Source organism: Vicugna pacos, chromosome 9 (genome assembly GCF_048564905.1).
Source record: "Vicugna pacos chromosome 9, VicPac4, whole genome shotgun sequence".
Lineage (NCBI taxonomy): Eukaryota > Metazoa > Chordata > Mammalia > Artiodactyla > Camelidae > Vicugna > Vicugna pacos.
In genome coordinates this window covers 37295370-37367458 of record NC_132995.1, presented here as the reverse complement: position 1 = coordinate 37367458, position 72089 = coordinate 37295370, and the positions used below count along the sequence as shown (strand labels likewise).

Here is a 72089-nt window from a genome sequence, read left to right as displayed (position 1 = left end):
TGCAGCAACACGGATGAACCTGGAGAATGTCATTCTAAGTGAAGACAGAAAGAGAAAGAAAAACACTGTATCACTTATATGTGGAATCTTAAAAAAAAAAAAAAGACAAATGACCTTATTTGCAAAACAGAAACAGACTCTCAAACATAGTAAACAGACATGTGGTTACCAGAGGGAAGGAGGATGGGAGGGGATAAACTGGGAGTTCGCGATTTGCATATACTAATATATATATATATATATATATATAATAGATAAACAACAAGTTCATACTGTATAGCACAAGGAACTATATTCGATATCTTGTAGTAACTTATGGTGAAAAAGAATATGAAAACGAATATATGTATGTTCATGTATGACTGAAGCATTGTGCTGTACACCAGAAACTGACACATTGTAAACTGAATATACTTCAATTAAAAAAAATACGTATATATACAAAAAAGGAAGCAGCTATGAGATATTTTAATATGTGGTGACTCACACACACATTGTTCTTTTCACACAGGGTTTTACTAGCAATTTTTACGTTTATTCATTTTTCTATAAGTTGTGTTTAGTATTCCTAAGAAAGTAATTCATGTTTTTATTTGTATTGGAATCAAAATAATTTAACTTAAATTAAATTAGTGGGACTTGACATTGTGATGTGTTGAGACATTCTAAGAAAAAGCAGGAAGTATACCCTTCCACTTGCTCAAGCTTAGAGGTGTTTTATACACACACACACACAGGAGACAGAATATGTGAATGAACTCCTCTTCCTTCTCTCCCTCATCCACCTCATACAGACATTTCCCTTACAGGCACCTCGTGTTGTAATGGACAGCACACTGGACTAAGTCTCAGAGGGGTCTTGAATGCACATGACATTGATAAAATATCTACAATATGCCACAAATGTTGCCACAGCCTTTGAATTACTCTAGTCGAGTCTTCCTTTCTGCAAACTGGACAAATAATTTCTAAAAGTAGGATATCATACCATATAATATGACAGATGACTTCCAGCCCCACTGACTACTTCTAAGGTTCTAAATGAGAATTCTTCAACACCAAGAATCTGGGTTATAGTCCTCTTAATTCTTTATTTACTTAATTCCTCAAAGACGGGACTAAGAGGCATGCAGTGTTAGAACGAGATTGTTAAAAGTGTAAAACGGTTGCTTTTTTTTTTTTTTGCTATTGAAATGAGCAGTTAGTTTTCAAATATGTGTTTTTCTTTAATTTACTAAGAAAATGGATGACATCTTTCTCAAATTCATAAAGATGGCCTGCAGGGAAATAGCTAATTATCGTAACTGTATTTTAAAACTCCCAAAAGGAGATACAGGAAAACCTATTTCAAATGGGTCTATTAGAATACCTTCAAAGTCCTTTGATAAACTCTGGGATCATCACAATGATGGGATTTATTAGGATCCTTTCTGTGTGTGCTGCACAATGAAAGAGGAGTATTATCCGATGCAGAAACCTGTAGCTGCAAGGGAGAAAGAGACCATTTAAATGCAAATCTTCTAATCCAAGAGGTTTACTCTCCAAATAGAAGTGGGTCTTCAGGGTGACTCATGAAGTTGGCAATATATGCCCATTCTTCTGGGATTACTCATTTTAGGAAATCTAATAACCTGCTTTATTATGAGAGGCTGCAACATCCTACCACGTATCACACATCCTAGACTTTCCCTAGTTACTGTTGTTCATAACGTAGTCTCCCTGGTTGTTTAAAGTTTCAGAGGTTCCTTGAGTTATGAATCAGATGCCAAAAAAGCTCTAGTTCTGGCTACAGTATTAAATCATCTATAGTAATTACATAGTATATATTCTCCAGTCACAATTATTGGAAAAGTGTTGAAGAAAAATATGTTATAAAGACAGAGTGGTATATATATTTGAGGGGCAATAATATTTCATAACAACAGTTCTACTGCAAGATACACACCTCTGAGCTGTCTTCCCACAAATCACACTGAATATTCATTTACATTTTTTTCCTCTTATATTCTATAGCACAGTATACTATTTGTAAGCTGTATTTATGATGCTGAAAAATACAAAGACAGACTCACACTAGATTAGATCTGGCATCCCAGTTTCAACCTTATTTCTACAATTTTGGTTTATAAAAAGTAACCATTCTCCATATCCACAATTTTTCCAATATTCATTTGTAAGTAATCAATGACTCAAGCAAACTCCGGTGATTTTGGAGGAATGGTAGAATTTCAAGCTTTCAATAAAATCCATTATTTAACATATGCTTTATTTTTGGTCACATGATCAGGCAGGGCTAGGACTAACTCTTATTTCCTCTGCTAAAACCAACAGCATGCTTCACATCCCTAAAAAGCAGAGATACAGGTAAGGGTTTACAAAGGAATTTGCATTTGAACTTGACTTTGAAGAAAGATAAGCATACTTCTGAACAGGCGATGGGGAGGCGATCAGGGATGTAGGGGAGAAAGGCATTTCAGGTCAGAAGTGTGACATACACAGATCAGGAGGGGTTTAAAAATCGGACACAATTAAGACAAATGACTTACAGGGTAGGGGAGGAGCAGGTAGACAGAAGAGATTAGAAGTAACTGGTAGATTCAAACTATGCAAGAAATTGTGTTTGCTTCCTTAAGGAGCACCAAGTAGAATAAATTGGAGAGAGAATAAAAGTATCTGGGATACCAATACAGTCACCAAATCATAGACTGAAGTCTCAGCATAGCTGTTGAGATGGAGAAAAATGACTTGAAAAAATAAATGCAGGCAATGGGATTGACAGACCTTTGAGTGATTCAATGTACACAGGGAGAAGTCAGAACATTTTCTTCTATTTTTGAAGACCGGGTAGAGTATCATTAGCTGAATTCAGTGCTTTCTCAATACAACCTTATATTGAGGACTAGGTGAACAGTCTACAAGGAAGTGGGTGAGGTTTGGGGTATAAAAGGTCAGAGTCCCACCTAAATAGAGAAAATCAAAAGGGAAGAGACCACCAGAGCTCGGAGGACCGCAGAGATGTCCACACCGCGTCCAGACTCGGTTACCGGGAGCTTATAGGTCAGAAGACCCTAAACCTATCTACTAGAATTACCGAGAAGTCTAAGAAAATACCAGCGTCCTGACTCCATGTCCAGTGATTCTAGTTTTGCCCTCGTGTGGGTCACAGACTTCGGTGTCTTTCTTATAAATCCCTGTCACATTCTAACACGCACTAAGGATGAGAATCACGGCTCTAATGGTAACTGAGGAGAGCGGGAATGTGTTTTATTTCTTCTCTTCTGAGACTTTCGCCTGCACTGTAATTTGTTAAATACCTGTTTCCCCCGACTCGACCATGTGACAGCAGAGGCCACACCTGTCTCAGTCACAGCTGCCTTTCTCAGGATTCGTTCCTGTGACGTGTGCACTTTGCACAGTCATGCAAACTGTTCACTTTCTCACTTACCAGTATCTTTCCACTGAGGAAGGCTCTTTGAGAGATGCTGGGAATAGAAAGCAGAATCCTCCCCACCCCTCACTTCATGGGGTTTACAGTCTGCACAGAAAGAAAGCAAGCAAGAGATACAAGGAGAAAGAAGAGAAGGAACTTAAAGTCCAGCTCTTCTCTGCCAAGGTTATGTTCACTTTTACGTCTTACTGCTAATTAAGGATGCATGGAATTTCAAGCATTACTGAACAAATGAAAGGAACAATTGGTTGGCACAGACATGTGTACAGAGGCAGATTACAAAATCTGACTTAGTTCTCCATCTCTTTTTTCCCCCTGTAAGGCTGATCTGACAAGAAGTCCTAATACTATACATACAAAGAGAATGCTAAGATGCGTATGTTCATTTTTAACAGGCAAAATACATTCTGCTAAGGACACTGATGATTCATGTTGCTCTCTGTCTCCCAGGAGAAGCTGATTGTTAGGAAATAGAGAAGAACTCCTTACCTTCAAGAAACCTAAATAATAACACAAAGTATCACTGTCTTCTCTCCAGGTACAGACCACCACAGCTCATTTTAGGAAGGGTAAATCTGCCAAAATTTGAAGAATTAGAGCACTTAGAGGACAGAGAGAGATTTGGTAGGGACAAAATTTGTAACTCTAATGCCTCCATTCAGAGGTTTATTTGGCTAGAGTAAACTGCATGGTGTATGGTGAGATTATAACCATGAGCGTGTGTAGCCCCGGCTAGAAAGACAATGAAAAGTGCCATGCAGAACGTCTGCACATTGTTCAAAACAAGTGACATCAACATTTTTTAAGGCCAGATCCTTAAAGGATACCTCTATTTAATTTAAAAATTAAAGAAAAAATACACAGAAGATGAGTTTTAAGAAATTATTCTTGTCCAGAAATAAACCCACACACTTACGGTCAATTAATCTATGACAAAGGAGGCAAGAACATACAATGGAGAAAAGACAGTCTCTTCAATAAGTGGTGCTGGGGAAACAGTACAGCTACCTGCAAAAGACTGAAAATTAGAACATTCTCTAACCCCACATTCAAAAATAAACTCAAAATGGATTAAAGACCTAAATGTAAGATGGATACTGTAAAGCACCTAGAGGAAAATACAGGCAGAAAACTGACATAAATCACAGCAATGTATTTTTTTGAACCAGCTTTTGGATTAATGGAAATAAAAGCAAAAATAAACAAATGGGATCTAATTAACTTTAAAAGCTTTTGCATAGCTAAAGATACCATCAACAAAACAAAAAGACAACCTACAGAATGAGAGAAAATATTTGCAAATGATGTGAACGACAAGGGACTAATTTACAAAATATACAAACAGCTCATACACCTTAATAGCAAAAAAAAAAAAAAAAAAAAAAAAAAAGGAACCCAATCCAAAAATGGGCAAAAGACCCAAACAAGCAATACTCCAATGAAGACATACAAATGGCTAATAGGCACATGAAAAAATGCTCAGCATTGCTAATTGTCAGAGAAATGCAGATCAAACTACAATGAGATATCACCTCACACCAGCCAGAATGGCCATCATTAAAATGTCTACAAACGATAGATGCTGGAGAGGGTGTGGAGAAAAGGGAAACCTGCTACACTGTTGGTGGGAATGTAGATTGGTGCAGCCACTATGGAGGACACTATAGAGGTTCCTTAAAAAACTAAAACTAGACTTAGCATGTGATCCAGCAATCCCACTCCTGTGCATACACCCAGGGAAAAATAAAATTCAAAAAGACACATGTACCCCAATGTTCAGAGCAGCACTATTTATAATAGCCAAGACATGAAAACAACCTAAGTGTCCATCAACAGATGACTAGATAAAGAAGATGTGGTATATATACACAATGGAATACTACTCAGCCATAAAAAAGAATAAAATAATGCCATTTGCAGCAACATGGATGGACTTCAAGATTGTCATTCTAAGTGAAGTTGGCCAGAAAGAGAAAGAAAAATGCCATATGATGTCACTTACATGTGGAATCTTATAAATAATTAGTCATTTGTGTCCATTTTTTTTTTAACTTAGATGACTGGTTTCTTGAATATGTATAAGCACATTTCACTGTCCTTTATGACTGGATTATCACATTCTGTTGATTCTTATTTTGTGGTTGGCTTTATTCCTTTGATAACTATGGAAGTTTAAAAAGCTAAAGCTCTAATCTGTTCTTAGAAACACTGATCAGTACATATATACAAACTCAAAAAATATGTGCAGTATATTATATGTGTGTATTTACATGCAGTATCATGTATATGTGCATTCAAACTGTAATAATTCCACTTAATAAAACTGAAAAAGGAAAAAAATTATTCTCGAAATTACAGAATCAGGATATTTAGGCCTAGGAAAGGACTCTGGGACTGTATCCCCACTGGGTCAAATTTTCTATCCCCATTAGGCCAAATTTTTGTAAAAGCTTTCTTGAGTTTCAACTTACATATCATGAAATCTACCAATTTTAATTGTCCAACTGAATAATTTTAGCAAATTAAACAAAGTTGTACATTAATCACCATAACTCAGTTTCAGAAGCTTCCAAACAATACAGGGATTCCTCATACATATTTGCAGATAATCTCTCCTCCCCTTTGAAGTCCCAAACCATTACCCGCTGCATCCTCTTTAACTGGGGACGGCACTTAAGGTGAGGGCTTCAGCCACCCTGGCACATTACTCAGTTCTCCTGGGTCTCCCCTATGTAACCATGTTACTAAACTTTTGTTTGATTTCCTCCTGTTAATCCATCTCCTGTCAATTTACTTCTTAGAATGAGGAAGGGCAAAGGGGAGGAAGGCTATTAACATGGAGATGGAAAAGCAGATGTTTGGTAAATACATGTTTGCTGGGTCCTGCAGGGACAGTGGGACACACAGAGGAATTTTAGCAGTGTTTGCTAGGTTCCTCCCCGTGGCTCACCTCGTTCATACTGTACTTGTCTAGGTGACAGCTCTCTTCCTGGAACAGGTCCTCTACCGACATCCTTTAGGAGACTAAGGAGAAAGTCAAAGTTTCTTTGTGAGTCTTTTTGGCCTGTTTTTAGCTCAAAATAATCTGCAGGCCATAGAGACATTTTGAGGTGGCAAATTTTGCCCCCCTGCAGCACCTTGACTTGAGGGAGCTCTCCAAGGCCCAGGGCCATAACTGACACACAGAACTCTGGCTACAGGCATATTTCCATTAAAATGTTGCAGTTTACAAATACAGAAACTCATCCAGTGTAACTCTTCCAAGGTCCCACAGGTCATGAGTAACAGAGAAAAGTAAAGAATTCAGACTTTGTTTGCTTGTACATTTGGAACATTTTACTGACTAAGGACGAGCTTCAAGCTTTATCTTTTCTTGGATATTCAGGAAAGTTAGCCAGTGTTTGGTGGTCTCTGAGGAATCTAATGAAGGCTATCACTCTCTCTAATTAGTCCCATTTGATTCTCATTTTATTAAGAACAACTTGGTGACACACGCTTGCCCTCCCACCTGATTTTAATTAGGTCTCATGAAACACAATTTGGCAAATCCTGCCATTCACCTCATTATAAAAAGGAGACGAATTATTCCAAACCAAGTTTTTTTTTTTAATAGAAATGAAACCCTCTTTTCCAACCAAAAGGTATTATCTGTTCCTAGATGTTAAATATTTGCAAAGTAGACATAACCCATCAATTTCCAAGAACATGTTAATTAATTTAAATACTCAATCTCCATTTTTTGACAATTAATTTTTTTGTATATTTCTATGTTGATCCAATAAATAATATATTCAGGTCCTTACAGCAGGTAAGCAAAAGAGGAGTTAGTATTGTGTGGTAGTAAAGCACACAGAATCTGCCAAACTCCCTGGGTACAAATTTGCTCACTTCCTCTCACCGTATTTGTAACCACTGGTATATTCCATTACATCTGAATTCCCATCTCCAAAATGGGAAGAATAATATTATCGATCACACTAGGCTGAGGTGCCGATTAAAATACATATGACAAGTTAGGCATGTATAATAGTTTCTGACACAGTAAATGATTGTCATTATAGCTATTATTGAATTGAGAGAGTCCTTTGGACTTATTTTCCATTATTAATTTTAGGTATTTCCATAGGGCCTGGAATTTCTATGTGACATCATATTCTAAATATTCTATCCTTAATCCAACAACATAAAATATTCCAAAATTTCAATCTGAGGCTGCTATGGCTTTCTGAAGACAGTTCTTTTTCATAATGTGACGTACATACAACACCTCTTTTCAGATCAGACAATGTGGTATATAAGTAAGGCATTTGATCTTACGATGCACTTTGAGCCTTCAAAACTCCTATACTGTGTCCCGTGAAATTTCTAATTGCTGTAAATTAAACCTGGATAGTTTCACAATATTCCTTAAATACAATTGTTATCTTCATTAATACCATCATATATCTTATCATAAATTTTAACATGATGAAAAAGTGAAAAATTCAAATGGGAATTCCATGCAGATTGGAATATTGGGGAGAAGAGCATGAGAGACAGAGACAGAGTAAGAATGTATATGCCCATGGGTATAAGTGGAAGTGGGAGGGAGGACCTGTATCGACTCAAATGCTACACCGTCAAATTCCATTGATACTAGATTGCCATATCTTTGAGGAACACATAAAAGCTCAAGTTCAAAGTTATGATCATACTTCCTAAAGTACAAATTACTATAAAAATCAAAATTAAGGCAACCTATCGAATGGAAGAAAATATTTGCAAACCATATAAGAGATTAATATCCAGTATTGTAAAGAACATCTACAACTCAACAATAACCAAAATAACCTGTTTAAAAAAATGGGCAAAGGACTTTAACAGATATTTCCCCAAATAAGATATACAAACAACCAACAAGCATATGAAGAGATGTTCAACACCACTAATCATCAGGGAAACACAGATCAAAACTACAAGATATCATCTCACACCCAGTAGGTTGGTCACTATTAAAAACAAACACACACCCAACCCAGAAAATAACCAATGTTTGCAAGGATGCGGGAGAAAAGGGAACCCTTGTGCAGTGTTGGTGAAAAACGTAAAAGTGCAGCTGCTACAGAAAATAGTATAGGGTTTTTCTAAAATTAAACATAGAATTACATATAATCCAGCAATCCCATTTCTGGGCATATATCCATAAGAATTGAAAACAGGATCTTAAAGAGATACATGCACAACCATATTCACTGCAGCATTATTTACAATAGCTGAAATGTGGAAGCAACATAAATGCCCAACAGATGAATGGATTAAAAAATTCAGTATATACATGCAGTGGAATATTACTTAGCCTTAAAATCCTGTCATATATCACAAGGTTGATGAACTCTGAGGATATTATGCTAAGTGAAATAAACCAGTCACAAAAACAGCATATTGCATGATCACACTGATATAAGATATCTAAAATAGCCAAACTCTTTGAAACAGAAAGTAGAACGGGGGTCGTCATGAGCTGGGGGAGGGTGAAGTGGGGGACTGATGTTCAGTGGATATGGAGTTTCAGTTCTGCAAGTTGAAAAAGTTCTAGAGACTCATTGTCAACAACCTGCATGTAGTTAACAATACTGTACTGTGCACTTAAAAATGGTTAAGACGGTGAATTTTATGTTACATATTTAACTGAAAAAAAAAAAACCATGCATTTGGGCCAACTATACTAAAACAAATATACTGTTATATATATCACAAATTGGAAATGAGATTTATTAATTGGCCAAATCATTTTGGAATACAGATCCTGCAACACAAATGTCCCTAAATTAATTAATTTTTAACTGCGAAAGTTTGTATAACCCATATCATCTCTTCTCCAGTGATGTAGATAATAGGTAGCAAAAAGAATACTTACGCACGCTGTCTGGTTTATTCATCAGAAAATTTTTAAAAAAATGGAATTATTTTTCCATTTCTGTTACTCACATCATGTAGATCTCCAGAAGACTCAGATGACTGTATTTTTCCCTAAACATCAAGTTAAGGATTTGGAACAAAAAAATATCACCTGTGGCTAAGCAGCTCCCACTACACCCTCATAAACATCTGGGATCCTAGCTTGTTTGTGTTAATCATTCAAACCAGAGACACGTGGAGACAAATGTAATGTAAACGTGCTCTCTCAGGATGTGGCTTATGTAGATGTGCTGAGAGAAATCTGAGAGCTGCACGATCCAAAGCACCATCAGGAAACTATGGAATGTTCTGTTTCAAGTCTGGTGATAAAGCCCATGTCCTTACTACTCCCTGGTACTCCTCTCTGAATTCCCCACATCCCCTCTTTGGTACGCTCACTGATCTAGCAGGACTACAGCTTTCAGATTCAATCAATATGTGATTTACTTGAGGAGTATGGTTCAGAGTCCACAAAGGAAAGTTAGGCTTCAACGCAATGCAGAAAGAATTTCATAAGAAGCACTTTTCAGCCATGAATGAAAAGTTACTGCAAAGGATACTGTGAAGATGATCTTTCAGCAGTCCAAGGAAGATGCAAAGAAATCTCTTAGGGAAGGTGAAATGTTTGCAGAAATGTTTCTTTCATCTTGTAAACCATAAATTTTACAACTGGGTAGTTTTCCTTTGGTGAGAATAAGTTTCTTTCATAGGAGGTTGATGACCTCTTTAAAAAAAAAAATTGGAGAGGAAAAAACAAAGGTGTAAGAATACAGAAAAAGATAAACACACATAAAAACAGCACAATTTTTTCTCCACATACACATCAGTTATGATTGATATTTCAAACACTATATACTTAAGTTCATTTAAATAAGTCAAACTCTTAATCATTCATCTTTTTATTCACTCTACTCTCCTGTCCACGCTTTAATCTATTACCAAGGTCAGTATCTTGTGACTTACTCTGCAGCTGCACAAACTTTCAACTCATTAAAAAAGATTTCTATTGCACTTGTTTACAACGTATTAAATTATATACTTCATTTAGATGTCTAGTAATAAGTTAATGACTTTAAAACACATCCTCAATATTAAATGCCAGAAATTTTGTGCACCATTAAGAAACTCACCCACCTGCCATAGCTGTGAAAAATGCACTCACACACATCCAGTCATTATATAAACTGGTGTCCTGTCATTCAGCACAGGTACCCAGAGGCCACCTCATATTTAACAAAGTGATATAATGATTTATTAATCTTATGAAAAAAGAATCACATTTCTACACTGTCTGTATCTCCAGTAACACAAAATCATCTGATTTCCTACAGTGGGTTTGCACAGAGTAACAGCCTCTTTTGGCTATAAAGACGTACATACACACCTCATTGGAATACGGATCTCAGTAAGCATGACTTTTATTTTCCCGCATACAAACAGGTTGGACTCTTCAGCAGACTCTTTTCTTCCTCTTGTCAAGCTTCCTCTGAGCATCTGTCATTATTTCAACATCTGGAGGGGCAGATAAGCTGCTCCAATTGGAACACTGCAGTCAGCAACTTTCTCCAGGAGACGAAATTTGTCACTTCTGCAAAGCATCCGTCTTCTGCCAGCTTCTGACTTCCTATCCCCCAGGCCAAATGGGAAAATCAGGCCTCCCAGTTTGTAAGGCTTCTGTGCTGTGGACTAATTCAGCTACGAGGAAATGGGTGACAAAGGGTGGAAAGACCATGATTAACTCACATTAATTTCTGGGACAGCAGGAAACCCATCTCAATAGGATATAAAGATTTAATCTCAACCTGACGTCTCCAGCCATCCCACACGACTGCCTTCTTAAGGAAACATCAAGTGCTTCTCTGCACTGTTCCCTGGCAGCTCTGAGTAGAGGGAGAGGTCATAATTTCGGATTAACCAGAAAATTAACAGTTGCTAATTTGAGATGTGATACGAAAGAAATTCACAAATCACCCATTCCTTCTTCTAAGCGTTCAATTAAAGTGACCACAGACACAGAAAATTACACTTTAAAGGCAAATCTGCTCTGATTCTTTCTCCAGTTAAAACGACTCGCTGATTCCCTTTCCCCAGGGGCTGTCTGGATGCTTCCATGAGCTCGTCCAGGTGAGTAGTCTCCTGGCCCTTGTTTGACCCCCAGGCTTGTGTCCTGCCCCTGTTCTACCTTCTGCCCTCCTGCATTTCTCTCTGTCCTGCCCTCTGGCCAATGTGCACGTTATTCCTGTTTCCAGGAGGCTTCTCAACATCAGTGTGAATTCAAATTATCAAGGAGTCCTGCTGAAGGGAAGGTTTCAGTTCAGTAATTCTGGAGTGGGGTCTTAGGCTGTATTTACAACAAGCTCCCCAGGGATGCTAATATTATGCAGGCCCGCAGGACACTGAGTACCTTAGAGCACTAGTCTTGGAGCTCTCGTTCTCATCTCGGGGTGATTTTGCTCCGCACGGCCATTTGGAGACACTTAATTTGTCCTAACTTGGGGGTGCTGATATCTCGGATATTACTAAATACTCTGCAATCCCCAGGACAGCCTACCATGACAAAGGCTTACCCTGGCCCAAATGTCAATACTGTCAAGTTGAAGTTTTTCAACTTCCACTGAAGACTAGTGTATTTAGTCTTCAGGAACCAGCTCAGATATATCACCGGTTCCCTGAATGAGTCCCCAGTCGCACCTAATTGCTTCTGGCTTGCCACATCCCTCCAACCCCACCACTCCCTCACACCCCTAACAGAGTATACATATGGTTTAACTGCTGTATTTTCAATTACTTCTTTATATGCCTAATTTTGCTTCAATTTGTGAGCATCTTGAGTGCAATTATCATGTCATATCACAGCACCTATTTTGTTGTGGCTGGTTTTAATTAATCACTTCTCCACGTGATTAATACAGATGTTGAAAGAAAACGAGATAATTAACATTTGCAAAATTCAGTTTAGCCATCATAAACAAAAAGTAAAAACAAGAAGCTGCCATTTGGTTTAACCTGTCAGTATGACAGAAGAATCTACTGTTCCAGTAAGAGTTGAGGAAAAAAATGGTTATTCCGGTTGCTCATAACAGTGTGGTTGGTTCACATTACTCAGGGATAAATCACTGATAGTCTTTAAAATATATCTGTTCTTTGGCTCAAGTCAAAGAGGTCACTTTTCACTGGCTGATTTGGAGTCTAATCAGTCCACTGATACAGAGAAGGGATTCTTATCCATGAGTTTATGATAGAATTTAGGAGTTCTGAATTCAGAAGGGGAAAAAATACACCTAATTTAATATTTTGTCCTATGTTTAATGAAGGAAGGAAACCACAGAGTGACGTTAATACACTGTCACCTGTGGCTACCACAGATGTTTTCTTATCGTATTGCAGTGTTTCAAATACCTTGAAATATTGTTTCTAATAATGCTACTTAAAAATTACAGTACTGAAGAGGTTATTTAATATGTTAACAAGGAAGCACTGACATTTCTGTCATGATTAGAACACTTCAATAATTATATTTCAACATAATTAGCTTTCTTTGTAATCTAGTTTCTTTATCTAAAAATATTTTAATAGCTGATCCATCAGCTATATGGAACACCAAGAAAAAAAAATTAAGAATGAAATTCCTAACCCAATCTTCAATATCCTACTTCAAACCTTCTCAGTTTGACTAATTCACATCTATTAGAATATTTCATAACCATACTTTTACTGTAGAACTTTATTAAAGTTATTTATCAATGGATATTCAGAAAACACTGTGTGAGGTCCATTCTGTGAAGGACAAATGAAATATATAATATACCGTATTAGTTGTCTATTGCTGTGTAAGAAATTACCCAAAATACAAACTGAGGACAATACTTTACACTTCTCTAAGTCTGAAGTCTGAAATAAATCTCATCAAGCTAAAACTGAGGTGTCAGCAAACTGTATCCCATTCTGGAGGCTCTGTGGGAGAATCTATTTCTTGCTCATTGGGTTGCTAACGTAATTCAGCTCCTTGGGGTTAACTGGAACCAGGTCTTTGTATTTCTTGCTGTTTATAAGATGAGGGCTATTCATTGCTTTCCTTGGCTAGTGGCCCCATCCTCCATCTTCAGAGTCACCAACTACAAGTCTAGTCTTTCTTCCATCACATCTCTCTTCATCCATCATTTTTTAGTTATGAGAACTCCTGTGATTAGGAGAAAGCCCCCTGTTTTAAGACCTGTAACCTTACTCTCTCTGAGACGTCTCTTCTGCCATGTATTAACAGGTACTGGGGATTAGTGAGTGGCCATCCTTAAGGGACTATTATTCTGTCATTAAAACATGTCCTGATAGGAAGAACCCGGTCTCAAATCAGTTTTCTATGTGTTACACATCTGAGCATAGGCTTAGGAGAGCAAAATAGCATGGATGTAACTAGCCTGGCTGCCTAAAAGTGTCTCACAATGACTAGTGACTTCAGACAGTCTATCTTTTTTTTTTTTTTGCATATAATACATTATGCTTGATTTTACTTTTTCTAATTGTTTTATCTTTTCAACTTCATTAATAATTCATCATTATTATTATTGAGGGTACCTGAATCTTATGCCACCTAATGAAAATTTTATTATTTATTAATGTAATATATGTTGAGCTATTATAAACAGTTCGGATATAATATTCTTATGAAAAGGAGGATAAAAATCTTTGCTCGCATTCTTCTTTTACGTTTCCTTTCTTAAACCTCTTATCCTAACTTCTATTAATCTATGGCTATGTGTAGTTTTACAGCTCTCAGTATCTGTTGCATATTGTGCATGTTGCCTTCTTGAAATATTTTGGTGTCTATGTACAATGTTCGCATATGATGTGACCTTTTCAGAAGTAAAATTCTGGAAATTACCTGATGAAAAGATTTTATGTTCCAATTTTAGACTGTGTTTGTAGCAAGGATCTTATAAAAGTAAAGTGATCAAAGAACATGTAGTTAAAGGATGAATTACCCTTCTTAGAAATCATCTATGTTTATGAGGTGAAGACTCCCTGAGAAAACTAGGGACACATACCTCCTGAAAATGTGGGACACATAAACTCATATTAGTAAGACCCTACGTTTTACATTTTTGAATACTGCCCTAATGTGACAAAGTAGATATTCAGACAGTTAGAAGTCTTCAGTATATCTGAGTCACAGTGTACACTGGCCACAGCTTAAGAGGAGGGGAAAAAACAAAACAAAACACAAGACCTGTCAAGGCAGAGAGATTCAATTTGTAAAAGAGTTCCTTCTTGGGGAACCACAGGTAAAAGCAGAAAATGAAATAAAATACTAGTTACAAAAAGGGAATGCCAAAAGCAGTTTGAAAATAACCCTTTAGCCACTGCTCAAATCACTCTCTCTCTTTACTGCTTTTCAAACCAGCAAAGAGGATTGGTAAAGGATCTTTGGAACTGAGAGCAAGTTTCACTAATGAGTCTCCTGTTGCAGTCCCAGTGATGGGCACGGCAGACTTCCATCAATAAAACATTAAGATAAAGCACCCACAGCCCTTAAGGTAGCAGCCAAACCTCATTCCGGGGACTTGCATTTTGTGTCAATTAAGGAATAGACCTCAAGAGATGAAACTGACTTTGCTCAGGCTTGCAGGACACCTCCGGCAAACGCTAGCACAACGATCGCCATCATATACTGTGCGCCTCTCAGGTCCAGGTGCAATGACTCTCTCTCTTTTCTCACTGGCACACTGTTCTAATTTACTCACCAAGACTTGCATTTAAGTCCCAGTTCAGCTGGACACTGAAATGGAGTAACAGGCACAAGCATTTTCCAAACCTGTATTTTCTCCATTTATTAGTAAACCTCTCAACTCAACTCTTTGTCTTTTTGCTTCGTCAGGAGAGTTTCAAGACAACTCTGTGAGGTGAGATATGAATGTTCTCGTTTATTAAACTAATGCTTCTCTAAATAAATTTGAATTTCAGGTGCCTTCCGGGGCATCTCTTTGTCCTACATTTGGTTCTTGTATTAACACTAACTCACTCTGTTTATCTGTTATAGCAGCAAATACTCCGTATCTGTAATATAAATATTAGGATGGAATTTACAGTGAACATTGGTATATTTCTGTGTTTCTTATCACACCTCAATTAACTAAAGTGTTTTTGTTTAAGGGATCTCTTCTCTTGATTAAAATGTAGTTACAATCATAAAATCTTGTGGTTTTACATTTGAGAATCTCATTCCCTTAATTTGCATAAACTGCCATTTTGATATCTTGAAAAAAATAAACAAATTTACATTTTCTCATATACCTTGCCTCATCAGAAAAAGTGTTGAATATTCAGGTAAGTGTAATTTGTCTTTGCTGTCACATTAGTGTAGGGTGTGATTTACCTTCCTTTCCTAAGATATTCTAAGTATTCCCTGATTGACTCGACATGAAAATGAAAAACCAAGTGAACATTTTACTCTCACCAAGAGAACAGGTGCGCAGAAGTCAGACGGCAGGCACCCTCACTCCCCACACAGCCCGCGATGCATCAAACTCAAACACTGCCTGTGGTAAGATTTAGCCTCAGCCTCTTCCCTGGAGGCACGGCGCTGCCACGGGCCACCTCTCATGAGCAACAGGTCTTCTACCTCTGACACCTCCCAAGGCTCTGTCACCATCGGCAAGAACTCTCTGCACACGTTCTTCTTCCCCCTTGCCTGGTTGCTCCGGTTACAAAACAATTTGAAACGTGGGAAATTTAGAGCAAGAAACAATGCCTTTGTTATCATTTCTCATTTTACATACAACACAAGCACATTTCACCCAAGCACTGAAGAGGTCCAGTGGTTTACCTGATCTGAGTAGTGATTTGGGGACAGAAGTAAGTTGAGGCATTCTGTTTGGAACATCTTCTAGTAGGCTGTTGTGCATTTTTGAAATTTAGAACATGACGTTTACTAACCATTATTTTATGGTTAGTAAATTAGAGACATGAACAGGTTCAAATGGGCTATGATGAAGGAAGGAAATCTATTTTAAACCAAAAATAGTTCTTCACAAACAGTGTTAACATCCCTTCAGCCTGTGTATGACAGACCATGAGGTATCACCCCATTCAACGTTTTCCTGAGGTGAGGTGAGGGGAAACAGGTTCAGAGGAGTAACTTCTCCAAGTCAAGCTTTCAAAGGATGCTTTCACTGATTACCTTCCCTGGGCTTGTGTGCAACACGCCACCCAGCACCTCAGGAACCAGAGATATCTGAGTGCCTGCTCTGTTCTTTGTTGGGGATTCAGCTCTGAAGAAAGCAGAAATAATTCTTGTGTTCACAGTATCTTTAGTCTAATGAAAGGAGAGAGAAATTCAAGATATATTTATGAGCAAATATCTAATAATAAATCATAATTGCGGTAAGTCCCTTGTGAAAATAAGTACAAGTTGAAATGAGATTTTAAGAAAAAGGAGTTGCTGGAACAGATCAAAGATAAAAAGACAGTCTATTTTGAGGGATTAGAATTTAAAAACTAAACATTAAATAAAAATTGACAGATCAAAAAAAAAAAAAGGGCGGGGAATGATAGGAATGTGGTCCAAGTAGGGAGAACATCCAATGTAAAATCTTGCAAATAGTAAATTCTAACTGAAGAATTATAAAGAGATCTTGAGTTTCAAGAAAAGTGGAAAATATCAGGGTATATTGGAGACTCATGCAAAACAACTCTATGGAAAAACCATCCTTCAAAAATTGGTCCTCTAATTCCAATTCCATTGCTATGGTTTGTTAACTCACAAAATCATTTCCCATTTGTATTGCAACATGACACAGAAAACATTTGGAACTCCGAGGCACTTTACATTTCCATGCACTCCACACATAAATTTGGTGCTCCTGAAAACTTCCATTTTGACTGTATAATCAAAACCACTGGCAGATATTACCAGCTAAGTAGAGTTATGCAAATTAAACCACATTACATCAAAGCACGATGCTCTCAGCCAGCACACGATTCCCCTTCATCAGACAGTTGGCAGTAAGCACATATTTTGAGGTTTCACTATCTCAATCTGTATTTGCCCTGAAACCTTCCTCAGGGCTCTGTCTACACTGTCAAATGAGGAGTCGAGCAATCACCAGGGGAAGGTATCGATGAAGACAGTTCAGGTCAAATGAGTTTCCCTTTTCCCAGATTCTGCTCTATAATAGCCTCGTGTCTCCTCTTCAATTTGCTTGCATAGACAGAGCCTTAGGGCAACTGTGAGACCAGCAGATACTCCAAACGTGTCTGAAAAAATATTATAAAATTTAAGGTCTTGTCTACAAAGCGTATTTGACCCTCAACATGTCATTGCTGAAGGAGAAAGTAGGGAGATTCTCCTCTAACTTCCTTTTGTTAATTTAAGGAAACCGAGGCTCAAAGATGTTCATTCATTAGCGCTGTTCCATGGTGCCACAGAGACACTCCCTGGTGGAAACGGAAATGAAATGCACGTATCCTGACTCCTAATACAGACTTTTCCTTGGGCATCCGTGCATTGTGATGGGGACCCACTCATCCCAACAACCATGTGGCAAGCACTCAATACTTATCAGCTCATACAGGCCCTTTGGAAGCCAAATAACCATAACCAGGCACAGTCTACTCTGTCCTAGGACTTGTACTCAGATTTACATGCAATTCTTCTCAATGCCACGCTATGCTTAGGAGGAAGACATGATGTTAACTCCATGCTACATAAGAGAAGACTGAAAATTTTGGGTAGCTTCTTGCAAAATCACACAGCTATAGGGTGGCCAGTGGAACTACACCCCCAGCCTGAAGTCTTACGCATCATTATCCTGCCCCATAAGTAATGGTTTGGATATTCTTTTGTGAGGAAAATATGAACTCTGATGACATATTTATTATTCAGTTCAATAAATTTTCATGAAGTTCCACTATGTGTCTGGAGTTATGTCTCTTGCTGAGGATGCTCTGGGGAGCACAATACATGTATTTTTTGTAGCGCTAACTCCCCAGGAGGTGAAGGGGATACGAGGCAAAGAATGACACAAATGCATTTAGTATTAAGAGTACCTTTTATATTACCTTAAGTGCACCAAGGCTCAACAGGAGATACTGTAAACCAATATAATGACAACTGGTCATTGGCCTCAGGGAGGCTGTTGTCAAGATGAGGCTTAAAGGAAAAAAGGGAATTTACAGCATGAAAAGAGAAAAGGTAGAGGGCATAGTTGGTGCACAGGTGCTGGGGTGGAAAAGCTGATGCATCTGAAGCACAGAGATGGCCAATGCGGCCCCAGTGTACCAAACACTGGGCGAAGGGCGCAGAGCAGAGCTGAAAAGTAAAGTGTGCCAAGAGCACACAGGTCTTCTCAGGCTGGTGAAAGACGCTGGTCTTTTCCTACAATGTGTTATGTGACTACTGGGAGTTTGAGTAGGGGGAGTATCCTCATAAGACTTAACTTTTAAGAATAACTTGACTGCTGTGGAGTAACGCGCTGACGTGCTGACAGTTCATCCACTCACTAGCGTGTTGGCGGCAACGTGGAATGCAAATAGACAAGAACAAATTCGTTCGGCGAAGACTCCCGAAATCACTGCCATTGAAACATTGTGAAAAGAACTAGGCACGCTGACTTCTGAGAAAGAGAGAGTGGGCCTTTTATGGGGGTGGGGGGAGATGGAAACAATGAGCTGAATTGCTATGGATACACGTTTTAGCTCAAGAGAGTCATTTTTATACTCAGAGATAGTCAGTGAATCAATGGACAGCGCTATGGCACTGTCAGGTTCCTGGCCCTGCAGACAGTCAAGGAGACCTCACATATTTCTACCTCTTGGGATGTTGTGGAACTGGTTCCACAACTGGAATGGAATTCTGGACAAGGTGTCCTCCTCCAAAATTGGTTCAAATGCTAAAGATTCTTAATTCTGTATACTGATCTGAATGTCAAACAACAATCTATTGCTAGAGATGAAATAATATTACTTATTTGTTTGTGGAATTCAGATGGAATTTTTATCTTGTTTACGGACTAAGGGCTGTTTTTCCTTCAGAAACTCCGATGGATTTTCCTACACTAAAATCATGACTTCCTCCATTCAGCTCCATCCCTGCCTAGAACTGGCGACCAGCAACAGAATTTAGCACAGACTTAAGACACAGCTTCCATTTAAGATGTATCTTTTTCTGCTTATATTCTACCAGCAAATAAGTAAATATTATAATTAATAATGCTTTCTATTATTAACTTTATAAAACTTAAGAAATTTAAATCCAAACAAATTTTTCTCTCACTTATTTCATCCTTTCCCTACTTTCCATTCTTTCTTTCCCTCCCCACTGTACTTCCTGAGTATTTCACTGCCAGTCATCTTTCTTATGCAGAGGTGTTTTTATACCATTGCCATGTTTAAGACACATGCAGAAAATTTCCTCCCAGTGTTTACAATGTAAAATGTATACAATTTTATCTTGATACAGATTGCCCTTTGCAATTTCTGTCTAATGCACCTCGTCATTCTCACAAGCATCCCTTCTATTTTTATTCATTACAATGTATTCAAGCTACTGTGGACTAACTTTCACTTATTTTTCAAACAAACAGACAAAAAACCCAGTAGTGATTATTACAGTAGTGTTAATATCTTAATATTAAAGTAGTTTTAGTTATAGTAAAAGCAATGGCTGCCATTTAAGGACCTCACATGAACCAAACATTTTAATAGGTTTTTTAATATATATGAATTTCACTTATATTTTTCACTTATTCACCATATACTTATGAAAGCCCGTCTCAGGCACTGATCCAAGAAGCTGAAATATCGCAGTGAACAAAAGAGGACATGTCCCTGTTCTGTGGAGCTTGTATTCCAGTGAGTGCCAGTATGACTTTTTACAGAGATAGGTTTATTCAATATTATCTCTTCCTTTATCACTTTCTTTCCTAGCCTAAGGTCCACACACATATAATCTGCCTTGGAAAAAGTTTACATAAACAGACAAATTTTCTTCATATGCGCCCCCAAATAAAAATGTAATTGCTTAAACAAGGAACATACATTTACATGCCTGTTAACAGTTCCAGCTCCCAGAATGGAAATGTGAGTCATTAAGCTTGCTTTGATTCAATAACCTACACTGCTGAAGAGGTCTGCCAACTGGACTGTATCTCTGAAGCCTCACCTCCGCGATCTGTATTCATTTGAATGTCACGCTATCGATGTGTCTCTTCAAGTGGAGACCAGCTCATCCTTAACATAGTCAGGCAGCACAGAATGCTTTTCACCCCGGGAAATGCGAGAAGGGCAGAACCGGGAACTTTCTGGGTTGAGGAACAAAGTCCAAGGGAAACCCCTGGTGAGACTGTCAAAAGGCAGCTGGTGAGGAGGTGTGAGGTGTCACACACATTATCCAAAAGGAGGAGGCGTGATTGGCAAGGTCAGGCTGTCTGCAGAGATAGCATTTGAGCCCAGTTCGACTGAAACTTAAAAGCTTAGATAAGTCAAAGGGCTGTTGAGGGTGGAGGTGGGGGAAGAGTCAAGCTTTTTCTTATGGGAAACTTGGTAAGAAAAATAAATCACCCCTATTAGAAGTATTATATAAATGGAGAACAAACTGTCAAAAGAAGCTAGCATGCAGTACTGCGAAAGTATTTTAAAAACACACCTAATTTTATTAGGTTTTAAAAAGGATCCATTATGGATATATACAGGGAGGGACACAGTTTTGAAATATCCAAATGGATTATAACCAGCTAATATTAGTAACTGCTTTTTTTTAAGTCTCATAAGTCAGTACCTTTCAAACATGATCCTTAAATCAGAATCACCTGGTAAATTTGTTTTTAAAAAAAGCAAACTCTCCTGGCCATTTCTCTTGCATACCCAACCAAGATCTGTGAGGGTGTGCTTGCTTTTTTCTTTTTTTTTTTTTTAAGTAAATCTTTCAGGAGTGGGAAGTACGCCTTCTTTCACTGGTACAGAATCTCTGGTTCTTCCCAGTCTGCCCTGCGCCTGCCTACACTTTCCCTCAATGGCATGTCCTGTCTCTGGATGCTTTTCCACTGCGGACTCCACACTAAAGCCACAGATACACAGGCTGATGCCAGACTATAAATCTTCCATTCTTCACAAAGTGACATTTTTCCTTCTCTGCCTGCAGTATCTTCCAACCTCTCTTTTCTTTCCTTCAAAATTCAACTGAGACTCACTTTCTCTGGGAAGTGTCTAATTAGAGTACCAGGTGCTGTGCTGGGCAGCCTTTCCACATGCTTCCATGGCTCCTAATGCAATAGAGTAGATAGAAGGTCTCAGTAGAGCTTCCCATTCTAGGCTGTGCTCATCCGTTGGCACGTGTGTCTTTTCATCTATTTGGTAAATTCTTATGAAGGGTCTGCCTGCTTCCAGGCAATGTGCAAGCCAGTAGCTATATGCAGTGTCCAGTGAAGGAGAGGCAAACTAATTACAATAAAGTGGAATGACTGCTATGACAGGAGAAATGCAGAATCCCACAGGTTAGTGCCACAGGATTCCAAACCTCAGACTTCCCTGCTACACAGTCAAGACTTTCAGTGACTGCTTCCCTCCAGAAGCCGTTATTTGGCTGGCACTCTTCTTGCCTCTATGTACAGCCTTACCTGAGCATGCTTTGACAACAGCGGTACATTTCACAGGCCTTTCTGGAGTAGTGTCTTCTTCAACTGAAGATATTTGAACACCCATTTATTCTGTACTCACCACTGTCTATATGCTTTGATAAGAATGGAAAACAAAACAGTACCCACATATGCTCTGAGCTTCAGGTTAATTATATGTGTTAAGCCTATCATGAGAATATTTGCTGAAACGCATGGATGACTTAATTTGTGTCAGCCCTCAATGTGGATCATATCATCTAATCTGCACATCATCCTTACCCAGCAGGTGCTACTATTATCACCATTTATAGATGAGGAAACTCAAGTTCCAATAAATAGCCCCAAGTGTCCACAGTCACCCATGAATAGCCCCATGGTTTCAAACCTGTGTCGTCTGACTCCAGTGTGCATACTCACATCCATTAAGCTGTCTTTCCCACAGTCTTATTTCACTTTGCCATTCCATTGTGCCTCAGATTGAAGTTTTATTCTAACCCTGTCATTTCTGGAGAGGTAACACGTCAGAAATTCCAGGATCAAAATCCTTGGCTTTGAATCCAGGCACCATTATTTCTTAAGCTAGGTGGCTTTGAGTACTTCACTCAAGCTTTCTGTGCTTTAGTGTAGTTGTTGGCACCACGATGATAATAACAACATGTACCTTACAGAGTTGCTATATTAAATGAGATAATACATAATAAAAAGTTGGAACAGGGCTTAGCAAATAGTAAGCACTCGTTTCTGGTTCTCATCACTACTACTGCCAACACTGTTACTATACAAATTACTACTTTTGCTATCAGAGCATTACAACCACCATGGATGATTTATGAGACTTCAATAAATCAATTACAAAAAGTCTTCCCATTAATAAAATGTGCATTTAATTTTCTTCTGGATACTTAAAGGAAATCTACTTCAGGATGACACCTGCACCCCAATGTTCATAGAAGCACTATTTACAATAGCCAAAACATGGAAACAGCCTAAATGTCCATCAACAGGTGACTGGATAAAGAAGATGTGGTATATTTATACAATGGAATACTACTCAGCCATAAAAACCGACAACATAATGCCCTTTGCAGCAACATGGATGATCCTAGAGAATGTCATTCTAAGTGAAGTAAGCCAGAAAGAGAAAGAAAAATACCATATGAGATCGCTCATATGTGGAATCTAAAAAACAAAAACAAAAACAAACAAACAAACAAAAACAAAGCATAAATACAGGACAGAAATAGACTCATGGACAGAGAATACAGACTTGTGGTTACCGGGGGGGGGGGGTAGAGGGTGGGAAGGGATAGACTGGGATTTCAAAATTGTAGAATAGATAAACAAGATTACACTGTATAGCACAGGGAAATATACACAAAATGTTATGATAAATCACAGAGAAAAAAATGTGACAATGAGTGTGTATATGTCCATGAATGACTGAAAAATTGTGCTGAACACTGGAATTTGACACAACATTGTAAAATGATTATAAATCAATAAAAAAAAAAAGGTTCTAGGTCACAAAAAACAAACATGATGTTAATTTGAATGTTCTGATCTATAATAACAAAATGCCTAGAACCCTACCACTCCTGTATCTTAGTTTCATAATCATGTTTTGTTTCCTTTCACTTGTTATAAGGATAAGGAATGTTTAATACAGAAAATGTTGGGGGAACAGACTCACAGCCATAGAAAACAAGCTTGCGGTTACCAGCAGGGAAAAGGCGAGGTGGAGAGATACACTGAGAATTTGGGATCTGGAGATAACTACCTATTACTATATGTAAAATAGATAAACAACAAGGTCCTGCTGTACAGCACAAGGAACTATATTCAATACCTTTTAATAGCCTATAATGAAAAAGAATATGAAAAGGAATGTACACACGTATAACTGAATCACTGTGCTGTACACCAGAAATGAACACACCACTGTAAATCAACTATATTTCAGTTTTTTAAAGTTTTTTAAAAAAGAAAATGTATATACTTCAAAATTATTTATTTATATATATATTTATATATATATAAATAAATATATATATATTTATATATATATAAATAAATAATGTGGGGGAAATTCTAGAAGGAAAGTAAAATCATTCTTTGTCAAAAGATCCATAGGTAACCAGTATTATATTTTCAACACTTCATTTTATTTTATGAATTGGTTTTATTTAATCTAGTTTTTTTACACTTGTATGTTTCTATATTCCACTCTTTTTAAATTAAGATATTCATACATCTTGTCTGCTTTTCTCCAGTTCCCTGTTTGGAAATTTTATGACAAACCTTTCATAGACAAGATTCTAATAATGTTCTATCTTTCTATGCCAAGAACTGATGGTTATCTAATTCACCATTACCTTTTCATTGTTTTCAATTTATAAATTATACTGTTTTGTAACTTAAACTGCCATTAGAATCTGTTATTCAAAGATTTTCCTGTATCTGTATTACTATAATAAAATGGACTCCTGAGAATTATAAGTGAGAAGAAACATTTGGACACATTTAATATCTTCATACATATTGCCAAACTGCTTCTTTATAAATACAGTATTCAATGATTAGGAGCCTCAGAGACAAGGGCATTTCAGAGAGGGATATCATGGAAAAAGTACAGAGAAAAGATATAAAGACTGAGAAATATGACAGTGAATTTAGGGCTGTCATGTGGGAAGACAGGAGAAAAATCAGAAAATGTCAGTTAACATTTGTTCTGAATTCACAGCCAAATGGAATCTACAGAAAATAGAATACACCATGTTGTCAAATTTAAGTCATATCTTGTTAAAGAAAGCCAGTGAAGGGATTATCGGCATTGCCTTCTTTCTAAATCTATCCGAGAGGAGACCCTTGGAAGTTCATGTTTTGCATCATAGGCTCGTACTGGTGCTGGGGGATGGCATTTCCTGTCCTTCAGGACAAAGGCTGCCTGTATGTTTCACTGAGCTGCACGCGAGCCAGGGCTTATTTAACTGATGAAATGGTGGCGCGCTCTGTCAACAACATGTATCAAAACAACAATATTATGACTAATTTTGATAACCCAGGATGATCAAATATTCTAACAAGTGGACCCTGATACCATTAACAAAATACTGATTTCTTTGCAGTTCCAAATTGCGTCAATAAAGATGAAAATTACACTAATCATATCTCACGTTTCAAAATTTAAGAAATGACTAATAAGCAACAGTACTAACTATACAAGAGTTTTCCAGCATTTCTTTCAAACTAAAGTATCTTCCATCCATTATAAATCCACTGTTTCCCTCAGTTTACCCCCCACCCCAAATTGTACTGCTGGAACTCATTTTTTTTTTAAAGAATAAATATAGATAAGAGTCACAGATCACATTACTTGATCAACAAGTTGGACCCGACAGCAAGTCATCTCAGTTGTTTCAGGATTATTAGTGCTTGGTCAACAGAGGTAAACAGGAACATTCATAAACTTATTACATTTGTAATCACTAAGATCAAAATTAGGGAATATAAAATTAATTGTATTCTCTGCCTTTGACAAACTTCCATTCTAAAATGATAGAGATAAGAATTATAAATCCTGTGGTTTTTAAGACTCAGAGTTAAACCCCTCATCTTATTTCTTCCTTTTGTATGTTATGCTGCTCTCATGGTAGAACACATGTTTCTAAAACAAACAAACAAAAAACCCCAAGAGAAGGGAGATGTAACACAGCCGAAGGCATTGAGAGAGCTGCTCCAGGGGGCAGGCAATGGCTGAGCTGAACTATCCTGGTAATAACCCCAAACCACAAACCCAGCAGGCTAAAATGGTTCAAAGTCATGGAATGGTCAAAGACTTATGACAGCTGGGGAATTCAGATGGCTGAAATTTGAGTTTGAGGTGAGATCCATGTACGAGGTGAGAAAATTGCTACCAATTTGGAGTCCTGTTCTTAAGACAGTGAGTGTGGTGCGAAGTGAAAGATTCTATAGAAGCCACACCATCTTACTGACAGTGTAGAAAGAGCGCCATGGTGGAGCTGTGGAAATCGGATCTGGGGAAGTCTGGGGACTGAGGACAGCATCAGGGTAATTCACTCCCAGGCTAGTTTAATGGTTCAACTGAAATATAATGGGGACTTTTTCCGTGAAAACAAAAGGAAGAGCAGAGTAGAAGAAATATATGAGAGGTATTTATTATCACAGACGTTTTACAAGTTTCTTTTGAAAAGCTCAGTTCTTTAAATCCCACAGATTTATATTTGGGCATCTTTCAAAACAGGGGCTGCCAAAATGTGAAAGAGTAAAAGCTGAACTGCCTTCAACTTGGGAGGAGTTTTTTCCTCAGCTCTGATTTTCCTGTTTGGTGTGGAATTAGGTATTGAAATCTACTCAAGTTTCTAATTTTCAGCTTCCCTGCACCCACACAGCCTCACAGCTATGAGTTTGCTAATATACTGGATTTCCAGTTCAATCTAAAAAGGGGCTCACTACACAAATATTCTCAGATGGTATGTTTTTATACAAATAAAACTGAGACCAAAATGTGGTTACTAGTCAACTTAAAGATCTATATTTTAATGGGATGTGTCTTAAAATTATTCTAATTAGGTATGTAGCCATGACCAAGCTGCGACAAAGACAATTCATTTGATGTAGAGAGAAGGGACTGCTAAGTTAATCACTCGGCACTACTTGACATTCGTATTGGTGTGGTCCTTAGATATTATCTAGTCCAAATAATAAATAGGGTAAATTAAAGAGGGAAATAATTAAAAAAATACTCCCTTCTGGCTTATGATCCTGGCATTATCTCTCCTGTGAGTCAACATTAGAGTATTTTCCTCTGAAAGTCTGATTTGAAAACCAGATAAACACATTCAAATCTAATGCACCATCCTGGGCCACACCACATGTCTACAGTATCAGAATGTCTGGGGCTCAAAGCCGGCACCTCTGTATTATAACTGAAAGTCTACCAGGTAATTCTCCTATAAACCAAAGTTTGATAACAACCACTCTAAGACCGTAGGATCCCCTGTCACTCTGAAATTATTTGAGTCTATGATTTCCTTTAAAACATTCCTGATAGTTTTACAGAGAACAAGAATTTTTGAAATGTAATGAATGCTTTGAAAGGTTTCTACTCCTACTACACAGGAACTGTTTAAAAAGAAAAGACAAGAATATATGTATGTATATGCATGACTGGGACATTGTGCTGTACACCAGATATTGACACATTGTAACCGACTACATACTTCAATTAAAAAAAAAAAAGGATAAGACGGGAGAAGATTTACCCATGTGCTTAGGTGTGGTTATGTAGGCTAGGGGTACAGAGGGACAGTCAGTAACACTTTCTTGTCTATGTCCCCCGTAGTGCCCAGCACAAAGCCTGAGGCATGGCAGGTATCCAGTAAAACGTATGGAATGCATTAACTGATTTGAAAGTCAATGACTTTCCTCTCAGTAGGGAAGTTGTGGAGGTAAGTTTTAGCTTCTGAAGTGAAGCCTTGAATGTTACCAGTAATGAACTCTGCAGTCATCTCTTGATGGGGACGGGAAGCAATTCCTTTACAGGCATTCTGTAAGGGGTTATATACACATACACTGAAAGAAATGAAACAATGGATTTGCCACTGCTCACCTGGAATCGATGGCTCCACCCCTTTGCTTCTTCTGTGTGCAGCATTGCCGCACGCCTCTAGATGGTGCTGCTGACTCATAACTCAGCAGCCACAAGCTCCAGGTCCGAGGCGGCGGGAAGAGATCTGACCTCTGAGGAACCATCTCTACATTTATGACTCTGTCTCTTGCCAATTTGCAGGAAGCTGTGTTTTTTAAATGCTTCCACTTGGCCAATTCTGGTCACCTTTCCTTTCTACTCTCCCCTCATTATCTTTGTTTTCAAATCATGGAGCCTGTTTTAAGATATTCTTGAAAGAATTTCTAATGACGTGTACGCTCTTTTTATTCATGGTATGCAGAATGGAAGCACAGAGATCACTGATCCATGTTCAGGGGAAAAAAACTGTACCTGCAAACATTCCATGTTGAACACAATACACAGAGAACTTCATACTTACATTCCATATGTAACTGTGTCCAAGATATATGATCTGAGTCCAATTGTAATCATTTTTCAAAGAAAGAATGTAGCACTGGAAATAGGGTATCACTGAAACGGAAACACTCAGGACTGAAAGGGCTGTGGCATTTGCACGGCTGCTCTACCCTCTCATCCCCAGCACACACACCAGGATTTTTTTGTGGTGCTCTTCCCCCATTAGCCACACCTGGGATCAGAGTTCATTCCAACATAGAAATGAAGATGGATGAGCGTCTGCACATACTTTAAACTATTCACTAACCCTGAGCCAGTATAATGCTATTATTTCATGGTAGTTATTTGGGACCTAAGGAATCAAGGTGTCCTGCCCATATTTCCATGGAGTAAGTAGCAGAACTAAAAACAGAACCCAGATATACTGACTCCTGTTACCTGCTTGTAAGTCATGCTGACTACGGTCTGTTTTATCTCTAAAATTCGAAGCCAGAGTCTCAAACTCTTAATGCATGTCCCAGAAACAAGTAGCAATTCATTCACTGATCAATAAGGATTTATTCAGCAGTTAGTATGAGCTCAAAACTATGCCAAATAAACTGCTGAAGAATGAAGTGACTCCTACTTCCAGGAGCCATCGTTACTGCATTGACTCCAAGCTTCCAGCCAATCACCTAGTATTTTTAAATGCCCTGTATGCAAGGGTCTAAACTGGCTTTTGCCACCGCCACCCCCTCCCATACCCCAAAGATACTGAAGGAATACTAATTGATTGATGGACTAAGAGCCCAGAATTCACTTTGGTGGAAAAACAGTATTCAGAGTTCTTTGTAGCCACTGGCTAAAGTAGCCAATATGTTGATCAGTTGGATTTTCATTTATGACCTAATTGTTTGGGCATTACCTAATTACAGGCATAGACGATCAAATAAAAAAAAAACCAAAAAACCCTCATTATTGAAGAAGAGAATGACCACATGAAATAATGTTATAGGCAATAATGGCTTCTCATCCATTGCTGTGAGACACACGACATGGAAGAATCATGTACCAGGTACCGTGGGGGGAACATGTGATATGACAGGAATATGTACCCAGAGCCTAAGGAACGCTCTTCGGTGGGGAACAAAGGAACTGAAGACTCAGTTCAATGCAACTGACAGTACATAGATCACTTTTGTTTTCCCAGAGTCTGTGGACTGGGAAGCCAGTGGAAGGCAAGGTGAAAGTGATGGTTGGTGCACACAGCGCTGTCAAGAAGCCAGGCTGTGAAGAGGAGGAGAAAGACGAGCATGTGACCACACCAGGGGACATGGGGCCAAGGGATGGCTTAAACATTTACCTACTCAAATACTGATGAGCAGGAGCAGGGAAAGGTGAAGAGGTTGATACTACAAGTTAAATAAAGGGAGGAATTCAGGGGGAGGACACGATAGTTTACAGGAGTCAGGTGTCGTGTCTGGTGCCAGTGGGTCGGAAGGATGAAAGCAGATGCGGGAAGATTTGCAAATGTGGTGGGAGTTGAGGGCAACCCCACATAACGGTTGCTGTTTTATGTATAATACGGGGGTCGGCTCATATGCTGATAATAAAGAGGTGGAGGAGGAAGGGCTTGAAGATTTGAGGAGAGTGAAGGAAGTTCAGAATAGTTTTTGTGGAAAGTGGGAAAGCAGACTGAGTTGGAAAACAGTAAGATTGCTGAGCACTGTAGATCTGTGAGCGTGGATCTACAGAGGTGCCATTTGGGTTTGGACTCAGGGGAGAAGGCTCACTGTTTTTGTCTTGAGTTAGGTGAATGCAGCTAACAGGCAAAGGAGCAAGGGAGTCAGCAAGACAGTAATTGAAATATGGAAGCAAGGAATCTAATCTGGGGAGGACAGTGAAAGCGGGACAACAGGAGGAGAATGATCTATCAGGACAAAGACAGATCAATGGACTAAAGAACCAAATGAGGCAGAAGAGCAGGCAGACAGTGAAGCAGGGCACCTTGAAGGGCAGGAGGAGGTGACAAGAGAGACATGAGGGCAGTGCCCTTGCTGCTCACCTCCTAGAGTTCACACCTTCATGGGAACCTCTTCCTTGAGTGTGGGCAGGACCTGTGACTTGCTTCTAACCAACAGGATGCAGCAAAGGCGACAAGATGCACATGACGACGTGTATGTGATTACATTACCTAAGACAGTCCTGGCCATCCTGAGAGGACATCCTCTCTCTCTTGCTGGCTTTGAAGGAACAGCTGCCAGGTTGTGAGCTGCCCTGTGTCAAGGGCCACGTGATAAGCAACTCAGAGGGTGTCTGGCCAGCAGTCAACAAGAAACTGAGCCTTTCAGTCCAACACCTGCAAGAAACTGAAAGCTGCCAACAACCCCATGAGCCTGAAAGTGAATCCTTCCCCAGCCTTGCCTTAGTTGAGACTGGAGCCCCAGCCAACATCTTTATAGCAGCACTGAGAGTCTCTGGAGCTGAGCCTGGGCTCCTAACTCACAGAACTATGAGATAATAAATGTGTTTTGGTTTAAAAAAAAAAGAAGTAGAAGTTATCAGAAGCACAGGAGTATACATATTTATGATTTAAAAATATAAAAACAAGAATAGCCATAGCACACATGCATTTGGTGTACCCACGTGATAAGTATCTCATTTAATTCTTACAAAACTACCTCCATGACTACCAGAATGTGACAGCTCCTTCTCATTGTATGGATCTGAATGTCGAGACTCAGACATGTAAAGAGGCTCACTCAAGGTCACATAACCAATTGCAGACTAGTTTCAAACCTCATGCCTTCAGCCTCCGCAGTCGACAGTCTCTCTGTCTTTCAATTAGGATCCAGGAGGAAAGCGGTGTAATGCCGGTGCTAGCCCACAGCAAGTTTGATGTTTCAATTTCACAAACAGGACTTGGGCTGCATCCCTGAATCAGAGGGCAGGCAACACTTCAGCTTGAAGGAGGTGAAAGAATCCACAGAACTTAGAGGGACACTGAGCTTCTTAGCACAGCAAGGCTAACATCCTTTACAGCGTCAGTAAGTTTGGTGGTTAAAGAAAAGCAGGAGATACCTCATCGTGGATGCAAACTCACTGTACTAGAAAATTAGAACTCAGGTTCCAGAAAATAAATCAGAGGGGAAGGGCAGGAGACTCAGCAAATATGGGCCTGGGTGCAAAATGCTGAAGATTTTAGAACTGACATTGAAAAGCAGCTGTATCATTCTGGAAAAATTACTCCAGCGGGTAGGGGTAGAGCTGCCTCATTCTGCAGGTGCCAGTAGGCAGAGTATCAGATCACCGCTTTCATTTTAGCTCCTTCTGTGGTTCTATAATTTTCAAAAGCCATGTAATCTCAGCACCAGGTCAGGGAGGAAGGGGAAATGGACATGGAGAAAGAGGTGACCCATCTCAGGACCATAGGTAGGGGCAGTCCCGATTGTCCTAAGGGTGCACTGAAGCCAGGCTAACATCTCTACTAACTCTCTAAGCTTCTCAGACCCTTCCTTGTCTGCAGCAGTCAGAACTTTGCCTGGAACAAAGGAAGTGCTCACCAGGTAAGTGTTAAACGTGTGACACAGTCAATTTGCATTCATTCATCCACTCAGTAAATATGTAGTCAGCAGCTTCCATAGGGAACACACAGTTGTAGTCACTGGGGCTTAAAGAGTATTGCTCAAGAGGCTTAAATATACATGAATATATTTTCACAGAAAGGAAAAGGTATAGTCAATAATCAAGAAGTAAAAACAAACACGGATTCTGAGTGTGGGTGAGGGAGAAATCTTGACTTCCTGGAGCTAGGAAGATTCTGAAGTTCAACAAGAGACTAGAGTCCAGAGCAAGAGCCTGAGTAGACAGCAGTCAAGGCTGTAAAAGAGCGGGTTAGGGAAGGAACGGTCCCTGGTGGATGGAGGGAGGACGCACTGGTTTCCCACTCATATTATGTGGCTGGGGTAACTATGCGCAGACCCGTCCCTAAGCAATACAATTCCCAGAGAATTTAACTGCAGGAAAGCGTCATAATTGAATGATGTGATCCAGAATCTAATTCTTGAAGAGAGCGGTCTTGTTCCTCTCGCTTCCTTTTCTGTTCTCTGGATTAAAGAATGAAAGATAAAGTGTGTTTACCTTTGAGTTATTGCTTTAAGTGTCTTTACAGGCTAAAGCATACAAACAGGTAAGAAACAGCCCCGCCTGCGCATCCTCAGAGCCTGGGAACGTCACAGCAATAAGTGCCTGGAGATCTGGCCACTGCATCTGTGCCACGCCCTGCGGGTTTCGGTACCTCACTGATTATCCATCCGCAGACCTGCTCATCCCATCACCACTCTACGGCTGCTCGTTGTTTTCCACTGACTTATGCCGTGATTTATAAATGGATGAGGTAAAAGAAAAACGGGCCAAGGCCATTACTTGCAGGTGGGTTTTTCTAGTTGCTTGACTCCTGGGCAATCAATCTTCTGTGGAACATCTCTTGTCCACTTACCGTTGGGATTTAAAAAATGACTTCCTACTCGGATAACTGGACCAAACTCCATGTACGTCCAACTCTAAAAGACAGCTGAAATATCACTTTTTCCATGACAGGATATGTATCTAATTTACTCTACAACTGTCCTTTATCTGAAAACTATAATGTTTGATTCCAAGAATCTAAACTGACAGACTAAAACGGATAAGCAGAAAGTGCAGGTTATTACTGGATCAAGTTTGTCACCACTAAAACATTCAAACTGGCTCATGTCCATTAATTGCTGATGGGCAAAAATGTAGACCGTGCAAATGCTGTTAAGTTCTGTACACCCACGGATTAGCTTTCCGAGCTAAAACTGTCTTTAAACATTGCCTTATATAAGCACCTCTTCTTGACAGGCAAAGACTCCCCTTGACAGATCAGGAAAGAAACCACACGGTGTGAGAGAGGAGGAAAAAAAATGTGTGCTCTTAATTTCCCTCCTCAGTTTGACCCAAATAATTCTCAGATGCTTCTAGGGATGGGAACTTTTTTGTGGCCCCCTGGTGTCTTACACAGCACAAGACATAGGACCAAGCACAAGACAGGCGCTTATACGTAAGAATTACAACAATTACTGCATTCATATAACCCTACAGGACTCGGTAGGGGAGGATTCATTAAAGCCTAAAAAGTGGAATCTTAGAGGAAGAAAAAACTTGCACTGATGGATGTAAGTTCCTAATGTCGACGCATTTCAGCTGGTGTGAGCCTATCAGCCCCAAATCTGGCAAACCTGAGATTTAGCAGATGGGATCTTCTGGGGTACATGAGAACAAATATATGCTTTTTTCCAATTCAATGATGGAAAAGAGAAATTATTTGCATTTTATTTCATTTTTTTTTACAAATAATTTAAAAGTTCCATCACAGAAACCATTATAGTTTCAGCAAAGCATGAGGCTGTTTTACAAGATTATTTTTTTTAATCTTCCTTTTTAAAAAAGTAATCTTAATTTCCTGTCTTTTTAAAACTTGGACCATTTCTTTTGCAATTAGCAGCATGTACCTGTAAAGATAGGCGTGTGATATAGACCTATATATTAACTTTTGCATGCAGCTGACAATATCAACTTCTTTTGGAAGAAAGCAATATATGCTTTGCTTTCTTCTATGTTTTCTAGAGAAAATACATTGGAGAGTAAGACATATGTATCTTCCCATAGATACTCATTCTTCAGAATCATGAGAACTCTTTGACAAGCAGAAAACCCAAATGAAAGAGTTACACCTGGATGCAGTGAACTTGTTTAGAAACCTGATCACTTCTGCTTCCCAAAATAGGTATAGTATCGGGGAAAAAAACCCAACTATTTATTTATAAAACAATTGTAAAATGGGATCTGAAGGAGAAAATGGCTAAAGAAACTGGACAGATTCCTATAGGTTCTTGTAAATGAGACTCTAAATTCTACAAAGTTGAATTGAAAAAGCAATAGCAGTTCAAATTTCCAGAACCTGGCCCATTACAAACTTTCTTTGGTATAAAAAGGTTCTATTTTTCTTTTTTAGGAGAAAAGGGGAAAAATGGCAAGAGGAGCGGCTGTGGGGAAAGTAATTAATCATTCTCTTAAATATTAAAATAAAGAGAAAAAAATCCAGACATTAACCCATCTTTCAGCTCACTTTCCTATATGCTAATTACCGATGTTCATAATGATTGCAGGCCTAGCAAAAGCCCTGAGGATCACAGGAAGATTAAATTTTACTCATTAGATTATAACTAACAAGGCAGGAGAATGTCCTGATGTATGTAACAATGATTTCCAATAACTTGCTCTGTGACCTTGGAAAATTCACTTAACTGCTCTGAACCTCAGTTTTAATAGTTGTCAAATTAAGTGATTGAAGGGGATAATCTGAAGTCCCTTTGATAACTTAAAGTCAATGATTTTTAAGATGTATCCAAAAAATAATCTTCAGTTCAAAATGTCCTTCCAGCCAGAAAATTAAATTACTAAAGCACTTCTCAGAGCCATCAGTGGCTCCCAAAAGCCTATGCAGATGACTCAGAGGCACAGCCAGATTCGGGTATCACGGCTAATACCCCTAATCTCATTAGGAAAGCATTGTCCAGGAGTCAGACAAGGCAGAGAAAGGTCAAACTTCTCAAAGATTTCCTTCTGCCCAGCCAGAGCACTCCAACTGCAGGGTTCTGGGTTTAGAGAAAGTCTCGTCTTTGAAGATGTGGGAAACACTCTAAAAATTAAGTATTTAATCAGGGGAAGCAGGGAGGGGGAAAGAAGGAACGTAATTGCACCAGGAACAAGAACCTGCATTTTTAAAGACTCAAACAATATAGAATATGGACTAAAAAATCTAACTAACCACACTGAATCTTTTGGACACTCCCTGCCCCAGGCCTGGCCCATTTGACTGACCATGCTATATGTAACTATACTTTGGTGTGAAACATTAAAAAGAATAAATCCTATTCACGAAAACGTATAGAAACAAGAGTACACACACAAATCTAGTATACCAACATCATACAATCTCATCAGGGGATCTGTTTTTCTTAGGTAACACATCTTTGAGATCTTCATAATACTGTGTGCGCAGGTATACCTTTTTGCTTAAAATGCTGGCATAAACTTCCATGGTATGGATGCACTTGAATTAAGTTCCTCTAAAAATTCCTTTAGTTAAATAGTTTGAAGTTTTTGCTACTTTCCACCCACATTCCTAGTTTACAAACCATTTCTGATAGGTAGGGCATGACTTTTGAATAACTAAATAACGGCCCCTCCCTGGACAGATTATATATTAGAGAAGAACACATTCTTCATCTTGGGCTTTAAGAAGGTGACCTAAGTGAGTCTTGTCTTTTTCATTACTGGCTGTGAAACTTTAGAGAACTCACTCCTCCCAGTGTCCATCCCCTCATCTGCAAAATGGTTTGACAGTTTTGTAAGCATTGGGGAAAAAAAAGAATGTGTGAATAGTCTCATCTATAATAGCAGAAGTTTAATGAATTAAGTCAAATATTGAAAAAAAAATCAACAAAATTTTTAAAAATTTAAATAAAAGCCACCAAACTCTGCTCTTTGGAATCTTTTCAGTGATTGCCATGGCGACTACCATGCCATCACTCTTGGTGGAACTCAGAGTCATACAAAGTGTAATGCTCCTTATTCTGTCTGGTGGCCAAAAGCAAAAGAAACATTCCTGTCTTGCTCCAGAGTTGGGACATCTCAGCTCAGGGTGTTCCAGGGCCCAACAACAGCATCACACTGGAATAACTGGTATGTCCTGCCAGCCATAGAGGACTGCCTGTCCAAAGAGGATGTTCCTTCAGAAATATTCTCAAAAGTAGTTACTTCTCCATTTTTAAATCAGCAGGAGAATTTCCAGAGATCTGGTAGATGCATTTCCAAGACTCCAAAAGAAATTGTCTCTAAACTCATAGAACTTGTCCAAATCAATTTGCATCAGTAAAGTGTAGTGGTATGATTTTTTTTTTTAGAGAAAGAACAAGATACCTGATATATAAATCATTTACACCCCAGAAAAGGACAAGACAAAATAAAAACCATAAGTAAACAAAGCGCAGGCTTACGGAAAATGGTTTTCATTAGATTGATCAATTTTGTTTTTTGATCAGTAAGTTCTTTTCCTTATTGTGTTTATTTTGATGAAGATAATTGCAGTGGATAGAGAAATAAAGCTTGAAGCAAATATTGGTGATGTAATTATCTCTCCTTAAAGATGTTATAATGTCATTAATATGAAAAAAGTTAAATTTAGACCTTCAGAGATAAATCTGACTGCTAATTTGAATCTTTAGCTAATCCTATGTACACATTATAAAAATTCTATTATTTTCTGCTTCTCATAGCAGCTCTGAAATCCCACAACCTACTTTAGCATTCTTTAGTCTTTAACAAGTAAGACTGGGAATTGAGGAATAATCAGTAATGGTTATCTGCCTTTTCCTATTTAAGGACAATAATGGTGCTCACTCATCCTGAACAAGACCGTTAATTAATCATTGTAGCTGTGCAGGTTGAAGTCCCAGTGTTATCACCACTGAAGCATAGCAGTAATATAAACTCCTGCTTAAGTGCTTTTGTTCTGTGAAATGAATCTTTGCATTACAACCATTCCTAATCATTTATTAAAAGTATAACACTTTGCCATTATCATACTTGATTGTGATGTTTTTAAGCCATTTGTTTATCTCCTTGCTTGCACCAGATTTAATTTTCTAGAATTTAAACGCATAGAGTGTATTTGGTGAGAGGACGCAGGAAAGCTCTCTAGAAGAATGCACTCCTAAAAAAAATTAAAAAGTGAAAACAAAAATGCAGAAAGAGGATAGAAAATTAATCTCAATGCTCCAACCGACTGGTTATGCCGTGGACATTTGGCACAAAATAGGAATGTTGTGATTATTAGACTCAGTTGCAGAACACAACCAAAAGAAACATCTAATGTGAGCTGACCATATTATCTCAAACAAACAGAGCTGTCTATGGGCTTGAAAGGAATGTTCGTCTCTAATTTGGAAGTTGAGATAATAGCCTAATTTGCTTAAATGGTAGTTGGTGGTCTGTGAATAACTCAAGTGAAATTACTGCTTTAGAGTCTGGTGGGATCCACATCTCCCAGGATACACAACTTTTTAGGAGACTTAATCTAACCAGGTACAAATGCTTCTTTTTTTTCCATAAAACAAAAACTGAAAAGTCTTATCAAGACTAATTATTTATTAAGAAGGGCCACACGATGCTGAATACCTAGGAGGAAGCTATGTGCCACCCACCCCCATCCAAAAAGCAGTGTTGGGACCGTGGACAATCTCCCCACACTCTTCTTCAAGCACATGTTGATTACATGCTTGAACGGGGTCTCGTACAGGTCACCAGAAAATGTAGTACCCCTACCTGTTAAACAAACAGACCAGAACTTACACAGCCACATACAGGAATGCTGCGTTGTCGAAACAGTTACCAAGGGAGGCTGCAGACTTATTCCAATAAGTAACCTGACCTGTAACTCTGGAGCTCCCCTTTAATGTCACTTCAGGGGCCCAACCAATCAGATCTTTATTTTCACCCAAGAGTTTGGAAACTTCTTCCAAAGCTGAGATAGTCTAGGATGGATTCACTACCACTTTCTGAAACTGGACTGTGGTTTTAATCAAACCAGAGGTCAGCCACCAGTTCTATTATTTACTGCCCAAAAGACTATGAGTTGGTAATATGAGTGACTGAATGAATAAGCATTTGAATAAATTAATATGTGGTGATTTTACTCCTTAATCAGAAAACCTGTCCTTAGCAACGATGACCCTAAGTTTTGATGCAGCACTGAAAATAAAATTGGTTGATACATGAAAATACAATTGTCACCCCAAAAAAGTATTCCTTCCCTCCCTCATTTAAACATGCACTGGGTACCTAACACGTGTACATGTTGCACCAGGTAGAAGGAATGCAAAAAATAGACATTTCATGTCATCTCCAACTGCATAGTACAGCAGAGAAGACAGACAATGACCAAATAAGGAGAATACTGTTTGATTAGTTGTAACAGAGGGAACCAAAGAATGTATGAGACTAATGAGGGGAAGGGAAGAGAAGGGAGAGTCTAAGGAAGGCTGCCTGGAGAAGAATTTGTGGATCTGGAAAAACACACAGAAGCAATCACACTACTTTCAATCAACTGAATGTTCATGTCTCCACACAACTGAAATGTCAACATCCTACCTGCCAAAGTGATGTATTAGGAAGTAGATCCTTCGGGAGGTAATTAGGTAGAGAGTGTGGGGCCCTCATGAATGAGTTTAGTGACATTATTAAAGAAGCCTCAGAAATTTCTCTTGCCCTCTTTCTGCCCCATGAAGGTACAATGCCCAGTCAACAGTCTGTAAGCCAGAAGAGCCATCTCACCGGAACCAAACCATTCTGGCACTCAAGATCTTACACGTCTAACCTTCAGAACTGTGAGAATGTCATTTAAAAGCCACCCAGCCTCCTGTATTTTGTTACAGCAGCTCAAACTGACCCCGCCCTTCATTTTGTCAGGTGAGGACACTAAGGTCTGAATAGAAGAATTAATTAGTCCAGGATTGAACTTCTTACCAACTTTAACTGAGTCATTTTATCACAGATCAAGGGTCCAGTGTTCTGTCACTAGTCTATGTGAACAAATCTATACATTTTGCTTTTTCTAGGAAAGATCCAGCAGTCCCCAACTTTCACTCTGGAAAGGGCACCAACTTAGAAAATAAGAGATAGCTTGGTCTCTTGGTGTCTGATGTCATGTGTGGTCTCTGGGGACACATGGCCAAGATTCACTCATGGAAGTATAGAATTACGAGTACTGAGTCCCAGGCCAGTAGCTGGGGCATAGACAAGTGTCTCTCACCTTTACTGGCGGTGGACAAGGTACTGAACTCCTAAGGCTCAGCTCCCTCGTGGGTGTAACAGATTGGGGGAGGACGGTCTGGTGTTTACCTCACAGGTATGTTCAGAGGATTGACTGTGTTCATGTTTGTACTATCTTTAGTACAGTGCCTGGCACATATACCAACTAGATACTTGTTAGCTACTATTATATCGCTAACTATTTTTCACCTATTTATTCCTATAATCATATTCACCAACAGCAGCAGAGCATGTGATTTGAAGACATGCTCTGGGACTGGCTTATGTACGTCTGAATCCTAGTTCTGCCAAGTCTGCATTCAAAAGCCGTGAAACCTTGGGCAAATTACTAAACATCTCTGTGCGTCTGTTTCCCCATCAGAGATAATAATAACAGGACCTACCTCATTGGGCTGTTGATAGTATTAAATGTTATGCAGAGAGTATTTGAACAGTTCCTGTCATACATGAAGTGCTGTCACAATTGTCATTATCACCTTTCTTTTTAGCTCTCTTCTGGGCTAACTTTTGAGGCTATTACAAAAAGCCTCTGGCCCATAAAAAACCTACATATTTGTACCTGACATTGCTAATGACATTATTTGCAAAGTTTCCTGCTTGGTATGTATACCCAGGAAATTTTACCTAAATTTCAAACTATAATTTTGCCTTTTATTACATTGAACCTTTGCTAAATATTTCTGAGACTTCGCTTCATGATGAAAACTTGATTTTTCTTAATCGCCACCCCTTTCACATTTCACTCCAGTGCTCTTAGGAATTATTCACAATTAAGATGACTGTTGAATAATAAAGTGCCAAGAAGCACCCACTCGATTCATTAATGGTATTTGACTTCCAGCAAATGCTCAGAAGTACTGAGAGAAGCAGACGCTGTCTGTTTTTGAGTCTCTCAGTTTTCAATTCATTAATCAAAGCTCCATGTAATGACTCAAGTACTCCCCATGACACATCGCACAGCAGACATTCTACTGCCATGAAAGTCTAACCAAGGAGCCCACGAATGCAAACAGAACAACAATGAATTTTAAAAAGTCAAATTCCAAAGACACACTGTCCTGAACCTCAGAAAGATAGATGGACACCAATACAGCCTGCTTGTTGACCAAGTCATTTAATTGTATTACTCTGAGTACAGAAAACTAGTCAAGTTTCATAGTTGGGGTTTTTTTTTTGTTGTTGTTGTTGTTTGATTGTATAGTTCAGCCCTCTAGAATCTAGTTCTAAATAATTTTAGTGTCATCTTCTCATAAATTCCTCCACAAAGCAGGCGTATTTTGCTAATTTGCTTACTATTTCTCCCTTTCTGTTGTATTTCCAACCCTTTGGCTAGCCTCCACTCCCTTCCTATAAGGCTCTTCTCCCACATCACTTTCTTACCAAAGTTTATTCATTTCACCTGGTAAAACTGACAGTTTTCATGTGAAACTTACTCTGACATCTTTTGCATTCTAGCCTCTCTCCCAGTCAGAATTAGCCCACAGTCCTCAGTGACTAGGTAGCTATAATGGTTATTCATCCCAATTTTAATCACAGCCGCAGGCAGGGTGGGTTTCTTTATGCAGTCCTAAATTCTTCAAGAGTAGAGACTGCCTCTGGTTTTACAATGACAAGGTTGACTCTGCAAAGACAACAGTATTTGTCCTTAAAAATGGAGGTGTTTTCAGTTCTGTCTCTCTCACACACATACACATACACACACACAGAAACAGCCAAAAACATTTCTGTGATGCTGCCTTTGAAAGATAGATACTCCCATTAAATTGCTTTTGAAAGAAAGGCACAAAGTGAGTTAGGTATGCTGAACAGGTATATATCAAAGGCAGACTTCCCCCTGCTGCCATTAACTGCATGAAAGCTTTCGGGAGTGATTCCTTTGCTCATTTTAGTGGTTTGTATAATGAGATCAGAAGACAGAAACTCTGGCAACTCTTGGATCTACTTGTAGCTGCTAGACACAGAGAGACACTCTGCAGAGGAATGATGATTCTATTTGAAAACACCGAACATCCAGATGCCTGAAGTGGCCCATAATCACCCCTGTCTTGTCTGAGTGTCATCCGTTGCCTTGCCTTATGCAGTGGACTTTTCTTTTTTTTTCCTTTTCAGCCTCATGACCATGAAAAGGCCTTCTCAGTGTGTTCATCTGGCTCACTGGGAAATATATAGTCTTGAGAGCAGAAAAATACACTTATACCTGGTAAGAAATAATGTAGGAAACCAAACTAATCACACACACATACACACAAACCCATCTACAGATGATGTAAACAGACAGCAGCAAGGGAATCTGGCCAACTCGCTGCGTACATCTTACACATTCTGGAGTGTCTCCGGAATGCTAACTTGATTTCCTACTTTAATGCTTTCCTTTGCCTACTTTCTTTGCCTTTATTTTGGCATTCCGAATAAATGCTATGGACTTAGAACCAGACGCCAGGATTGACTTCATTCCTGGTGCTTTCTATAAACAGAATTTCTTGTTACCCCCAGGTGCGTCCCCTTTCCATTCGTATGGACAACTAATACAGCATTAGATCTGAAGCCCATATCTGGATAATCCCCTTTCTGAATGAAACTGAATCATGAAGGAGGATGAAAGAAAACATTTGTAACCAGACTGTTCATATTTCAATACTTTGGGATTGGGAGGAGTACACAAACAAGAGAGAAACAGTTTCAAAAGGCAGCAATGGGTTCTAATTCAGGGGGTGGGCAGGCAGGTCATTTACTTTCTCAGTCCGAGTACCAATGAGGAGAATTCAGATTCACAGAAATGCTAGATTGGATTTTGGAAGTGGTAAAATCTATATGGGTCATCTTTGGCTTTTGTAAATCTTAATCTTTAAACATAATTTAGAATAAAAAATTGTATTTCTCATGTGTTCAAATCTGCATCACTAATTGAATTCCCTTGCATTGCTTGTTGCTTATAGTTCAATGTGTTTCCTGAGTAAGAATGTAATAGTCACATTAAGTTCCTGCCTCTGGGTCAAATCAGGGTTTTACAACCTTGGTAGCTCACTGGCTACCAAAAATCTCAGCCCAGGAAAGTAAAAGATCCTAGAGATCTTGCATACAAAGGTCTTCTTGGCATCAGTCAAGAGCTGTGTATCATTCCTCCTTCAATGCACTCCCACATTGTCCCACACTTCCAGGTGTCTACGTTTCCCCATGATCAGTAAATTCTATATTTATGCCTACTTTGTGGTCATAATTATCACCAAGATTTACACGTTAAATTGTCCCCTTTCTGACAATACATTCTATGGTCACTTTATCCATCATCACATATTAGAGCCCCTAAAACTATACTTTGCAGAGTGTAGACCACAGATTAAGCACAGCTACACAGCCCGAGAAGGGTGGCTGGAAAGCAAATCCCTAAGTAACAGCATCAGAGATGCTGACTTGATCAGGTCTGCTTGGTACCCACGAATCTGTACACAGTCAACTAACATTTATGGTACGTTTCACCAGATGCTCTTCTCAGTGCTGAAAACTAGTAGTAAACAGGACAAATTCATATGCACTTTCAATGGCTCTGATAACTAAAAGTGGATTTTTAAAAACATTTAAAGTGAAAAATAGAAACAAAAAAGCCCCAAAAGCCCCAAAACAACAAAAACCACAGTATGTGACAGCTGAAAATACTATTAGAGCTTGTTATCCTGGCTCTCTCACATTTCACGTAAAGAAAGAGTTGAAATACGATACCAACAACAATATGAGCTACTATCTATGGAGTGACTCCATTGTTCTAAGCACCGTCCTAAGGTTTTTATGTTCACCATTGCCTCTGCCCTCACAGAAATCCAATGAGGAAGATACCACCATTACCCTCATTTTGTAGGTGGGGAAACTGAACCCAGACATACCAGGAAATCGTTCAAGGTCACAGAAACAACGCAAGAGTGAAGACTCATTTTACCCAAGCAGTCTGATTGCAGAGCCTACGCTCTTAACCAGTATGTGCAATTTCACTTTTCTCTTTTGCCTTCATCCCTCATCCCTACGTTAGGGTAAGAACCCAGGGCTCTTGGCTCCCAGAACAATTCTTTCCTGTCTATCATGTTTCCTCAAGTGAAACATCAAAGTTATCACCATGTCTTATGTCACAGAACTTCTCATTTCAAGTCAAAGAATAAATTCTAACACCTCTGGCAACAACAGTTAACCAATTTATTTAAATCCATCTCTTAATTCACTGATACCCCGAGGTACCTGCTTTGAGAAATATACACTGACTTTTATGGTGGATTCGAAAAACATTAACCTGTTTTATGGGTATAGTTATACACATAAATTAAAAAAAGGAAAAGGAAGATATACAGCCAGCAAATGTTGGTGACGGTTTTAAATGCTATGTGTCTCCCTCAGGACAACAGAAATCTGTCCAAAATCCATACTAAAGTAGCAGCTGAACAACTCCAGTTGGATTAGAGGTGATTTTTAGTTTCAGGTTTATTGTATCTTTAGATTTGTTACCTTCCTGTTGGCAGCATTTCTGCATTAAGAGACAATTCATCTTGCCAAACATATACTCAGGGTTTAAATGAGGCAATGAGAAGTAACTGAAACTTAGCTATATGGGATGATGGAGGGGCCAACAATTTTTAGGGAGCACTTGTTGTGTATGTCAGACACTAAGTTTGTCGTTTCGTTTTGTTTTTCTTTACTTTTACAGAGGGCAAATAGCCACTCATTCATTCTTCATGCAAATGCATCATTAGCCATTATTGCTAGTTTCCAATATGAGAAAACTGAAGGTCACTCTCCAAAGACAAAAATCATAAATGTTTCAGGATTTGATCTCAGGGTTTCAATAATTCCATACAGTGCACCCAATTCTCTATTAACTCTTTATCCTTTAATAAACTTCTAACTGAAGACTGAGGCATCCCTTTATCTGCTTACTTTTTCAAAATTGCCACATAGAAAGTAGAAAACAGTGACACAGCAAAAGTATACAGACTGAGGAAACTGAGCATCTCTGAAAATACAGCCCTGGGGTCTCAGAACATGGGGCCACTTTAGGATGCTGACAGAATGTTTTAACATCAGTGCCGATATACTTTAGAATTTCCTTTTGTTATTTCTATATTGTCCAAATGATACTCATCTAGAAATGTTAACACATATTGGTTGTTTTCCCTGTATTTAAGGAAAGCCTATTTTTCCCTCAATTTGAATCTAAGTTTTGTATCTTACTATCTGTAACTTCATATAAGATATTTAATTCTGAGCTTAGTTTTCTCATTTGTAAAATGGAAAATAATACAACTTCATAGAGAGTTGTGGAAATGAAGTGAAATATTTTATATAACATGCTCAGCAGTGTCAGGCAAATAAATGTTCAATAAAAGTGAACTAGAATTTTTAAAAAATTATAAAATATGTATATTTATTTATTCAAAATTACATATGTATGTGTAGAGAAATAATTCCATATTGCTAGTAAGTACATTTAACTATTCACTAATGACAGTAAAAAATACTAATAAATCTGCTGACCTCCAGTTGATTTACATTATACATTTGAAAATAGTTTTAGATAGACTTATTCCCCATTTGTGTTAGTATTATCAATATGTGGAAGTCGTTCAGTGACATTACTGGATGGTGGGTCTGAAAGAATGTATTCAAGTATTAAAGGCTACCTTCTCTTTAACTAAGAGGCTATGGGAGGCATGAAGGCACACAGCCTAGAGAGCAAGAGAATTTTAGGGAGCAGCCCTGGAGCACCCAGTGGGATCACAGACCAACCATCCAAACAAGAGCGGAAGAACAACAGATGAAAGGAAAAGGGAGCTGACCACCAGCTCAACAATATTTTCTCCCACTGAGTTAATTCATGAATTAAACATGCAAAACATACCCACAATTTATACAGATCTTTATACACAAAAGTGTTCCAAGGCACCACTTCAATATAAGCGAACATTACTGAAATAAATAGAAAGTATGACAGTCTTACATTGCATAATTTGTCTCAACCTATGTCAGATTCTGAGCAACTCTTTCACCATCTCCATCACATAGATGTTAAATCTTGGTATCACAGAGGGAGTAAGTGAGGGAGCGTTAGTAACCTAACCATCACTTCATGTGTGTACTCACCTCACTCACTCACTGGGTAATGAATTCCAGCTTCTTACCCAGGGCTTAGGACAAACAGATCCATAAGCCCTCGTTCACTAGAAAGTGGCAGTCTATGATGTCTAACGTAACTGAAATAATCAAAAACGTACATCAGGCTATAACTTACCTGGCACATTTATCGTCTCATCTCAATTCCTCTGATACTCAAAGAAATAGGTTTTATTATTATCCTATTCTATAAAGGACAAAACTAGAGAGCATTGTAATCAAGTGACCATGTTGTTAATGCCTTCAATTCTGTACTGACATTTTGTTACACGGCACAGAGGATGGATTTTAAATTCATACATACTTGGCCTGATTATTTTCCATCATTCTGTTCTCTCTGCATCAGTTTCTCAGCCTCAACTTACTGAAATTCTGGACCAGATAGTTCTTTGTCCTGGCGGGTGGCTCTGTGCAACAAAGGATGTTGAGCAGTCTCTATGGCCTCAACCCAGGAGATGGGGTTAGCATCACTATCCACCCCGAGTTGTGACAACCAAAAATGCCTCCAGAGGCTGACAATGTTCCCAGGGGGACAAATTCAGTCCCAGTTGGGAATCACTGGTCTATGTTACTCAGACACTATAATTCCCATCTGTCATCAAGGATATATTGATAAAAGAAGTTGTTTTCCCATTAGATCTATTTATTAGGACTGTGCATTATTACCCTTTCTCAATACTATTATAGTCAAGGCCAGAGACTGCCTTATTTTTCATCTGCTTCTGAAGTCCTGAGACAGTCTACCTTCTGTAAATGAAGCATACACAAATAACTCTCAGTGAGGACAAAAAAAGGAGTAAGGAAACCTAAGGTCAAATTGTGACTCTCCTGCTCTGATTGAAATTTTGACCCCCACATTAGCCAGCTCAGGCTGCCATCACAAAATACCACAGACTAGGTAGCGTAAAAACAGGTACTTATTTTATCACAATTCTGGGGGCTGGAAATCCAAATTCAGGATGTTATCAGGTTTAGTGTCTCTTGAGGCCTCCCTCCTTGGCTTGCAGACAGCCACCTTCTCACTGTGCCCTCACACGGCCTTTCATCTGGGAGCCCACATCCCCACTGTCCTTTCTGTGTGTGCAAATTCCCCCTTCTTGTAAGAATCCCAGTAAGATGGGATTAGAAATCCCTAATTCTCACATACCAACTCATTTCATCTTAATTACCTCTTCAAAGATCCTGTTTCCAAATACAGTTTTCATATTCTTAAGAATTAGGGGCTAAGGGCCTCAACAACTTAAGTCTGGAGGGGACACAATTCGGTCCATAACAACTTTCTTTACTCAAAAATTCAGTCTTCCAGCTGTAAAATAAGTGTGCTGCTACACTGTGACCTATAAAGTAGGTCAGCATTTTCCAAACTTTAGTCATTGACAAACTGTCATCACGATTTGGACCATTTCCACAGATTATCTTTACTATTATTTGTTGATAATTTAAAATTGCATTGCTATGTAAATTGTAAATATTTTTTTACAGGAAGCTTTCATCACTGCAATAAATTTTAAAAATGGAAAACTGCCATATTTACTTTCCTTAAACATAAGATTATAAATTTTTTTAAATGATAAGTATACACCTTTATCATGCTCTAGTGCTAGGCTCTGAGCCCAAGGTCCACTCCATTTGGTTATAATGGCAAGCACTGAAGGTGTATTAAAGACACATTAGCAACATACTGATTCATTCTCCTTGATGTATCCAGTGGGGAATGGAAGAAGGCTGAGGCAAGAATAACTTTCTCACTACAAGATTCAAGGTGAATTACTGCCTTGCCAGGATGCCATCTAAAACCACACTGCATTCCACTAAAATGCACTCTGATTTATGCCCCTGTTTCACATGCCCCACTCGGGCAAACCCTGTACTAGTCGATTTCTAATTCCATTTCAAAGATCCCTACCAATCTTTTAGGATGTGTAAGTGTCAAATACTAAAAGAAGTAGAAAGTAAAGTTAATAGTGAAAGTTGTGGGGTTAACTGTAAGTCAAATGGATTGAGTAGAGCCACTGAATAATGTCTTTATAATTGACATGAGAGTGCTGTACAGTTCAGCCCTAATGCGATTGTCTTAAAAAGTTCAAAGACAAGAGACTACTTTTCCCTTTTCGGTACACATATCAAAGAGTTTTGTAATAATTCATGTGATGATGGACTGAGATTGTTCTATGATTGATAAACTCAAGGGATATAATGTATCATTTTTGAAGTAGGTGTTAAGGTGATTGGTTTAATAATGATACAAAGTGTCAAAGATTAAAAATATCAGGGGAAGTGTCTATATAATATGCAAATGGCTGCTAAGTGCAAGCATTTTTAACTAGATAAAGACAGAAAGCACATGCACCAAGAAGACTTGAACAGCACTCTGTCTGGAACCCTTCTGTCTCACAAAGACACTTGGAATACTTTCAAGTTCATTGCTAGAGTGAGTTTATGAATCTCACAGAGCACCCTTCTCTGAGTTCAGGGACGTGTATACCACAACACCAAGTCAAAAATCACGTGAAAAAGTAGTGAGTGGCAAGATAGAATGTTTTTATACAGCAGGAGCTATTCTTAACTAATGAAAAAAAGAGATTGCCTCAATGGATTAATCCTGTATTACCCACTTCTTGTAGATCAAGTTTGGAGTGGTTATTTATAATAGCTAGAATCAGAGAGCTAGGAGAGTCGGATACATCTCATGAGATATATGGCCTCACACGTGAGACAGCCACATTTGTGGAAGACCGTTCTGTACTCATGAATCTTCGGAGGCCCACAGGCCTAACAGATGACATGCCACCTGCTACCTTGCCTCCTGATGCCTCATTCACAACTCTGGCTTCTCCTAATACACCATGTAGTTTGAACACAAGGACCTTCTTATCATAAAAGCATTCTTCCAGAAAATATGTACATGAACATGTACAGTCTGAATCTTGCTGATTCTATTTTCAAAGGATGAATAACTTGAGTTTAAGAATATGATTCTTGTAGCACAAGCTGTACCAGGTACTGAGGTATGTCACACTTGCCAGCCCAGGATGCATGACAGTTAAAGAACAGCCACTTGCTTTTAAGAAATACCATTTCCAAGAGGCGTCCCCCACATCACAAACATCCCATCTCAAGAATGGTCATGCCTTCTGTCCACCCAAGCCTTGTAAGCAGCGTCTGAAATTGTCATAGTCCCTCCATTGGAGAAAAGGCCCCAGAATGCTCCAAGCTAACCACACTACCCTTTGAGAACAGGGGATCTACAAACTCCCTTTGTGTCCTTTTCTAATGGGAGAGATACATTTCAAGCACTACCTCTGTTCCTGAGTTTGCCTTTAATTAAGCATATGAAGACAGAATCAGCTCCTTGCCTTCCATCAGTTCATTGAATTCCTGGTCCATGGAGAATAAGTAGGAGCTCGACGTTTCACTCAGAAAAGCTATTAACTATATGGATGCCCCTGAAATCAAAACTCCACAGCACTTTTCGTTGTTTGTCATTAGCCCAACCCATTCTCATGCCTGTAGTGTATAGTAAGCACCCTCACATGCCGATTTCCCTCACTCACTGGGGCCCTTGAATCAAAGGCTGGTGAATTCCCAGGTCCTTTAGCAGGACCACGCACCCAGGAGTGAAATTTCAGCACAGATCCTCCAAGTGCTGCCCCCAGATCAGACACAAACTATCCAACTAGAATCAACAGTGAAGACAGAGGGGCCAGTCTGGAGAGCTGGTCCAATGCGCATAATACCATTCCATATGAAAAGAGGGTAAACCTGTCCTTCCTTCCACTACAATCTACCTTACTGAAGTCAAATTATTCTCCACAGTATAAATCCATCCACCTGGATTTTGTAGGAAACCACATCACATGTTAACTTGTTCCATCTCTCAGGGAGAAATAAAATTTCAGATGCTTAGATTTTCAATTCTGGGAATTTGCCAGTTGAGACTACGAAAATTCCTAAGGGTTCACAATTTATTAGATGGACAATAAATCTATAAAATTCATTCTTTTTTACAACTTGGGTAAACCCAAGAAAGTCTCCCCCCGCCCTCCGATCAGAAAATGATACAAGCCCTCCTACTGCTGTTTCAGCAGTGCGTAATAGAACTAACACTGGTTTACTGAAACACTAACTTAAGTGGAATGAGAAAGAGCCCTGAATTATTTATTTGATCAATTCAGAATAAGATACTCCAAACAGGACTGCCTCAACCAAGCAAACTTACACCTCTAGCTTGCTGGCTAGCTTTGGGCTATTTGCTACACTTTGTGATCTTTTATTTTCTCTTCTATAAAACAAAGAATTAAAGATTATTTCTAAATTACACTAAGTGACGGAATTCTATACTTCACCTAACGGAGGAGAAGAGAAAACTTGGGACAATCATCCTGGAATCGGAGAAGATAAGAGATGGCTAACATATAACTTAACATACATTATTCTAACACTGTAAATTACATGAAAAGGATGTAAAGTACAAAGATAAAGGAAGAGGCCAAATATCAACGTTTGTAGTCGGTATGATAATTTTTTTGGAAGGTGCAGCTGAAACAACTGGAAACCAATTATATTAAAAACTGAAACTCAGAGAGTTTAGGTAACATGCATAAAGATAAAGCATGTTTCCTATATATTCATAAGAGCCAGTTAGACATCATAACAAAGATTTCATCTATATATGTAAAATGTAGATTAAAAATAACAAGAAATATGTAGAGCATATTTAAAGTACATATTAAATTTGTTTAGAGGCCCTAAAAAGATTTTAATAAATTGAGAAACACACTATATTCCTTGCTAGATTCAGGAGTAATTAATACCAATAAAATTTTGATTCTTCACAAACTGATAAATGGATTTAATATAATTCCAATTATAATCACAGTGGGGTTAATGGGATTTAGAAGCAACTTTAATAAATAGTCTACATTTCATGCAGGATAAGAAACAAAATAGAATACTTGATTTTTTTTTTAAAGTCTGATATTGGCAAAGTGAAGCTTTGCCATGCCAGATATTAAAATATACCATATTAATAGTTTATATTGTTCATCATTCTCTGTAAGACTGGTCCTCTTTAAAGAGCTCTGTGTATGCTAGCTCACGTTTTGTTTTGTTTTGTTTTTAGCACAAACTCTGAAAGGTATGTTCAGTTTGTAAGTGAAGAACCAAAGGCAAAAAGAAATAAGTAACGTATCATAATATACACATTAGGTAGGTGGCTCACAGACAGCTAGAACCTACACCACCTGACGTCAGAATCAGCGCCACTAACGAGGGTGCTATACTGAGAACCGGAAATCGACTCAGGCAGTGAGACCGACGAACAGACAGACACTGCTTAAAAAGGACGGGAGTCAGAACACAGTCCGTTAAAAATCACATACCTGTCAGTGGGGGACACCAGTAAACTGAAACTTCAGATCTCCAAGTTCCCAAGGAGTCAGAACCACTCATCCCAATTCTCTACACCCTGGCATTTGTTTTCAGTGCTTTGCCACATTAAGCATCACTGATTTCATCTTAAAATTGGCAAAATTACTTTCATGTTTTCAGTTTCCCTCAAATAGGTTCTATCTAGGACTTAAAATTTTTGAAGAAAAAAAAAAGATCAAGACTGTAGCCTTTAGATTTCTACATATTGTGATTTTAAGAACAGGTTATTAGATAATTTGATTATGTTTATGTCATGTGTATATAGGCATGCACACACAGGTATACTGCGAAGAGGTAAACTTATTTGAAATGACTGGTAAAATTAAAACGGAAATTTGTACTTCTCTGGTATGCAAATGAGAGTGTAAAGGGGGCATTTCATATTTATAAAAACTGTAGCTTCTATTTAATGTGATTTTGCCACATCAGGCGATTTGCTAAGAACTCTACATGTATAATCTCACTCCAACTTCTCACTAAATTTCCCTGATACAAGCAGTGTCATTAGCCCTACGTTATGCATAAGGACACTGGTAAGCAGACAGGTTACAAACCCCATTCACAGTGGTTTTGATACAGAATTGAAAACAAAGCTTCAGAAACAGAATTTGAACTTTTCTATAGTTTTAAAACCTATGCTTTTTTTGAAGTATAGTTGACTTCTAATATTAGTTTTAGGTGTAGAACATAGTGATTTGGTATTTTTATAGATTATACTCTATATAAAGTTATTATAAAATATTGGCTATATTCCTTGTGCTGAATATTATATCCTTGTAACTTATTTATTTTATACCAGTAGTTTGAGCCTCTTAATCCCTGTCACCCATCTTGTCCCTCCTGTAACCGCTTCTCCCCTCTGGAAACCTCAGTTTTGTTCTCTGAATCTGTGGGTCTGTTTCCATCTTGTTATATTTGTTCATTTGTTTTATTTTTCAGATTGCTCATCTAAGTAAGAACATACATTATTCGTCTTTCTCTGCCTGACATTTCACTAAGCATAATACAGTGTCCCTGAAACTAGATAATATAAAAATGGAAGACAAGCAACCACATGAATGCCCACAGATGTGTGAAGCTGGTAGAGGGTGGGTTTTGAAACGTGCTGGTGGTGTCACAGAGGCATGACAGACACTGGGTGTGGAGAAGTTCTTGCAGGAAGTCAATTTTCCAGCAAAAGTGATCAATAAATGTGGCGTTTCCTATAGGCTGGGGCTCTGAGACATCTGTTCTTCGCTCTTAAGGGTTTCATCACCTCATCTGAGACTGAAGAAACAGAACAAGGCAACAGCAGCAAAACCAACACTTACAAGTGTGCTGTTTAGGAGATGGTCACACGTCTAAGGGAAGGACTCCAGCAGAAACTGTGCTCATGTGTGCGCAAAAACCAATCACACATCAGATTAGCACCTGCCTCCTGGAAAGAAACATCATAGACCAAGGCAGATACTACACATGTATGAACTGCCCTGCCCCCCCCAAAAAAAAGAAAAAAAAGAAGAAAAGAAAAGAGGTCTTTCAATTTTAATGGAATATGGTGATGTGTCCTGAGTTGCTCTCTGTAGGAGGAGAAGAATTTAGAGTTTCCCAGCAGAAATCTGTTTCTTCATTCACTGAGTTTACTGAGTGACAACTGAGACTGAAGAGCTGTCGCAGGTGCTTGGATTCTTCAGTGAAAAGCAAAGACTATCATCATTATCCTCTTCTGGCTTAAATTTTACCAGGAATGTGGGTGAAGACAGGAAAACAATACATATAATAAAGAAATGAATACACTGTATACACTGTGTGCTCCTTAGAATTAAGCCATGCAATGGGGGGAAAAAAAGAAGAAAGCAGAACAGAGCAACAAGAGAGATGGGTGGGTGAGGGACAGAGCAAGAAAAAGTAGGGACAGTAATCGAGGTGAGTGGAGAAATCAGAGGAGAAAAGACGACAATTGAGTAGACAAATTACCTGATAACTAGTGCCATGTGTTTCCTACAGATTTCTAAAATCAGAAATACTACTTAGTATGCTAGTACTAAAATATTATTAGGATAATGTTTTACTTTAATTTTTATTTCTGGTTTTTGAAGATATGATTTTGATTATCTTCTTCTCCAGAAAAATTTTTATAATGTCATCAAGCCTTGAGCAATGCAATAGTTTTACCTGTGTTTGCTCCGTGGCTGATGTTGCCTCTGCTGTGGTGGCTTCTTTTGCTGTTTTCAGTGTGGAAATTATGGAAAGGCTGTGAATTCTGTCTTTGCATCAATCCCCAGATGGCCATGAAGGAGAGACTCAAGACTCAAAGCCAATAGTAAGAATTCAGTCAAGTTAGGAAAAAAGACACCTTCCTAAGCAGGAGCATTAAGACTACTGGGAACACACAGACATCTGAGGGAGGGCATCAGAGGTTCTGGGAGAGGATCTGGAAGGACTTCTTGTTGGTATTTTTTTAGGGAAATCTGACCTCAGTGTCTCTACTAAGGTATGGAGAGAACAAATGACATCCACATCATAACCCATCTACTTACCGGCTGAGCCCAAACTAAAACTCAGCACCATCTATACTGAGACTGATTTGCTTTCCACTTCTCCTCGCTGAGCTTTTATTGACCCCTCCCTGGTCACTGTGCAGATACGATCCTGACCTGGTCTCTGTCTTCAAGGCACACAGTCATGCGGCATAACATAAAATTCCTCGGCAAAATGACTCTGAGCAGCCAGGAGAAAATAATACACTCAACGCCAGAACTGTAAGCAAAAAGGGTAAATGGGCATCGTGACCAAAATATGCTTACCACTTTGCAATCTGAGTGTAATCTTTAGTGAGTAATTTATATTAAATCTAATAAAAGTGTGTCAGGAAGTTTATGACCAAACGTAACACAAATCATGAGTGAGGGCTGCTGCGAGGAAGGAAGAATTATGTCTGCCATCCATGTAAGACAGGGACAGGCGACACGACTCTCTCAGAACCTGTGAACGTTTCAAACTAGGACTAAAAATTTCTTGCTCAAGTACCTGCATGTTCCCAGCGGCTGCATATGTTTGCCTGACAAAACCCATGGTTGGGCGATGGGTCCCAAGGTGTTAACATTAAATTCCCACTCACACAGTACATTCTTCAGCTCCTGCTGCTGAGCTGACAGCACTGCAGAATGCTTTCCCATAAACAAATTCCACCCTATAGCCTGTTTTCCCCTTTAGTTTCTGAAGAGAACTGTCATGGCAAGCTAAGAGTCTTGAACAGAACAAAGGAGGAGAGAAAAGTCTCCAATTAAACAGAACCCCTAGACAATACGAAACTGTTCTTTATAACGTGTTGCTCCCCTGAGAGTAAACTACAAATGTCCCTTTCTTTTCTACTAATTGTTGGAAACTTTGTATAAACGTCCTTTCATTCCACAATAATGACAGCAGAAGGAAAACGCTCTTGTTTGGTCTTAATAGGTCTGCCTCCTCTCTAAGCACAGAAGTTCTGGATTTAGGCAGACCTGAGTTTACATCTCAGATCAAGCTATGTGACATTGGGCGCTTTAAGGAAAATTAGTGGAGCAAAGTTTAATCATCTATAAAATAGGGGTTCATATTTGCATCTGACATATAGGCTGTTTGTTCATTTTGATCAATATTTTTCATGTAATACATTTACATATCCGGCCTTAAAAACTCTTTAAAAACACTATTATAAATATGTCATCCTTTAAAACTACTGGGTATTCATTTAAAACAGAGGTAAGAATGGCATCACAGTGAACATAAAATAAATTTGATACGTATGGCATCATCCATGTCAAGTCCATGCACATGAAGAATTTGGCTTTGTTACTAAGTAGCAGAACACTAAGGGAATATGTATTATTAATATGATTATTTACTACTAGGCATTGTTGAGTCTACTACATGCTAGACAGATATTTTAATCAGAATCTTAACAGCAAACCATCAAATGTCTTACTATATAAAGAAGAAAATTGAGATATAGATATATTCAGTGCCTTTTCTAAAGTCACAATTGGTAGATGAAAAAGGTATAATAACAAACTCTAGTCTTAAGGAACATAATGAACTTAATGAAAGAACATATTATTCTTTGAATTGATTACGATGATGTCACATCATTAATTTAGGAGCATGATACGTACTATCTAGGGAATACAGTTAGGAGACGTTATGATAAGTATCGCTGAGAAGCTTTTAAGGTTGACGTAACATGAGGGACTGAATAACAAAATAAGTGAAAAACTATGTTAATGAAAAGTTATGTTGGTGAACAGCATTACTTGAAGTATTATAAAGGTGCCAATTCACTCAAATTTATACATATTTGGAAGTCTAATGAAATTTCAGTTGCATTTTTTGGGAAAATTTATGTAGGGAAAATTCATGGAAGCTCAAGACAGTCATGAAAATTTTGAGCCAACATGGAAAGTTTGGTCTATCAGATTTAAAATATTCTCCAAAGGTATTATTTAAAAATAGTTACTTGGGCTAAAAAAGACAAAAATGAAATGGAACTCAGAACCCAGAAACAGAACATTCTATGTATGAGAACATAATTTATAATCAATACAGGAAATCAAAATGTATTTAGGGAAGAACTGAATAGCTTGCAGATACATTGAGACAGCTCTCATTATATGGAAAGAAACACTGTAAATACTTCACAAATGTATGAATATAAACCTTCAAGGGCTTATGTATTTAAATATGAAATTTAAAATTATAAAGGGAATAGAGGAAATGACAGAATACCACTGCTCAAAGGGACAGAGAAGATTTCTTATGTCAGTCTTGGAAATTACAAGCTGTATACAGAAAACCTGCTGGGTTAAACTCCATCAAATTTATGGACTTCTATTCAAAAACCAAAAACACAGAAATAGAAGTCATTGGGACAAGTTATTTGCAAAATTTAAAACTGAGGGTAAATAATAACTTGAATTTTACAAGGTTTTGCTGCAAAACCAGAGAATGATGGGAAATCAACAACAGTAGGTGCATTAAATCAAGAAAAAAGTCACAGAAGGACGCAGGTGTCTGGCAAGGATATGACAATTGGTACAATCAACAAAATACAAATTTATAGAACAAACGGAGATCACTGCATTGTCATCTGTGGTAGAGTAGGAAGCTGGATAATGCTTGAGAAAGTGAGGAATGGAAAGCCTCTGGGTGCTGTGTGGGCTGTAAACCAACATAGCCATTTCAAGGTCATTAGTATGTGTATTCCCTAGAGTTAAAAAAAAAAAAAAAACCTGTAGGAGTGTCATCCCTGCAATATGCTGCCACAAATGATCATCGAGATGCTTCTGGGAGAATGTTACAAGGGAGCTGTTTCTACAAGTGACAGAAGGCAGGATTTCAACTTAGGTGTCTCTCAGTACGAGGAGACAAGTTTTCTCGTACTACAGATACACAGTCGAAGGTGTTTGTGATGCCTTCTCTTTCATCACTCACATTCTCATCTCAGGCATGTCTATGATAGGAGTTGGAGGCAAACAAGATTGCTATCACTAGTAGCATCCATGTATACCCGTGGCTTGTGCATCTGATTAAACACTAATCAATAATTATTTGGAAGCTTTGTGTGTATTTACATATATTGGATTTGCACACAAAATTGATCCATTTTATCTACATACACATATATAGATTGAAAATCCAGTTTTAAATGGAAAAAAATCCTTTAAGAAATAATACGTGAGTTATAGAAAAAACACACACAACATATGTGTGTGTGTATATATATATATACATATATGGACACACATACACCCACATTTATCATGTATAGACAAAAACCCCCACCATTTTACTAGCTTCACATGTATCTAAATAGATTACAGAGAACATAAAAGCATGGGTCATAAATGCACATATGATCCGTCTCAGTTGTCTAAGACGGTCTGAGACAGACCAACAGCAATAAGCACACCTAGTTCTCCGGGGAAAAAAAAAGAAAAATTATTCATGACATGTGTTAAAGACAATAACAGACTTTATTCAAGGCATGGCTACTACAATGAAGTTTTCAGTGGGGAAAAGAGATGAGCTTAATTCTGGATACAATAAGGAAAAATGGGGACTTAAAGCCGAGGGCAGGAGTTGTAGGGTTGGGGGTAGGGAGTTGGGTATCAGATGGAAAATTACTAAGAGGCAGGGTGATTCTTTGCTCCAACAGGACTTTTTCTGAGAACAGGCCAGGATGGTAATGTGGTCAGACAAAAAGTAGGGGAGCTTTGCTCAACTCTCTCTGCAGGATTCTTGCAAAACTAGAATAACTGGGCTACAGACTGAACCCCAGCTTTAGGGTCCAGGCAGAAAGAGGGCTCAGTTTTACCAGCTGAATAATGACAGAGTTGCTCTAGCTGATTGCTGAGCTCTTCTAGATGGTACTTCTTTTTTGAGTGGGGGTGGTATTGACAATCTACTCACTCAAAATGTAGTTAATAGTAAATTAATCCCCTTACAGAAACAAGATGTTGGAGAAAGATTCAACATGACATTCATTTTTCAGTGAGAGATACGTAGTGGAGTTGAGGAACCTTGCTAGGATTCAGAAATGGAAAAGGATTCAGTATTGTGTTGCCACGGGTAAAACAAGAGCTGCTTAGAAAATAATAATGCTAAATAAACATATATACATATATAAACAAATGCATACATACATACTTGTCTCTACCACCCAAGTGCCTAGAATACCACATGCCTTATCCGTTTCAGAAGCCAACTTCTTTGTCTCTGTCCCATTTACACATAGAATCCACATACTGTTGACTAAGAATTTCACAACATATTGAAAAGAACTGGTAAGACAACAACTGTTTCTCTTCATAGATTCACTCTTCCCAGTTACACAACTTATCACCTTGTTTTCCAAATATGCCTGAGAGGCAAGAGATTGTGAAAATATTGTAAGAAAATCAAAATATGCCCACAGAAGAGAGAAGGAATGTATAATGCATAACCACAGGAGGAGTCAGACATTGAAAATATTAAGAATTGAAAGGAGTTTGGATTCGAATGCCTAACACTATTAAGTGTGACTTTTTTCCTTCTAGAAAACAAATGTGTCATCTGCAGTACAAAAAAAAAAAATATATATATATATATATATATATATATATATATATATACACACATATTGCTTTCCATAATTTCAGTATGCAAACTTAATTCCTTAGCATTGCAGGTCCGCATAACCAGACCCCATCTTTTGAAACTAAAGTCTACAAATACAATACAGTGAGAAGAAAAAAATAACATAACTATTCTGTGTACTATCCTTAAATAAATCAGCTGGTATTCAAATACACTCCTTAAAATTGTGTGACTTTCGGTATGTTATGTAACTCTCTATCTCTCTGCATCAATGCACTGATTCCCCATTTGTAAAATGGGAAAATTAAGTCTTTAACTGTGTAGAAGGGAAGTAAAGAGGCAGTTTGAATGATCTCATTGTGTGACTGACTTGACTTAGTTCACATCTCTCGCTTTTGTTGGGCCAGCCTGAAGACTGCTGGGATTGTGAACTCCTCCTTTCTCCTGCTTTTCTGCGGCTCGATACAGATGTCTTGGGACACTGATGTGCTTGACACTCCCCCAAAGCTCTCTCTAGTGAGCTGTTTCAAAGTATGAACGTCAGAGGGTGACACGTCTTATAAAGGGTTAGTAAAGCCTTTTGCACACTCTGCAACTAACTTACTGTTTGTTGAACTGATATTTTTACAACCATCTCCAGCACTCCTGTGTCTTATTCCAGTACTTGTTCCAAATATAAGATAGAAAGAAGAGAGTTTCACATAACCCACTGGAAACATCAACATCCTCACTTAAAAATTAGTATGAGAATTAATTGTAGGAGACTATAAAGACGCACTCAGAACAGCCCTGATTCACACCAGGACAACAAACATTAGGGCTTAATGAACACTTAAGCTATACCGAATTATATCCAGCTTCCAAAGATCACACTGTCACGCACAAGTGCATATTCATACATATGATTTTTGTCGCCACTTAAAATTCAGTATTCGAAATCTCCTTCTCCATTCCGTTCCATTTTAATCAAGTCTATTTGTAAGGAAAAAACACCCATACAAATTTCTTTAAATAGTAAATGTTTGATCAACGGGTCAAAAGTACAAAATCATATACTGGAGCATGCTTCTCTTCCACTTTCTCTCTCTCACACACACACACACACACACACACACACACTTCTTGTTACTGGACAGGTGTCTGCTCAATTCTCCTCTCTATAGATGATTTTTTAAATTTTACTTTACCTACCCCCATACCTTACACCTTGCATGTAGATTTGAATTCCCCTGGATCTGAGGCTAGCCCGTCATCTGCCAGTCTCATCAGCCTAGATTCTCACAGCCATCTGTATCTCTGGGTATGCCCATGTATGTGTGTGTGAGTGCATGTATGTATGTATGTGTGTGTAGTATGTATTTAATGGATTCTTTGGAAACTAAAATACATTTTTCAGATAAAAATTCTACAGCAAAATTGGAGAGATTATGAGCCATCAACATTTTAAACATCTTCAATTATAATTTCCATGCAAATTCCATAAAGTGTATAATTTAAATGTACAGTTGGATGGATTTTGACAAACATGTGCAGTCCTAAAGTAAGCACCATAATCAAGACGTAGAACACTTCCATTTTTCCAAAAAGTTCCTTACTATCCCCTCTTTGCCCCTAACCCCACCATAGCCCTCACTCCTAGAGGCCCCTGCTCTGTGATACTTGGTAACTCTGGTCTTCAGGTTTAGCTATACTACTAGATAAACAGTGGTAGCTCATTGTGGTTTTAACCTGCAATTCCCTAACTGCTACTGATTTTGAGCATTTTCATGTGCTTATTTGCTTTGTTAACACACTCTTTGGCTAGGTATCATTCAAGTCTTCTACCCATTATTAACAGGTGGGTTTCCTTCTATGAGTCAACATTTTAAAGCATACCTATCTGACCATAGTAATGGAACAAAATATTTGAACAAAATAAAAAAAAAGACACATTAGTTATATCACTTCCTTAACTTTCCTACACTTGGCTTCAAATATTCAATTAGACTTTCTTTTAGAGTTTAAGTTTCATGTTTCATTGAACACTGTTCCAGATGTTCATAGGGTGCCTTAGTGTAGGGTTTGGGAGTGGCAGGTAATACATTTTAGTTGTTTCAAACCAACAATTTTGTTGTAGTTCATTATGCAACAATTGAATACAAATTCAGGCAAGATAGGCTTTTTTCAGTTTTACAGGCTTTAGTCTTGTTGCAACTACTCAGCTCTGATAATACTGCAGAATCAGCCACAAATAATACATAAGTATGTATGGCTATATTCCAATACAATTTTATTTACAAATATCACTGTAGGTTCATTTAGCTCATGGGCCACAGTTTTCAAACTCCTAATCTAGAAAATCTAGGGAGCTGTAGATATTAAGGAGTTTTTGCTTCACCCCAACAAAAATAGGAAACTACTGGATGGCTTGAGCACGGAGATGAATTGTTGGATTTACATTTTGAAGATCACTCCACCTGAGACCGTAAGAATCTATACCAGAATGGAGTAAATCAAAGTGAAAACTGCAGAATAATTTGTGGGTTATCGCGGTTGAAAGATTTTGCTAGAAGGATGATGGTTAGAAGGGTGACAGGATGGAAAGAGGTCAATCTGTATGTGTGTTTGTCTGAGTGTGCAGGTGTGTGTGTGTGCACACATGCATAAACCCTTCATTAGGATAGAAGCTGTACATTTTTAGACATTTTCCTTTGTGTAAATAGATTCTGCCACATTTATAATTCTAAAGAAAGCAGCTTGGCTTTATCCGTGACAATGGCACTGGAGTGATTAAATGATGATTTCCTGTACACAGTGGATTTACATGAGTTACAGGGAAGAGAACAGCTCTGCTGACCGGGTGATTTAATGTTCTCTTCCTAACAACTTGCAAAACATTATGAGACGATGAGAATGATATCACCAGAGGCATTTTGAAACTGCCTAAAATTGATCACCGCTAGACAATAGCTCCCTTTCTGCCTTCCCTCTTCTCAGACAGTGCTGTTTGAAACACTCTTTCTGAAAGCCCTTTTATCGGAATGCTTTCATATGCACTGAATGGTCTCTTATGTAACACAGCACCCAGCTCAGTGACAGACGCACAGTAGGCATTAAGTAAATGTTAGTGAACTTAGTCTCTTTTGGCTGAAATAAAGTCATTCTCATACTAAGTGTGGGTTCAAAAAAATAAAGTTCAGAATTACAGTAAGTACCAGGTTGTGTAGAGCCCAGCATTCCTTAACAAGGGAATTCTAAGGAACGTAATGCATTCCTCCACGCATCGCTCATGTTTCTACAGATGCTGCTGGTGACACCGTCCATGCTTGAACATTCATTACCTATTATCAGAGTTGCGTTTATTATACGCAATCAAAGGGTGAGGTAACACCTCCCTCAAGGACAAAGGTTTACTTGTTTTCTGCTTGCTATAAAATGGCAGGTTTCTTAAGCTCAGTACAACCCTGTGTGTGTGCAGGCATATATCTAGACCCTCTGCATGAGATCCGCAGGGCAAGCAGGATGGATACAAACAAGTGGATATTCATGTGACATACCGTGCCATGAGTGATCACGTCCTTTGTCTCTGACCAAGGAGCTCCATGTCTTCTGCCAGCATCTATGGAAAAAAGTATCAGGTTTAACTGATTAAATTTTAAGTAGGGAGTAATCAAATCCTAGTCTTGAGAAAAATGCATCAAGTTTTATATTTTGCATAAATACTCCATATTGAGTACTTCTATTTATATATATAGAAAGAAACCATTTATAATTTATAATTTTATATGTACAGACATGCACACACATATAAATACATATGTCTGTTTAGCTTTCTTCATTTCTTATTAAATTTCATTATCATGAAATTTCACAATATTATGCTAATGACATTTCCCCAAATATTTATGAAATAACATCACTGTTACTGATAAAAATATTAACAGCTTTATGGTTTACAAAACACTTTTTAAAAGTTTGCTTTTGGTCCTCAAAGCTTAAGGCATATATAGGGAGTATATAATTATTCCAAATATAAATGAAAACCTATAGTTTAGAAGAGGTTTCTATAATTTTCTCAAATAACTATAATGTTTAAAATCTATACGTTAAAAAGGACACTATGAACTCATCTACCAAACAGAAACAGACTTGCAGGTTTAGTAAACAATCTTATGATTACCGGGGAAAGGGGCTGGAAGGGGATAAATTTGGGAGTTTGAGATTTACAAATGTTAGCCACTATATATAAAAATAAGATTTTAAAAAATCTATATGTATAGAGTATTTAGAATACTCTGTCACACCATATACAAAAATAAACTCAAAATGGCTTAGAGACTTAAACATAAGACACTATAAACCTCTTAGAAAACATAGGCAAAACATTATCTGACATAAATCTTAGTAATGTTCTCCTAGGGCAGTCTACCCAGGCAATAGAAGTAAAAGCAAAAATAAACAAATGGGACCTAATAAAACTTAAAGGCATTTGTGCAGCAAAGGAAACCATATGCAAAATAAAAAGACAACCTACAGAATGGGAGAAAATATTTGCAAAAGATGACACTGACAAGGGCTTAATTACCAGAATATATAAGTTCATGCAACTTAATAAAACAAAAACAAACAACCCAATCCAAAAATGGGCAGAAGACCTAAACAAGCAATTCTCCAGTGAAGACACAAAAGGCCGATAGGCACATGAAGAAATGCTCAATATCACTAATTATCCAGAGAAATGGAAATCAAAACTACAATGAGGGGTCACCTCACAGAAGTCAGAATGGCCATCATTCAAAAGTTCACAAACGATAACTGCTGGAGACGCTGTGGAGAAAAGGGAACCCTTTGGTGCAGCCACTATAGAAAACAGTATCGAGATTCCTCAAGAGACTAAAATTAGACTTACCATATGATCCAACAATCCCTCTCCTAGGCATATACCCAGAGAAAACTCTAGTTCAAAAAGATACAAGCGCCCCAATGTTCATAGCAGCACTATATACAATAGCCAAGACATGGACACAGCCTAAATGTCCATTGATAGATGACTAGGTAAAGAATTTGTAGTACATTTATACAATGAAATACTACTCAACCATAAAAAATAATAAAATATTGCCATTTGCAGCAATATGGATGGGCCTGGAGATTGTCATTCTAAGTAAGCCAGGAAAAGAAAGAAAAATACCATATGATATCACTTACATGTGCAATCTTAAAAAGAAAAAAAAAGACAAATGAACTTATTTACTAAACAGAAACAGACTCACAGACATAGAAAACAAACTTATGGTCACAGTGGGGAGGGGTGGGAAAGGATAAAATGGGAGTTTAAGATTTGCAGATACTCATATATACATAAAATAGATAAACAAGTTCATACCATATAGCACAGGGAACTATTCAGTATCTTGTAATAACTCAGTGAAAAATATGAAAAGAAATACATGTACGTTCATGTATAGCTAAAGCATTATGCTGTACACCAGAAATTGACACGTTGTAAACTGACTATATCACAATAAAAATATATACAGAAAAATACCTGTATGCGTAAGTTGAAATTATCCATTCCATCCACATTGTTCAAAACATCATTCAAAATATAGTACAATGAAAAATAATTATTTCAAGATGATTTTTATTCAGTCATTCATTCATTTCTCCAAATTTATTGTATGACTTACACAGTGTATATTGTGTCTGTGTGTGTTTGTAAGAGAGAAGATAAGAAGTTGCACACAGTACACAGCATACACAGGTATAATGAGGACAATTGGTTAAAATGCCTGGTTCCCTTTTACAGGGTTACTATATTATTTTCTGTTTATTAGACTCAACCATGTTTACTGAAATAGTTTTGGGAATTCTAACTACATTGTCAGCGTTTGAGTTGAGGATAGAAAACAGAATAGGGTGGAATAAGAAATGAACTTGGCTGAGAATCATGAACTCATACAGAGACCCAGGTATTGGAATCTCAGACTGATACAAGCTACAAATTCTTCTGTTTCCTTGTGAGAGAAAATCGTAACATTCACTTAAAGTATATATATTCAAAAATATGCAAAAATTCCTGTATAAATCGTAAAGCTCTGAGTACCGTGTTTCAAGTTAATGAGTAAAGTCTGTACGATCTTTGTATTGTGAAGGCCTTAGACTTCCTTCTTGATAAGCAGACTGTAATTCTCAATTGTCAAACGAAGAGACAACTGAAGGAATAAGCTGGTGAGACACTCTCCGTCAGAGGTGAACATGCACTCGTCTTTCAGCTCTCGGTGCCCAGCACAGTGTCTCGACCAAGAGAAGGTACAGGCACACACAGAATATAAAAACAGGAAAGCGAGAGGAGTAAGATGAAGAGGTCAAGGAGACTCTTCCTAAAGGTAACAGATGAAGCACGCATGAGTCTCAGCCAACCCTTTGATGGATTCCGCTCAGACAAGCAAAAGACAACACAGCCAGAAAGTAACTGTCAAAGAATTACAATAAATTCTGTAATTATAAGGTGGAACTCAGAAGCAGAAAGCAGGCAAATGTGCTGGAGTAGGGAGGGAAAATTACACTAAAAATAAAGAGGGACTGAAGAAGAATTAAGAAAATGAAAACGGGAAAAAATGAAGAAAGGCAAACAGGAAGGTTGGGAAGGAGAGAGAGAGAGGGAAAAAAAAAAGAAAGGAGAAGGAATGAAAGAAGGAAGGAAGGGTCTAACTTATTAATTCTAGCCTCACTTTCTTCCTATGTGATTAGTGAATCAACTAGAGATTCTGTTTGAACCTTTCAGCAGGAAAGGAGGGGAGAAAACGACTGTTTTTTTATACACTTGACTTAACCACGCCTGCCATTTAACTGGCAGCCTCTGCACTGTCCCCTGACAGCACCTGGAGAGAGTGCCTGTAGAACACCAAAAAGGGTGGGGGGGAAATATGACATGTGACACCAGGGCAAGATCTGATCCTCAACAAATGAAACCTGTCAGCCATCTCCTCAAAGGCTACCACCGTTCATATCCCTGCTTGGCTGCGCCAGCTTCTTACAGAGACTTACTGTATTATTCAGCTGGTTTGATTTCCCTTTTTATGACAGCCCTCCCCTGGGGACCATCCATCTCTTTACAGTCTTGGAGAATGACTCTAACTGAGTGGTATTTCCATGTAATTTATAACTCTCTACTGTAAACACAGATATGAGTTGCATCTTAGTATTCGAAGGAATGCTAATGGCCTGTCTTGGGTCACTATTCTTTTGGATGAAATTAGCACCCAAATACTTAAGGAATTTAGATGGGCAAATTGAGTGGTGATGAAAGGAAGAAAAACAAACAAACAAAAACAAGCAAACATAAACACCCAGAATTTAAAAAAAAAAAAAAGGAAAGATTAAGTTTCAGTTTTCTCTGGTCATTAGTGGTTTTGTATTCATAAACTTCACCGGGCGCTTGGAGGAATGTGTAAAATATTCTTTAATTCAGAGTTATTAACAAAATTGTAGAAAACTGTACCGTTTTAAAAACACAAGAAACTTTAAAAAGTACCTAGTTCCTTTGGAATACTCAAATTGTTAAGATTTCAGTTCCCCCCCAATTTATCTATAGATTCACAACCGTTCCAATCCAAAAGAAAAAAAAAAAAAAACTAGCAGGCTTTTTGTCTGCACAAGTTGACATGATAATTCTTAGCTTCATATAGAAATGCAAACAGTCTAAGAATAGTCAAGACAATCTTGAACAACAACAAATTCAAGGGCTTCCGGCACCTGATGTTAAGACCTTTTCTAACGGTTCAGAAATTTGGAAAAGGCAGCGGCACAGGTGAGCCCCGCTCTGCTCCTCGCGGCTCCGGCCCCGGGGGTAACTGGGCTCCGAGGGTGGGGCGCCTGCCCTCTCCCCAGGGCCCAAGCCGCTTACTCCGGGCCTCAAGCCCTTCCCACAGCGCTCCGAGCACAGACCAGGTCGCCGGAGCATCTCCGCAAAAAAGTACGGTCCTCGCATAGGAGCACAGGACTAAGTTTACTTGATTTGCAACAGTCACCAGCTGGATACAGTGTGGAAAGCAAAGTTTTTTTCAATAAATGGTACTGAATTGCTGTTGAGTATACAACTAAGTATGGGATTTCTGGGTCATAAAATATGCTTAACTTTATAATAAACCACCAAACAATTTGACCACCTAATTCTCCCCCCCCCCATTATTGCCGACATTTGGTACTGTCCGCCTAACTCCTACCGCCTGGCTGGTAGGTAGCCGGGGCTACCACTTCGCAATTTGCATAACCTTTCTCTTAATAAGGCTGATCACCCTTCCTGGGCTCATTAGCTCCACTTGTGTGAAATGCCTTCACGTTTCTTGCCCGCTTTCCAATTGAGTGCCTCATCTTTTCCTTAGGAATTTGTTCAGAGTAATTTTATATATTCTGAATATAGACTATGTACTGTGACCATCTTCCCTCGTTCTATCGGATTGCTTGGTCACTCTGACAACAGGAAAAAAGTGGACAGGGTTAGCGTGAAAAACTCCAGGATGACTGAGAGTAGTCCTCAGAGCCAAAACAACAACAACAACAACAAAACACAAAAAACAAACAAACAAAAAAAACCAGAATTAAGAAAAACGAACGTCTACCTGACCGTCTGTGCAGAAGGTCCTGCTTGCAGTTTTGTTGCCGGAGCTGCTCCATGTCCTTGCTGAAAACCCGTCGACCCCCACCTGCACCTGGAGTGTCCTTGCTCACAACCCGCCAACCCTTACCTTCAGCAGGAGTTGACACAGATCTCTAAGTTAAAGGGTCCAGGAAGAAGAAAGGAAGCTACAAACAAAACCCGGATGGTACTAGCTGGGACCAAGATGGCGACGACTCACCTCCAACAGACCCTGAGTAAGTCTCATTATACACTGATCTTACCACATTAGGATATTAAATAACACACCTACCAGTGGCCATGACCAGACACTAAGGTCCAAAAAAGGATAGAAAAGGGGTGGCACGCCACTCCCTCAAAAAAGCCCTGCCCCTTCCCCGTAGACTAATGCATGTGCCTCCATTATTAGCCTCACTCCTCCTTCCCTTTGTTTTTACTCTTTAAAATTACAACCCTCTTTCCATGGGGGCCAGAAGTTGATCTGTGAAGTTAGCTCTGCTTCTTCATTCTTTGGCTACTGAATAAAGCTTGTGAGTATTTCAGGTTGGGTTTCCTTATTCAGCAGCTTGAATGGAAAAAGAACCTTCTCTGGCGGAGGCAGAGAGCCTTGGCTCGGCTAGGGCCTGAGCGGAGCCCGGATGACTTAATTCAGTGACAGCGTAACATTTGGAAGGTGCCAAACCAAACCCAAATAACTGTGGCAGCAACCCACAAACCAATCAGGACCGAACGGCTTTCTCACCTTGTTTGTGGTTTTTATCTTTATAGTCTCTGCCGTGTGCCCCAGTGGTGGGACTCACTTTGCAGTGTATCTGGCCTGCCTCTCCCTGGTTTGCAAACCTATTAAAGCCCTGCTGTTACTTTGCTGAACAGTAAAGTTGCCTGTCAGTGTTTTTCTTTCACTTGACAACTCTGTTAATGGATACCTGAAATACACTGACGTTCTCAATTTTAAAATAATCTGATGTAGATACTTTTATTGTTTTATGTTTCATACTTTTACCGCCCTGCTGAGAAAATCTTTATCCTCTCCAAAGAAATAATGCTTTCTTGTGTGTCCTCTGGAAACTTCATTATTCTCCCTTCCATATTTAGTTCTACAATAGTTCTGGGATTAAATATTTGTTTATAATAAGCAAAGGAACTTACATGCGAGACTCGTCCTGGGCTGCTGCGAGAGGAGAGGATCCCGGCACTCACCGGCCAGAACCTTAGACGTTTACAAAGAGGCTTTAAGTAGGTTCAGGCAGGTATTCAGTACAGGTGTTCGAGGTAACACATTACTGTCTCCAGGCTATTTCCTTGAATGGCAACAGCTGTGGGAACAGTGGGCGGGACTACATTCTAAGGGCTGGGCGTAAGGAGCCTCTGATTGCCTGCGCTCAGATAGGTCCACCGGAGGTCATGTCCTGTCAATGACCTCCTCCAGCAGTGGGCAGGACCACAATATAATTTTTCTTTCTCCTTTGATTGTCCAATTGACCCAGCACCTTTTTTTGAAAAGCTTTTCCTCCCTTGCATTTCAGTGTTATTTTTAGAGAATGCAAAAAGAGGCCAGGAGAGAGGGTATTGACTTTATCTAGATAGTGCATAGATAGATATATGACTTTAAAGCCCAGGTACCAAATGTTAGTGCAACTTACTGCATGTAAGTTATACTTCACCACAAAAATAATTGTGTATGTATATTGATTTTCATGAAATACTGGCAAAGATGCTTTAAATTAATGATGTTACATGTCTTTCAACTCTTTTGGATTAGATAAGGTTAAACAAGGTGCTTCTAAATGGATGAAAAACAAGTTAACGACAATTTGCTAAGGTTAGTAAAACCTTTTTGATGCACTTTCGAGACTGAGGAAACTAATGACTCCATTGACTAGAAAATAAATTTGTTTGCATGTCAGTTTTTAATACTTTTTTCCAGCAAAATTATAAGTGTACATGTCAGGGCCCAAGCCAAAGTTCACAACAGCTTGCACCTGTAAGAGGTAAATATACGCATGCGCTGGTAGCATGAGTACGCATTATGAACAATACGCATGCGCTGGTTATGTAAGCCTTACGAGCAAAGAAATGAACAATGGCACATGGCTGGGCGGAAGAGACATAAGCAGGACAAACGCTCCACGCGGGCACGCGTCATCTTGTTGAACTAGAACAAAGTGCATAGCACCGCTGCCACTGCGGCCCGCTGTGCACGCCACCAGGTTGTACTGCAATAAAATGCTATTTCACTCCATGTGGCTCCTCATGCATTTTTCCAGTTGAACAGCTCACCTCGAATCCCTCTCCAGCACCCGTCAGCGGACAGTATCTAACAGAGGTATCTACTGACAGATAATTTAACTTTTTTTGATGATAGATTATGAAATTTTTTGAATTGTAGATTTAAAAGGATTTGAATTGCGAAATTGAGTAATTTTATATGGCAAAACTCCTTTTATTCCACTCTACTTATCTGTTTACATGAGTACTCAGCATTTATCTCTGCTTTAAATAAAAGGGTATATAGCTGGTGTTGGTCTCTGTCCCGTTCTACTGAGAAGAAATAGTCTTCTGTGAATAAATGATTTATTTGATAAACAGTTCCTTTCACTTTAAGAATCCAATTTAGCAAAAATATTTTAAGTGATTAAAATTGAGAAAAAATTATACTAATATTAATTGCAATACAATATTAATCCAATTACATTTAAATATTTAGAACCTTTTGGCTGTAGGATGCTATAATATAAAATTTTATATGTATAATTTATAAATATTTTGCAAAAACATTTATTATAAAGTTGTATGATGTGGTAAAAATAATAAAATATTTATTTTATCATAACATTGCATGATGTAGTGAAAAAACACTTTCCAAGATAAACAATTAGAATAAGCTTTAAAATAGTGAAAAGAAATAAAAGTTCAAGTTGAAAAACAATAGACCTTCTGTTAAAGAAAAGCTTTCTTGTAAATTTATGAAATGATCAATGAGGGTGTGATATTGTGATTTGTAATAATATATATTTGGTCTTCATCCCTATTTCTGGCCCAGATGCCTGAACATTTGGAATTTAATGAAAGTGGCTTTTGTTATGTTAATGAGGTGCCTTTCGACCTCACCTAAGGAAGGGGCTGGTTGCCAGGGGAACAGACTGTGATTAGAGGGTTGAAAATTTCAGTTCACCTCCTGACCTCCAGGGAAGCCAGAAGGGCTGGAAGTTGAATCAGTTGCCAGCGGCCAATCATTTAATCAGTCAAGCGTATGTAATACGTTTCCATAAAAACCCCAGAACACTGGGTTCAGAGAGCTTCCCTGTCGGTGAATACATGGACATTCAGGGAGAGCAGTGCCTTCAGAGAGCAAGGAACCTCCTCACCCTTTCCGCATAGCTGGTCGTGGGCCTCTCTTCCATTTGGCTGTTCCTGAGTTACATCCTTTTATAATAAACCAGTAATCTAGTAAGTAAAATGTTCTCTGGGTTCTGTGCGCTGCTCAAGCAAATTAATCATGTCTGAGGAGGGGGTCATGGGAACCTGTGATTTATAGCCAGTGGGTTAGAAGCACAGACAACAGACTACCTGGGCTTCCCACTGGCATCTGAAGTGTGCAGGGGCAGGTCGAGCGAGGGCAGTCTTGTGGGACTGAGCCCTTTTCCCCTCAGATCTGACCCTGTCTCCAGGCAGATAGTGTCACAACTGAGTTGAATTTTAGGACACCCAGGTGGTATCCTAGAATTGCTTGTTGGTGGTGAAACCCCCCTCCACACATTGGAATTGGGTCCAGGAACCCGAAAGAGTGGTTATCAACTTGCTGTAAGGTTTTTCTTTCACTGAATGTACTTTTAAGATTAATCTATGAAGGGGGAGGGTATATCTCAGTGGTAGAGTGCATGCCTGGCATATATGAGGTCCTGGGTTCAATCCCCAGTATCTCTATAATGTAAATAAGTAAATGTAATTACCTCCACTCACAAAAAAATGATTTAAAAAATTAATCTACATGTCTTTTTAAAAATTTCAGCATTTAAAATATGCCATGAATTACAACATTTAAAACTGTCTACACTTAAATGTTTGTTACCAATTTGACTATTCGCAAGAGGCTGAGGTTTTCAGAATTCATTTGGAAATGCATGAACAAAAAAATTTGTAGTGCACTGTCTAAGAATGTAAGAGCAGCTATGTACAAATTGTCAGTATGTGGACTGGGGACGAGCATAGAATCCCTGCTCTCAAACACTGTCTTTCCAGGGTTACTGTGCCACTTTCAGGATGAAATTCACATAGGAACATAACATGCACGATATGACTGCACTGGCTTCTGCAGCCTCATTTCCTGAGTGATTTTTTTTCACAGTCATGTAGATTGATCCGCAAAAATAAGACGTTTGGTACCTCTCTGAAAGCACCCTGCACACCTCCCAAAGGACTTATTTCTGCCTCCACTCCTAATGGAGAGACAAACAACTCTTATTCCTCAGAACTCAGCTCAGTATCATGTCCAACTCTGGAAATATCCGTGGGTGATCACATAAGGATCTGTACTTTTGTCAGGATTAGAACCCTTATTGAGTTAAATGTTTGTTTTCACCAAAGTCCATTAATGAATTCCTTAAGAGCAGGAGTTGTTTTTATTTCTGTTTTTGCTCTTTGCTTTTAAACTTTTAGCTTTAAAACATGATCTATTATATAGCGCATAAATGATTGTAGAATGAATGAGTTTAAAAATAAATGTTAAATCTACTTTTCTTTTTCAGTAGAGGCGAGTGGATTCATTTCAAATAATTGAGGAAGATATACCTGGATTACCTGAAATCCTTAACTTTATAGTATCCGAAAGGTAAGTCTCTGTTTTATTTTTAAAATATTGAAGTTCTTTAAGAAATACTGCATAAATGGAATATCTGAGAGACATACTGTTAATTATAGAATTAACATGATAATTCTGTAGTTATTACTCTTTTATTTTCTTAGTAAATATATCTTCCTGAAGTGAGTATATTTCTATGTATGCGAGATGGCTTCTACAAACCTGCTGACTCTATTAATATTTTTCAGTAGTGTTCTGATTATCAGAAATCACAACATTGTGCTGTATTAAATATCCTGTCTAGTTGGAAAATCTATACTGGAACGATTCAGTTTGCTAATGATGATTGAAAGTATTGAGATGGTAAACAGTAAACCACAGCAACCTTAAAAACAAAACAAAGCTACAAACCAGAAAAAAGGCAATTCTCCCTTTATTTCTATGTTTGAGAACTGACTGGCTGACAGAATGGCTGATTGATTGACAAAAGGCTTGGATGTCTGGCTGCCAAACTGAAGTGAGACTCTCATTGACTTGCTCAATCACTCCCTGGCTCAAAGGTTTACTGGCTGGTTGACTAGCTGCCTGGCAGTCTGACTAGTTAACTTGCTGGCTGACTGGTTGACTTGCTAGTTTCATGGATGGACAGCTACCTAGCTAAGTGTCTGATGACCAATTACACAGCTGCCTGATGCATTGGCTCAGAGGCTGGTTGGCTGATGGTCTGACTGACAGTTTGCCCAACTAAATTAATAACCACTGCATAAGAATGCACATATTCTGGAGGGTTTTTCAGCTGCAAACTCATACTCACTCAGACTGCAAGGTTATGCAGAAATCCTGACCATGTTTGTGATGTCTGGGACTGCATAAAATTCACAGTTCCATTTCAGAAGACTTATTACACCTGAGCAACTCCAACTTCTGATGTTTAATATTCCACAACCAGAGACCATTAAGGAAGAGTTAGGAGCTCTGTCTACAGAGAGTTTGATGTGCTAAGGCAAAAATAAAAATAACCCCTGGAGTGTTTGCTGCAACCTGGAGGATCCCAGGCTTGG

At 38.5% G+C, this 72089-nt stretch overlaps 2 long non-coding RNA genes across 4 annotated transcripts; one reads left to right on the top strand and one right to left on the bottom strand.

The window, feature by feature from the left end:
• Window positions 1-6396: 6396 nt before the first annotated feature.
• LOC140698486 (uncharacterized) lies at window positions 6397-11056 on the bottom strand. Its single transcript, XR_012076286.1, has 4 exons — window positions 10770-11056; window positions 9946-10109; window positions 9416-9457; window positions 6397-6472 (listed from the first exon to the last, which is right to left on the bottom strand). It is a non-coding gene; the product is annotated as an uncharacterized lncRNA (long non-coding RNA).
• Window positions 11057-35702: 24646 nt separating this feature from the next.
• LOC140698485 (uncharacterized) lies at window positions 35703-52295 on the top strand. 3 transcript variants are annotated; one of them, XR_012076283.1, is made up of 3 exons: window positions 35703-35788; window positions 38392-38572; window positions 51455-52295. It is a non-coding gene; the product is annotated as an uncharacterized lncRNA (long non-coding RNA). The 3 variants fall into 3 exon arrangements; XR_012076284.1 differs by lacking the exon at window positions 51455-52295 and adding an exon at window positions 42747-42856; XR_012076285.1 differs by lacking the exon at window positions 51455-52295 and adding an exon at window positions 41429-41505.
• Window positions 52296-72089: the final 19794 nt, after the last annotated feature.